The following is a 72089-nucleotide window of genomic DNA, read 5'->3' as shown; positions in this document are numbered from 1 at the left end:
CATGATGTCGATTTTCTCAGACATGATTGAGCAGATCATGGAAGTTTTCATGGATGACTTCTCCGTCTATGGAAAAACCTTTGATCATTGCCTTGAGAATTTAGATAAGGTCTTACAACGATGCGCGGAGAAAGACTTGGTGCTTAATTGGTAAAAGTGCCATTTCATGGTCCGCGAGGGCATTGTCTTGGGGCACCATATTTCTGAATGTGGGATAGAGGTGGACCGAGCTAAGATTGACGTTATAGAAAAGCTTCCACCGCCTGTCAATGTCAAGGGAGTCCATAGCTCCCTAGGCCATGCTGGGTTCTACCGCCGTTTCATCAAAGACTTTTCTCACATCGCTAGACCCCTCACGAGCCTCTTAGCTAAAGATGCACCCTTTGATTTCACCGATGAGTGCCTCGCTGCCTTTCACACTCTCAAGAAGGCACTCATTTCAGTGCCAATCATCCAACCTCTAGATTGGACGCTGCCCTTCGAGATCATGTGTGATGCCAGTGACTACGCCGTAGGGGCCGTCCTTGGCCAGACTAAGGATAGGAAGCATCACGCGATCGCTTATGCAAGTAAGACTTTGACAGGAGCTCAACTAAAATATGCTACCACTGAAAAAGAGCTCCTTGCCGTTGTCTTTGCTATTGACAAGTTTAGATCTTACTTAGTAGGAGCAAAGATTATTGTTTATACCATCTGCTGCTTTGAAATACTTGCTCACTAAGAAAGATGCTAAACCATGCTTGATACGTTGGATCCTTCTACTCCAAGAATTTGACATTGAAATAAAGGATAAAAAGGGAGTAGAAAACTCTGTTGCAGATCATTTATCGCGTATGCATTTCACTAACATGCAGGAGCTACCGATAAATGACTTCCTCCAAGATGACATGCTCATGAAGGTAACGGACACCACACCCTGGTATGTGAATATTTCGAATTTTATGGTTGCAGGGTATGTACCATGTTGGCGCTCCTTAAGTACCCTTTTTATCCCCTGTTTATCCTTGATAATGGCATGAATTTAATATCAAAATCACTAACCGTCCTAACCCCGGCCTAATTATTGGTCATTTTCACGCTTGCACATATATTTTGGAGGAACTTCGTTTTTGCAGGTTTTTGGCCTATTTTGGAGCATGAAATGACGAGGCCCGTGATCGAGCGTTAACACGGAGAAAGACGAAGGCCAAAGCCCAAAGGAAGGACCGAAGCCCATGTTGATTCGAAGCCCATTCACGCACATCCATCCTCCAAGAGAGCCCAAAGGACTGAGCCCACGAAGATGAGATCAAGATACTTCGGGATTAAGCAAAGCAAATGAAGATTTAAGGAAGGATTCCCTATCCTATCCTTTCCTCGAAGATATCTCCAAGATAACAACGTCCAAAGGGGTGCAATCGTGAAGGACAGAAACTCTAGAAGATGCGAGGAGTCTACACGCCAAAGATGAGACCGAGGCGAGCCCGAAAAGGGGTAGGCCGGCCGGCCTAGGCTCATGGGGCCGGCCGGCCCAGCCCTTTTCTGAGGCGGTTTGGCCTCCCCTTCGACCGGTGGCTTCCTCGACTTATAAATAGCTCGCACCTTATTCAACTCGAAGCATCCATCCACACAGAACTCGACGAAAATCTAGGGTCAAGACCGGAGGGAGACGACGGCTGCCGCAAGTCTTCGAAGTTGTCTAGGAGATGGCTTAGGCCGACCCTAGCCGCCGTGGCCTCCCTACGTGGTTGTGCCAAAGCGGAGTTCAAGAGCTAGTTGGATTCATCGATGGTGTGCACATGGTGGTGATGATCCAAACGAATCTATTATGTGAGTAATGATAATCATGTCTTCCGAATCTATTAGCGATCATGTTCTCTCTTTCGATTTCGTTCTTCTCTTTGGGTTTGCTTCATCTTAGATCTATTATCGAGATAGATCGCTTAGCATGATCTTGTAGTCATGGTGGCTAGAGGTTCATGGCAGAACTACCAAAGGGGGTTCGACTTGCTTCAGGGTACTTTTGTCGAAAGGGGTGGCGTCGTGACAGGCCGTTGCCACTAAGTAGGTGGAGTATCGAGGGATCGGATTGGAGATTTTGAGTTTAAAGATGCTTTTGATTGAGATGCATGATTTATCCGCTCGTTAGCTTGAACTACAACTAGATGACGATAGGCCTAGTCATATCTTTGTTTTTGCTATGATTAAGCCTATGTTCATGGATGAGATCAACCTCTACATATCACTCATATCTATTAAAGGTTTACCCTTTATATGCAATCAATGCTTCATGTTAGGATAGATCCATTAGATTAGATGGAAAACCTTAGGTAGTTCTTTGTCGATCCACAGATTGATAAACCTTGGGGGAATACTCTAAGGGAAAAGCTACACGAACCGTGCGCTTGCGGTATACAAATCGGGGTGCTAAGGAGCGTCAACAAGCTTTTCTGGTGCCGTTGCCGGGGATCGGCAACACGAACCCTAGGGCGATCTATCTAGTTTTTGGACTAACCCTAATTTTATTATTGCATATATCCTGTGTTTCTTGTTTGTGTCCATGAATGCAGGTAAAACCCTAGACACAAAGTGATTGAGAAGTTCTCAATGTCCGTACTTTGACAAGTCCAATCTCACTCAAGCAAGTTGATGGCTACGTGAAGACCCGCTCTTTAGTGGCAGGTGCTAACTTTTGTTAGTGGCCCAGCATCCGCTATCGAGTCCCCACTCCCCAAAGCAAGATGATAAATAAGGTACGCCGCCATGTCAATTGATTTTAAAGACTAATGTTTTTGGGAAAAATTGTTTGTTCAAGCAATAGGTATGAAGCATGCCCACGAAGAAAATCGTGCGATCGGATCATCATCATCTCCAAAGTGTTACTGTTGTAATGAGTTTTTCATCCAAGATCAAAGAAGTACCATGAGAAAATAATAGATTATTTTGAAGCTCCATCAAGTCTACTTTCCAACGCATCAAGAATCGTGAATTTTGGAGATCGATGTGAAGAGTTATGGTAAAAACTTTCAACGCTGCGCATTCTGAAATGTCTCAGGACAAAGCGTAGTGCCGGAGTAAAACGACCATAACTTCTTCATCCGGAGTCCGTTTGGAATCAATGGCCACTTGTTGAAAAGGTAATTTCATAAGGCTTTCCATGGAGTAGAATTTTGGTACATGTTCTGTGCAGGATGATCAAGGAATTCAACGAAGAAGAGGCAGCAACAAACAATGGAGAAAGTGATGACGATGTCGCAAGATGTTTGGAGAACCTTGTGCACAAAAGTTGATGATTTGAAGTTGACCAATGCTAGAGGCAACAAGATTAGAGGAGCCATGATGCCACCCATCTTCTCCATGGGATGCTCAAGAAGCTTCTAGTCGAGTGCAATCAAAGAAAGAGACCGCTCTGATCATCGACACAAAGCATGGGAGCCTCGTTCGATCCCGATACCTTAGGCAAAGCAAGAACCATGGAGACAGACCATTGGAGCCATGCTACTCGCTGGTGAATCAATGGTGATGACCTTGAAGCCAAGGATGCACAACATGACGCTCCGAAGACCACAAGATCAAGATCGTTGACATCTTCGGATCAATTCGTAAGAAGTCATTGTTATCATCAATATTCTGCTCAACCTCAGAAGCAAATAGCAGCATATTTTTGGATATTCAAAAGCTCCACGAAGTTCCCATCCCAACGAATCAAGAACCAAGTCAATCGGAGATTCCTACAAGCGGGTATGGCCAGAACATTGAAGGTTGTGCACTCTGAAAATTTCTGGACAGCACGCAGCGCCAAAAGTGAAACGGGCACAACTCCCTCATTTGGACTCCGTTTAAAGCGAATGACCACTCGTTGGAAAAGTAATTTCATAAAATTTTCAATAGAGCTATATTTTGGTATATGTTATGTTGAGTATACAGGAGAGATTCCACAAAGAAGAGGCAGGAGCAACGTGATGAGAACAAGATAGAGAAGATGACGATGATAACAATGAAGGCGAGCTTGGGCGATGTTTTCATCAAGCGTACATGATAAAATTCAGAAGCTTGGAGCAGAGGAAGAACCCCAATGACATTAGCAAATGAAGGCACAAGCGGTCGACCTTCGACAAACGAGGATGTTGCCAACAAACCACGACGGATTACAAGAGCGCAACATTCAACACATGGAGACGTGAGAAGCAAATCATAACGGACCACGAAGAGTGCATCAAGATGACATCTCGCACAAAGCACCACGACTCCAATGAGTATGAAAAAGCTTCGAGGCTAAGGTATACAGTGAATTCTCAAGCTTCTATTGGTTTTGTTGATAATCTTTAAAAATCTCATGCTCGAACCGATAGTCGGAATGAAAGTTTAAATTCTATGCCTTGTTCTTTTCATGATGATAGGCTAGAGTTTCTTGAGAAGGTTGATTTCATGCTTAAAGAACCTCTGCCTAATAATGAGCTCCGCGCTATGCAAGAAACGCATGCTGCATTTAATTACACCATGTCTTGTTGATGAAATTTAATTGAGGATGTGATTATGTAGCATGTGTTTACAAATAATTGCAAATCTCGATCTTGCTTTGCGCTTAGTCAAGCTCATGACCCTAAAAGAGCACATGTCGGGAGAAGCCCCGAATTTCACTAACCATGCAGGACATGAAACTCAAATGATGAGGAGGGAAACTGTGCCCAAAATTTTGAACACCATCATCAACATCTTCAAGTTTCAAGAACGGACGTCGCTAAGCCTCATCAATATTGTGCACAAGTCCAGAGATTTACAATGCAAGAAAGTTGAATATTCAGGATCTCCATCAAGTCCTCGGTTCGACGCATCCATGATCGATACAATTGAAGACCCACGGGAGGAGCTATGTCGCAAACATCGGAGATGCACGTGCTGAAATCAGTACGGGGCAGATTGCAGTGACGGGGAAAAAGGGGCATAACTCCCTCAATTGGAATGCGTTTTGGGCAAATGAAGACTTGTTGGAAAGAAGATTTTGTGCACCTTGCATTGGATCAATTATTTGGCACAATTACCAATCTGGTCAGAGAGGAAAATCCGTGAAAAGAAACGTAGCGACAAAGGACAACAAAGAAGGAGGTGACCATGATGTGAGAGACGATTGGGCAAGTTTTCCATTAAGAGTGATTGATCATGTCCAACATGAGAAGTGGGATAAGAGCTGCATGGAACACCTTCACCTCTTGCATGAAGGACCATGGCTTCGCATCCATGAGAAGGTATGTAAGAAAGTAGAGCTCTATGACTCTAAATGAAGCGCTTTGAGGGAGGCAACCCGATCTTTTGTTATATATATAGTAATATGACCGTTTACATTGCACTCTTTAATCGGAATATCAAGTAACATTGTACCATTGCTCTAATAAAAACCACAACTTCATGTTGTTCATTCTAAATGTTATTAACGGAGCACTTTGTTATTTGATCTTGGGAAACTTGTAGACCTTTTTGTGTGCCTATTAGTGTTTAGAGTCTTTTTCTTTGTGTCCCTTTTAGAGAGATTTATGAAGCATTGTACCACCCTTTGATTCTAAACTTGTGGCTAGTTAACTTAGGCTAACTTTTTGTTTTGTTTTAGACCACCTCATCATGTCATATCATTTTATTCACGCACCCCGTGTTGCATTGCATACCATGTTGTTCGTCTCACCCTTGCATTGCATTGCATGTTGCATTTAAAAAAAAAACTTTTTCTAAAAACATTGACTAGCCTCGCTTTTGAGATCCTAAAACCCTTAGGAAAATCACTCATAGAGCAATCCTAAAACCATAGGTTATATTTTTCATTCAAAAAAAAAGAATCTAACTTTTGTTTCTCTCTAGTTTTTTTTTTAAAAAAAAACCACCTTAGATAGAATTTCTATACCCAACACTCTCTCTTCAAAATTTTTGTTTTAAGCCAAAAAAAATATAGGAAACCCATAAACCTACTTCTAAAACCTTGTTAGCTCGGTTGCTTGGTCCTTTTCGATAAATAACCTTTTCATTGACAAAAACCTCACTTTTTATGAAGTGTCGCGAAGGCTTTTTGTCACTCTTAGCAATTGTTTTTGAATAAACTAGTTGCGGAACAACATCGAAAGGTCCTTTCAACCTTTCCAACACTTGTTTTTGCTAACTTTGCATTTGCACTTTGCATCCATTCCATTGTTCATGCCCTCATTTTGCTAGCTTGGTCTCAATCTTATTGATGTATGCTTTCCTATCCATGTAATGCTTGTCATGACAGCATTTACCTTTTGCAATCTTGTGTAAACGTGGTGTTTAAACTTGTTTGCGGACTTCCATCTTTAAGCTCTTTTGACCAAGATAACAATCCATTTTGTTCTCATGTTGCATTTGGTTGGTTTATAAGCTTTGCAATGCGCTTTATTTTTTCTCTTGTGCTATGAAGGCCTATTGATCTTGGGATAGACATGGTGTTTTGACCTTGGTTAAATAAGTCTTTTTGGCTATGGAGAAGTTCGGCAACCTAGTTGTAAACATGGTGTTTAGAACTAGGTGTAAACATTGTCTTTGTTTATATACCTTCCTCTCATTTGCATTTACACTAGCACACACGTACACTCACTAGGTTTTTTTTTTCGCTAAGCTAGCTATGCCACAATTTGAGATCTTAGGAATGGTAGGTTTGTTGGCAATTGTCTCTACTTCCGACTATCACCTTGGGGGTAGATTGTGCACTTGAATTGTTTTGCAGGCATGATAAAGCGTTCCCATGAATTCGTGATCAAAGAAGAAATCAAATTCGTCAACATCTCCAAAGTTCGAAAGCAAGCCCCGCTGTTTTCATCAAATTTTGCACATGGACAGAGATGTACAAGGAATAAAAAGTTGATATTCAGAAGCTCCATGAAATTCCCGTTCCAATGCATCCAAGATCAATGAATTTGAAGACCCGTACAAGGAGATATGGCAAAAACTTTGGACGCTGCGCGTTCTAAAATTCGGAACAGATTGCAGCGCTGGGATAAAATGGACATAACTCTCTTGTTTGGAATCAATTTTGGGAGAATAAGAACTCATTGGAAAGGAAAATTCGTGCACTTCGCAATGGAGCAATGTTTCAGTACAGGTTCTGTTCTGGAAATTGAAAGAAAAAATTCGTGATGATGAGGCAGCAATGGGACAACGAGGAATTGAAGGAGGCGATGACGACGTGAAGCAATGATTGGGACTATGACTTAGTTCAAGAAGAAGTTGAAGGAAAATTGAGGCAACAAAGGTGAAGAATCATTGAAAATGATATTCATACACATGAGGGAAGGACTTCAAGAATTGCAAGATAATCTATCTTCTCCTTCCACGCCTAGCATCATGCTAAGCATGGGGGAGGATTTCGTGGACAAGGAAGAAAGATCTCATGGAGTAAGAGAATCACAGTTGCCACAAGATGCTCATGATTCTTCTTCCATGCTTATCACAATGCTTATGTATGGGGGAGGCTGCGCTACACTTCATTACGAGCATCGAGAAGGACGGTAATTCTTCCTCAACTCTCTTTTTTTTAAATGCTTGTACATATATGCCTTCAACCATAGATGCAACCTTTGTATATACCTCTCAACCTATCACATGGCTTCTAGGAGGACAACCTATTTTTGTTTTTGTTTTCAATAAGTGTAGGATCACCATCACTTTGTGCTCACCACATTGATACATTTTGGCAATGCCTTATGCTTATGGAAAAATGATGAAAGTTGCTGCTTTGTTTTACCTATGCTATGTTGTATATGACTTGACCATTTGCTCTCAATTAAATGGAATTAAAATGATTAAATACCGGCTCTTTTAATTGTGGAGGTTAAATGACTAAATTCTAAACCCACATATTCTATGTTGCTCTTTGATTTAAGTCTACCGATGACCTTACACCTTGTGTTGTTTAATTTGAAAACTTAATTCCTATGCTATTTACATTTGTGAATCTCTTGCAAAGTTCTACCTACCAAAGCCTATACATACATATTCTTTCATGATGAAACCTTTAGATTGCAAACTTATATTTTGATGAGTTGGATTAAGATTGATTTCTTTGGTATGAGATTAAGAAGCTGGTCATTCCGTTTTTTTGTGTAACCTTCTTTTTGCTAGCCTATTTATCCATGCATTGTGAGTTTCTAGTTCGGGAATCTTACAAACCTCGCTGGATATCCACCCTAAACCAAAAATATCTTTTTGTGATTACCTCCTTGACCACAACCCACTTTGAGTATGGATTATCATTTCGACGGAATCAAAAGAATCAAGGGCATCATATAAAGAAAAGTTTTGGGAGACAAGGCTCCCCGGAGATTCAAGTAGTTCTATGAAGAAGAAGGTGAATTTGAGATACTTACCCTAGCTAGTTGGTTCTCCCACTATACATACTCGAGGACGAGCATTCGTTCAAGCATGGGGGGATGGCTGGGTAAGTATTCTATGTTATCAAAAGTTCTAAGGAGTAAAAAGAGAAAAAATAGAAAAATGAAAAAAAAGGAGAAAAAAATTAAAGAAAAAAAGAGAGAAGAATAAAATGCTCCTTAGCTCTTTTTGGCTTCATTAATTTTCCAAGTTACTTTGAAGAATTATTCCATACTCAAATGTTCCAACCATGTGCAATCCGATAATGAGAACTTCATTTGTGTCTCGGGATCATCCTTTTGCCACTTGCACATGTCCACCTATCTAAATGTGTGTGTTTCATCTTTCTCCCTCTCCAACATTATTTTCCAATGGCCTTTTTGACTAGTCTGAGTAAATCCAATAGATCTCTCTCTTAGTTTGACAATATTTCAGATATAATGTTTTGCTAGGATTGTTTTTACCTACCAAGCTCCACATAAGACTTCCACTTTTATATATGAGTAGAATAGGTTGAAGACAATCTAACGTAGGCTTGAGCGACTTGATGAGATGAGTATTTCCATGATCTTTTGCAAGAGAACCTCACTTATGTTTGATATGCATTCTTTTGAAAACTCTTCACGATGAAGCAAGGTAAAGGTTTGAAGTTTGCTTAAGTTTGAGAGCATTGCATTTATTTATTACTGTGGCTTGTTCTTTAATTGCTAGTCTATCTTCCATAATGAAAAAGTAGCCGGTCAAAACATGAACTTAAATGCTAAATACTTGAGAGAGCAATATGTCTTGTTATGTGTGACTAAGTGCAGAGAGGACATTGAGGGGCAACGCTGATTTTTTTATAAGCAAAGCTCCTAGACTTACTCGAGGACGAGCAAGGTTTAAGCATGGGGGGAATGTTGGCGCTCCTTAAGTACCCTTTTTATCCCCTGTTTATCCTTGATAATGGCATGAATTTAATATCAAAATCACTAACCGTCCTAACCCCGGCCTAATTATTGGTCATTTTCACGCTTGCACATATATTTTGGAGGAACTTCGTTTTTGCAGGTTTTTGGCCTATTTTGGAGCATGAAATGACGAGGTCCGTGATCGAGCGTTAACACGGAGAAAGACGAAGGCCAAAGCCCAAAGGAAGGACCAAAGCCCATGTTGATTCGAAGCCCATTCACGCACATCCATCCTCCAAGAGAGCCCAAAGGACCGAGCCCACGAAGATGAGATCAAGATACTTCGGGATTAAGCAAAGCAAATGAAGATTTAAGGAAGGATTTCCTATCCTATCCTTTCCTCGAAGATATCTCCAAGATAACAACGTCCAAAGGGGTGCAATCGTGAAGGACAGAAACTCTAGAAGATGCGAGGAGTCTACACGCCAAAGATGAGACCGAGGCGAGCCCGAAAAGGGGTAGGCCGGCTGGCCTAGGCTCATGGGGCCGGTCGGCCCAACCCTTTTCTGAGGCAGTTCGGCCTCCCCTTCGACCGGTGGCTTCCTTGGCTTATAAATAGCTCGCACCTTATTCAACTCGAAGCATCCATCCACCCAGAACTCGACGAAAATCTAGGGTCAAGACCGGAGGGAGACGACGGCCGCCGCAAGTCTTCGAAGTTGTCTAGGAGATGGCTTAGGCCGACCCCAGCCGCCGTGGCCACCCTGCGTGGTTGTGCCATAGCGGAGTTCAAGAGCTAGTTGGATTCATCGATGGTGTGCACATGGTGGTGATGATCCAAACGAATCTATTATGTGAGTAATGATAATCATGTCTTCCGAATCTATTAGCGATCATGTTCTCTCTTTCGATTTCGTTCTTCTCTTTGGGTTTGCTTCATCTTAGATCTATTATCGAGATAGATCGCTTAGCATGATCTTGTAGTCATGGTGGCTAGAGAATCATGGCGGAACCACCAAAGGGGGTTCGACTTGCTTCAGGGTACTTTTGTCGAAAGGGGTGGCGTCGTGACAGGCCGTTGCCACTAAGTAGGTGGAGTATCGAGGGATCAGATTGGAGATTTTGAGTTTAAAGATGCTTTTGATTGAGATGCATGATTTATCCGCTCGTTAGCTTGAACTACAACTAGATGACGATAGGCCTGGTCATATTTTTGGTTTTGCTATGATTAAGCCTATGTTCATGGATGAGATCAACCACTACATATCACTCATATCTATTAAAGGTTTACCCTTTATATGCAATCAATGCTTCATGTTAGGATAGATCCATTAGATTAGATGGAAAACCTTAGGTAGTTCTTTGTCGATCCACGGATTGATAAACCTTGGGGGAATACTCTAATGGAAAAGCTACATGAACCGTGCGCTTGCAGTATACAAATCGGGGCGCTAAGGAGCGTCAACATACCACCAGGAGAAAACAATAAGAAGTTGATCTACGAAAGTAGACATCACTTGTGGGATGATCCGTACCTCTACAGAGTTTGTGCTGATGGCCTGCTGAGAAGATGTGTACCCACAGCGGAAGGAATGAGAATCATTGAGAAATGTCATGCAGCACCTTATGGTGGACACTATGGTGTATACCGTACTCAGGCCAAGATCTGACAAAGTGGATTCTTTTGGCCAACCATGTACGAGGACACCAAAGACTTCATTCAAAGATGCAGAAGATGCCAGAAGCATGGAGCAATTACTGCACGAGATGCAATGCCCCTACAAAATAACCTCTAGATAGAACTATTTGACGTATGGGGTATTGACTTCGTGGTACCATTCCCAAAGTCTTATGACAATGAATACATCCTGGTGGCAGTTGATTATGTGTACAAATGGGTAGAAGCAATGCCATGCCGTGCGGCCGACTACAAGCATGCTCGACGGATGTTCCAAGAGATCATATTTCCTCGTTTTGGGACACCAAGGATGGTGATAAGTGACGGAGGGTCTCACTTCATTGATAAGACCTTCCAAAACTTTCTCAAAGAGCTTGGAGCAGAGCACAACATTGCAACTCCATATCACCCCCAAACCAATGGTCAAGCAGAAACATCAAATAAACAAATCAAGAACATTCTGCAAAAGACCGTACAAGAGATGGGGAAATCATGGAAGACAAAGCTACCCGATGCACTTTGGGCATATCGAACTGCCTACAAAACACCACTGGGCATGTCACCCTATCAGCTAGTGTATGGGAAGACATGCCACCTGCCTGTTGAGCTAGAACACAGGGCACACTGGGCAATCTGGAGATTCAACATGGACTTTAAGAAAGCCAGAATGCACAGAAAACAACAACTATCAGAGCTAGAAGAATGGAGGAACAAAGCATACCATAGTGCCAAGATCTATAAAGAGAAGACCAAGAAGTGGCACGACAAAAGGATCAAGCAAAAGGAGTTCAAGCCAGGAGATAAGGTATTACTCTTTAATTCCAGGGTTAAGTTATTTGGACATGGGAAGCTTCGGAGCAAATGGGAAGGACCGTACACCATCATCGACGTCGCATCACACGGAGCAATCACTCTTCAAGATGACGAAGGTAAGACCTTTAAGGTAAACAGTCATCATTTAAAAATCTTCCTAGAACCCGATAATAAAGAGTATGATGTGATCAACTTCATCGAAGAAACCTAGCCTTAAAATCAACTGCCAAAATAAAATAGGCTAGACAACCCTTATCTTTCTAGGCTCCTTTTTGTTTTGCTTTGTTCCCTAATAAGTTACAGGCAGAAGAATAAGTGTGGGGGGGGTTGCCAGACCCCCAGATTGTCTACACGCAGCGAAGGTTTGCAACCCCAAGCTTCACTCTCCTTGGTTTTGAGTTTGAATGAGTTTTAAAACTGATCTTTTGAATCAAGCTCAAATAAAATGAATCATCATGCTCTGCCCGCTCTACATACTTTCTATGGTTGGCTTGCATAAGTTATATTCCATACTTATTATCTTGATGCTTGTGAAAAAATTTCTCTAGGACAACATGCTCATCTAAGTAGTTGATGTGTGCGATATGGTTTGATGACATGATCTTCACTCCTAATTTTTAAATACTTGGGCAAATTTATTTGAAAAAAAAAACTTGCAAAGCTCCTCTTTGATTTGCCGAAGTCCTACCAAAGCCATATGACGAGTTTTCTTGAAAAGCCTTTCCACATATGTGTAACACCCTAATTTAAATTTCAGCTTTTAATAATAAATTTAATTGGCTTTGTTTAAATTTCTAAGGTTTATTGTGTTTAGTATGGCATTTAATCCAATTTTTGTTCCTCAAGTAACTAAAATTTTGTCTATGGTTAAATTTTGTTGTTGCATTCATGCTGGTGCATTGCTTTTGTTGTTTGAGTGCTAGTTGTGAATTCAAATTTGAATTTGAATTCACCTAGTTCTATGTTGGTTTGGAATAGAGAAGCCTTAGAAGTTGCCCAAGAACCCCACCGGCCCAGTCCTTCCCTCTCCCTCCAACGCGGGCCCTGCTCAACCCTTAGCCGCGGCCCAGTCGACCCAGTCCTTCTCCCGCGCTCTGGCCCAGCATCTGCGCACGCGGCCCATCCCTCCGCAGGCCCACCACTGCCAGTCTACCTCGCACTCCACTCAAGCCCAGCTCGCGCGGCCCTTTCCCCGCGCCTGCCCTCGACCCACTCTCGCCGCGTCGTCTCTCCCCCTCGCTGCCCGTGGCCCCGCTCCGCCCTGTGCGCGCGCCCGAGGCCCACTGGCCGGCCTCCCAGAGCCCGTCCCCCTCTAGAAGTTTCCCTGCCCGGGCCCCGGATCACAAGAATCCGTTGGGCGCGATCCGTTTCTTCCGCCGCCGGGATCACGGCCGAGATCTCTGCACCGAGCCCGCATGCCTAGAATCACGGCCGGCATCCTTTATTTGGCCCCAGCGGACCCCCCTGCACCCTCACCCCCACGCCAAAGGCCGCCACAAACCCTAGCCGCCGCACCAGTACAGCCCCGCCGCGCAGAGCCCCTACGCAGCCGCGACCACGCTGCTCCGCCACACCGGAGTCCCAGCCAAGCCGCACAGCAGCCTCGCCGTGGGTCCAAGAAGCTCGCCGAGGCCACCAATCTCGAGCTCAACCCCGCACACACAGGAATTGGTTCCGTTACCGCCGCCGCAGGTGAGCCCAGCTCCGAGCCATTGCTCAACCCCGGCGATCCTCCAGCCGTGCTGACCCTTCTCCTGGGATCGCAGAGCACCACCGCACTCGCCCGTGGAGATCCGGAGCCCGGAGCGCCACTTCCGCACCATCCTCCGCGAGCTCCTCCACGACCGCCACCGAACTTCGCCGTCGACACCCCTGCGCCAGTCCATCCTTCGATTCCGAGCTCGGTGAGCACACGTAACCCCTGCCCATCCTATTGCGCTAGGTTCTAGGGTCCGTAGACCACTAGAACCCCTCGAACACCTTGCGCCGATGATGTCCCGCCGCGCGCAACCGCCTCCGCCTTAGCACCTACCACTCCAGACCTCCCCGAACCCCGATAACCCCACAGGTGGGTTATGCGTTCAACGCTGGTCCTCCACGGCCAAACCCCGGCCCAAAAGGAGCCCTGTAGCCCCCAGAACACCTTCTCCGGCGAGCTCGCTGCCGCGGAGCTCTGCTCCGGCGGTGTTCCGCCGCCGCCCCGCGCGCCCATTGCCTAGATCCGTCCGATCAGAGATGGACGCCCGCGATTAGAACCCAAACCGATCAGATCTGGACCACAAGATCGAGATCCAACGGCCTGTATCCAAACGTACCGGTTCGCCTGGCGCTTTTGTTAAAGAGCCCCGCGGTTTTCTTAATATCAACCCGCAGTCCACCTCTATTCAAAAGTAATTGCAGTTTGGCCCAGGTTTTTACTCAGACCACCCTGACCTTTCTAGATTTAGTACCCGCAGTCCAGCCCTGATGTTTTTGCGAGTTAGCCCCTGAATCTAAGGTTTAATTACGTTTGGGCCCTAGGTTTTTGCAGATAACCCCCTGGAACCTAGTTTTTCTCGCAGATAAGCCCCTAGAACTTGTTTTTAGCCTACATTTTGCGTTTTAGCTCCGTTTTAGGCGTTCTTTATATCCACAGGATCGTTGTAATGCGTAGAATAGTTTTAGACTAGTTTAGTGTGCTGTTTTTATGTATTGATGTACTGTTTCTTAGCTTTTGTTAGTGTTTGCTTGTATGCTTATTGTGTGCCTTGCTTTTGGCCATGTGTTCGTGAGTAGACGGTGATCCATCTGAGGAGCCCCAGTACCAGTACTCGGAGCAGCCGTCTTCCGACCAGTTTGAGCAGCAGCAGGAGCAGTACGAGGAAGGCAAGTATAACATGAACAACACCTATCACCTTAAATACATTTTCATACTGCATTTTAATACTGTACGCCTATAAGGACTTTCCTAGCCACTTTATATCCTTTATATATGTATCCTTGGGTTGCATTTTGGTTAGTTTTGCTAGGTGCCATGCTATAACACACTTGGTCCTTTTTAATTAAGTTGATTAATGGTATATGCAACTTAATTCTGGGAGTGGCCCGTTTGAGGGGCTCATGTCTCGTTAAAATTGGTTTTTGTTAGAAACATGGTTTAGGGGGCCAGCACGGTGCTTACTGCTGGGTTGGCCACTCTCCATAAGGACCGGTTCATAGAGTGACAACCTGGGACAACAGCGCTACCACAAGACTGGAATGGGACGGTCTTGGCGTAATAATTAGGTCTTTTTGGTTTGGAGTAACTTACCTGCGGGGCAAGGGTGGTAAGCTTCTATGGCCCTCGTACTGAGTGGCCTCGTCTGTGGTATTCTTGACGCCCACTAGACCTGCTCCATAGTCGCCGATCCAACCCTCGCGGTTACTCCTTACCAACGAGATTCTTTGTAAAGGCCTCGTAGTGTGCTTGCTAGCCATCTCACCTACGGAAGTGTGATGAACAACTAGCGTAGCTCACGACTTGTGGGTAAAGATGTGCAACCTCTGCAGAGTGTAAAACTGGTATACTAGCCATGCTCACGGTCATGAGTGGCCCAGATCCTCCTTTTGATTAGTGGGGTTATCTTCCTTTGACGAGGCAGGTTTCCCCGGGTGGCTTGGTTTGGTTTGGTTCTCAGTAGTAACATGATAAATTTTGGTTAATTACTATGTAACTGGGTTTATGGTAATTCATCCACTTGTAGTAATTAGCTTTAATAAAATTTTGCCAAGATTAAAAGCTAATGCAGTTGAGTCAGCCAGCCTTAGAACCTCATAGTTTGTGTTATACTTGTTGAGTACAAGTTGTGTACTCACTCTTGCCTACTCTACTCTTTTTTCCTCTTGGGACACTCTACTGCTGCTCAGTTCCTGCCGACGCGAGGGAGTTCACATGGAGCTACCAGGAGTACGAGGACTTCTAGGCATTCATCTCCCAGTCGACGTCCCTATGGTGCCCAGCTTCGTCGAGAGTTTATGTATATGTTTTTACGCTTCCGCTGTATCAGACATTTTGTCATTAATGTAATAAATAACATTCGTACTCGCTTTATTATATCTTTTACATGATATGTGCTGTGATATACTGTTCATTCTGTTGTATATACGTGTGACTTGATCCTGGCATGTATATGATTGCTCGGTTTATGTCCTTTTATAATCCGGGTGTTACAATATGCAACTTGCTTTCTCATTGAGCTTTGTCAAATTGTTGCGACCCATCGTGAGATTCATTTCATACTCATGTGATCAAGATCACATACACGTCCACTCACATGCTATACTTCCACACTGGAAGATAGCAAGCACATCCATCCATACACTCAATAAAACTAAATGCCATAACATGAATCTCTTTCTCTAAGTTACCATCAAGGATACGGGCTATGAAAAAAAAAGAAATAAAAGATGCATACCCAAAGAAGGTATGCCACATGCCCACAAGGCATGTAAAAAAATAAATAAAAAAAAGATGCATACCCGAAGAAGGTATGCCACTTGCCCACAAGGCATGCCAAAAAAAAGAAAAAGATAGCATGTATCCAAGAAAAAAAAGGGGGAGAAAGAGGGATCGTGCAAATGAGTTCATCCACCATCCACCAAACAAAAATTATCCACACACCTGCACATCTTGATCAAGGTTTATGACTTAGTTCTCCTTTGGATCCGGTTTTTGACTTAGCAAAATATGAGAAGCAAGTTTGCCTTCATATCCTCCATACCTACAGCTCCACAAAAAGATGCCATTAGGAGTAAGGTGAATAGGAAAGGTACATAAAAGGCCTTGGTGAGGAATGGAACATCTTGAGTGATCTAGGAGTATCAAATGAGGAGCTAAGCAAGGTTTGTTTTGAAAACTAAGAAAAAAAATCCCAAGCTACTTGACATAAGGAGTTGAGGTGACTTGATTCAAGACCGTTCTACTCCTCAACTACCCGAGATGGCATGATAGACACTTCAAAGTTCACAAGTGCAAGGTGAGGTTTGGAATATCTCTTATGCTCGTTTCATACCTTTGGAAGTTATGCTTCACCTTAGTCTTTTCTCCTTCACTCGAGGACGAGCAAAGCCTAAGTGTGGGGGTGTTGTTGACGGCCCTTAAGTCCTAAAATCAGCCGTCAACTCCTGCAGCTTTTCGTAACATTTTATCACCAAACATAGTTGTAGGGTTTATATCTAATCAAGTTCCACGAGTTTTGGTGAATCATGGTCTGCAGGCACCCACAGTCGAAATGCAAGGGAAAAGACAAGTGAATGCAGAAGAAATGCACAGATGATCCAGTCCAGCGTTACATTTACAAAAATGGCCCACAGACCATAGGAAACGGGCGTACCAAGCAAGATGCACCCAAGGGATAAGGTTAGGGCCCACCTGCTAGCTAGCCAGAGGATGGAGGGCCTGGGGGTGTGCCGTCCGGGGCCGGCCAACCCCTAGGGTCGCCCAAACCCAGACGGGCACCCGTCCAGGTGTGTCTTGGGGAGGAGTAGCGCCTACTGAACCTTGATTCCTTCCATATATGCATACGGCGGGAACCGACCTCCTCAGGCTATAAAAGGGGACCTCCCTCACCCCTCATTTCACACACCATCCAAGGGAGTAGAGTAGTGCCATGTTGCAAAGGCGGCACGCTAGTTTGGTAGTGCTTAGAATAAAGGAGGAGAGTGAGGAGTAGTTCGGGGAAGCACCGGGCTTGTCGGTGTTCCTCTCCAAGCTTGTACCTCTACAGATACTGGCTTCTTTTGGAGTAAAGTAAGTTAGTATTTGTGATTCTCTGTTCTTGCATAGTACTAATCTTTGAGTGAGATCAGTTCTCTTACTCGCGAGTTCGTCGCTCTGTTTTATATAGAGTGCCGTAGTTTGCTACGGGGTACCAAACGTAGTTAGACTACGGTAGTAATCAATAGCATAGACGTGGTGTTTAGGCTAAGGGTTACCTTTGTTTGCCTTATATCCCATGGTCTGTGAGGTAGTCCACAGGTGGTGACAGCCCTGTTGGTCCTTAGAAGCCCTCCACATTCGGATATAGCGTAGAGCCGTTGGCCGGAGTCTCCTGACCATTTCAGGGGTAAGCCGGTGCCCGAAGTGAGTATCTAGCCCGAGTGATCGACCTTAACTCATCCTTAGTACTACCTCAGGAATCCTCTCTGTCCCCGCCACTTATCTTGGTGTGTCCTTGGACCGACTTAGTAAGAAGTTAGTGCACACATGTTCCCTGTGGATACGATATGTAACACCCGGTTTATAAAAGGACATAAACCGAGCAATCATATACGTGCCAGGATCAAGTCACACATATATACAACAGAATGAACAGTATATCACAGGACATATCACGTAAAAAGTTATAATAAAGCGAGTACGACTGTTATTTATTACATTAATGACAAAATGTCTGATACAGAGTATGTGGAAGCGTAAAACAAGTACGAAACTCGGAAGCTGGGCGCCACAGGGACGTCGACTGGGAGACGAATGCCTAGAAGTCCTCGTACTCCTGGTAGCTCCGAGTGAACTCCTCCGCGTCGCCGGGAACTGAGCAGCAGTAGGGTATCCCCAAAGAGAACAAGAGGAAAAGAGTAGAGTAGGCAAGAGTGAGTACACAACTTGTACTCAACAAGTATAACACAAACTATGAGGCTCTAAGGTTGGCTGACTCAACTGCATTAGCTTTTAATCCTAGCAAAATTTTATTAAAGCTAATTACTACAAGTGGATGAATTACCATAAACCCAGTTGCATAGAAATTAATCAAAATTAATTATGAACTACTGAGAACCAAACCAAATCAAACCACCCGGGGAACCCCCCTAATCAAAGGAGAATAACCAGACTAATCAAAAGGAGGATCTGGGCCGCTCATGATCGTGAGCACGGTTAGTATACCAGTTTTACACTCTGCAGAGGTTGCACATCTTTACCCACAAGTCGTGAGCTACGCTAGTTGTTCATCACACTTCCATAGGTGAGGTGACTAGCAAACTCACTACGAGGCCTTTACAAAGAATCTCGTTGGTAAGGAGTAACCGCGAGGGTTGGATCGGCGATGATGGAGCAGGTCTAGTGGGCGTCAAGACACAAAAGCACAGACGAGACTACTCAGTACGAGGGCCATAGAAGCTTACCACCCTTGCCCCACCGGTAAGTTACTCCAAACCAAAAAACCTAATTAGTAAGCCAAGACTGTCCCATTCCAGTCTTGTGGTAGCGCTGTTGTCCCAGGTTGTCGCTCTATGAACCGGTCCTTAGGGAGAGTGGCTAACCCAGCACTAAGCACCGTGATGGCCCCCTAAACCATGTTTCTAGAAAACCAATTTTTTAACGAGACGTGAGCCACTCAAACGGGCCACTCCCAGAATTAAGTTGCATATACCATTAATCAAATTAATTAAAAAGGACCAAGTGTGTTATAGCACGGCACCTAGCACTACTAACCAAAATTCTACCCAAGGTAAATATATATAAAGGATATAAAGTGGCTAGGGAAGTCCTTATAGGCATACAGTATTAAAATGCAGTATGAAAATGTATTTAAAGGTGATAGGTGGTGTTCATGTTATACTTGCCTTCCTCAAAGTTCACCTGCTGCTCAAACTGTCCCGCGGAAGATGGCTCCTGGTACTCCACAGATGGATCAACGTCTACTCACGATCGCAACGCCAAAACAAGTCCAGCACATACACATACATGCAAACAAAGGCAAACACTAAGAAATAGTACAACAATAAATCAAAACAGCGTATAAAACTGAGCTAAAGCTATTCTACGCATCACAACGATCGCGTGAGCGTGAAAACCACTTAAAACGGAGCTAAAATGTGCAAACTAGGCTTAAAACAAGGTCCAGGGGCTAAATTGTAAGAAAAACAGAGTTTCCAGGGGTTTTCTACAAAAACCAGGGACCTATACGTAATTAAACCTTAGTTCTAAGGGCTAGCGCATAAAACTAACCGGCCAGGACTGTGGTTCTATTTTTAAAAAGGTCAGGGGCCTAAACGTTAAAAACTGGGCTAATCTGGGAATATTTTTGAACGTGGGTGGACTACGGGTTGATTACTAGAAACTACAGGGGCTCTTATGCAAAAGGGGCTGGCGCTGACTGTTATCCCCTTGGTTGACTCGGGCTGGATCTGTTTTGGGCCGTTGATTTTGAATCGAACGACCCTGGACGAATGTGAGCAACGGCGGCGGCGGAAGTCAGCGGCGGCGACCATTCCACAGCGCAGACTCGCCGGAGAAACGCGTATACGCGTTCCCGACCATGGCTAGGACTCGGATTTGGTCCTGGAGCAGGAGCGTGACACGGCGAACTCACTGGTTCACAAAGGATGGTGGATCATGGGCTGGACGGAGCTCGCCATGGTGAGGGCGGCGCTGGGTCACCGGCGAACTGCGTTCACGCAGTTCCGGTCACGGTGTTTGCTCTGGTTGAACTGGGAGCACAAGCATGACATGTTGAACGATCCTACAAGCTCAGTCCGAGGCTGCAGCAAAAGGAACGGCTGCTCTATGGTGCACGGCGGCGGAGCTCCTCGGAGTCGGCCAAATTCGGCCGTCCGGGGCTCGATCTCGAGCGAAGCTAGGCCTAGGAGAGGGAGCGCGAGGTATCAAAGCCTCTGGGTGCTCAGGAACGGTGGATCTAAGGCCAGAACGCCACGCGCAATGGCGCCGATGGCGCACTAGAACCACGGCGAGCAATTCTCGCACGCGCAGAGGGAGGAAGGAAGGGGAAACAAGCTCGGGGAGGTGCCTCACCAACGCGTGGTGCTGCTGGGACATACGGGCATCGGAGATCGGCGGTGCAGCAGCCGAATTCTGGCGGCGCAGGCACGGCTGGATGGAGCTTGCACTTGGGAATTCTCGTGAGTGCGGGGCTGACGTCGTGGAAGGAGAGCTCGAGGCGGAGCGGCGGCGTCGGTTCGCAGTGGTGGAGGCGCTGCGGAATGCCAAGTACACGGCAGCGCAGAGGCCCTACTCCGGTGCTGAGGACCAAGGGCGGTGGTGCTAGGGTTCGGTGCTGGCTGCGGTGGATGGTAGGGTTCAGGGAGGGTTGCGGACTCTATTTATAGGGCGGCGGACCTAGGCGTGCGTGCTAGGGACGCGGGCGCAGCGCGGAGATCACGGCAAGTCTGTTCAGCGCGGGCGTCGGGTTGTCAGCGGCGCAAGGAGAGGAACGCGGGCGAGTGGGGCTAACGGCGCGTGGGGTCTGAGCAGGGAAAGGCACCGACAAGTGGGCCCGGTTTGTCAGTCGGAGGGAGGCGATGCGCGTGCCGGACGACGTGGGCCGAGAGGGAGCTGGGCCGCGTGCACGAGGGAAGGACTGGGCTGCGGGGACGGTGGGTGAGTTGGGCCGGAAAGGGGATGTGGGCCGCGTGCTGGGAAGGGAAAGTAGGCCGCAGGGAAAGAAAACGGGCCGGGCTTGGGTGGGCTGCTGGCTGGTTTAGGTTTTTCTTTTTCTGGCTTCCTTTTCTATTTCTTTTTCTTTTCAAACTCAACTCAAACTATTTGAATTCAAATGAAATTTGAATTCAAACCCTAAGCACTCAACTAAATAAAACTTATGCACCAGCATGAATGCACAAACAAGTTAAACCTAAAATAAATTTTAAGTACTTATGAAAGAAAATTAATTTAAATGCAGGGCTAAGCATATAAAACCTTAGAAAATTAAATAAAGCCAATTAAATTTATTATTAAATACTGAAATTTAAATTAGGGTGTTACAAATCCTACCCCCTTACAGGAATCTCGTCCCGAGATTCTAAGGGCTGGCTAGCAAAGCGATCAGGATAGGTCTTCCGCAGCTCATCTTCTCGGTGTGGTCACTCCATTGCATTCTGCACGCCTTGATCTTCCGGTTCCGTGTAACTCTCTCTGATGTCTCCAGTATCTTCACCGGATGCTCGGTATAGGTCAGATCTTCTTGCACATCCAATCCTTTCAACGGTGCTTGTTCTTCTGGCACTCTCAAGCACTTCTTCAACTCAGATCTGCATAACTCTTCTACCTCGTCTGAGCAATCCTCAAATTCTCCTGTACTATCTGTACGCCGGGGTGTCACACGATACCCTTGAATACTCATGGGCGAAAGCTACAATGGTATCCGTATGCTTGCGGATTTATTTCGCATCGTTAAAATACCCAACATTGAGTCAACTGGGTATTATGTGCGATGATGTCCTACATCATTTGCTGCTGCATGCCAAGGGTGGAGATCTGTCTTGAGAGGTCGGAGATGCTCCGCATGATCGGGTCCTCATAGTTGAAGCGTGTTGATGCCGAAGGACCCACCTGTGGACCATAAGACGAATGCATACATGGGGGGTCGTAGGGTCCCTGATCACCGGCATACCCACTACTGCCGGCCTGGAACGAGCTCGGGTTGCCATAGGCATAGTACCCATATGCTTCCTCGAAGCTCATGTTCTGAGTAGATGGTCCGGGCTGCGCAGTAGTGGAGGCCGGGGGTGCTTGACGTGATGGTCCTGCTCCGGCTTGTTGGTCCTGCCGGGTTCTGCTTCTCGTCTGTAGACCTGCAACACTTCGTCGTGCGGGCTCCTTTTTCTCCATCTACAAGGTTAGGCTTCTCACTGAGTAGAGGGAGAGTCTCAGGCATGGAAGCTCGATCTCCCTATCGTACCTGGGGTAACAAATAAAGATAGAGTTTTTGGGCCATTCGCGCATCATGTGCCCTTGCACGAAGTGTTCAAGGCTGACCTTGTACCCGAATACCTCAGTCTCTGGCATAAAGGTGACCTCGGCATTTTCCATCACACTGATGTACCTCGCAATGTGAGTGACCAGGGAGGTCATATCGATGGGGCTTTTGCCAGAGATCATCTTCTGCTAATGAGCAAGCATGGTTCTGACTGGAGAGCAGCGAATTTGCTTTGCCATGGCGTACAGGTACTGCAACTCGGGCAAGCTACAGAGGAGAAGGTCTGCACAGGGTGCACGACCATGGCGAACCACTTGGCTAGGAACCTCAGGGTAGGATTATGGATGGAGACTATGCTGTTTTTACTACTCACAGGTTCTTTTGAAATTGCACTCCACCATGTATTTCGATCATAACGATGTTTCTTAGCAAGCTCGTTGGGGTCAAGGATGCATCTTTTATGAAAGCCCAACGCGATGCTAAAATCTTTTAGTTTCATTACGAATTGTTCATTGAAGAGACGGAAATTAACTTTAGTTTCATCACCAGTTTCTTTTATGGCAAGAGAAATGAGAAACTCCATGGTCAAGAGTTGCGAACCTGGCTCAACAATGTCGGCGAAATTCTCCCATCCAATGGTGGTGAGGGCCTTGTTCATGTCCTGCTTGAGTCCTGTTTTTATGAGGAAGCGAGTTTCGAACCTCTTGGCATGGCCAAAGTTTTGCTTCTTCAGTAGTTCCAGGGCCTCCCGTTCGTAGTCGTTCTTGACGGCGATCTGCTCAACCATCATCAGAATCCTGATGCGGAGACGGGGTCTTGGTACTGCTGGAGGTTCTTCTTCATCCCAGGATACATTTGTATGGCGACCGGAGTCGACCGAGATAGTATCCCGCGAGGAACATGAGCTCCGTGAACTCCTTGAGCTCTTTGAGAGTGCCCTCTTGATCTTTTCTTTGGCCTTCCCGAACATGGTTCCTGAAAAATGTTAGCACACACAATACCCGAAGGATATGACAATTAGGAGGAAGGTTAGTCGTTCTTGCGGGGCGTTACACCACCACAAACGTTTGTCATTCAGCGTTCCATGACTTTATTCAAGGGAAATATTTTTGGTGTTTTCAGATTTATGAACTTCACTAAACACTACAGAATTTATTTCTTTTTTTGGTTGAGCTAGCACTTGAGTTCTCCACTTGATTAGCTCAAAAGAACTTAATTAAGCAAAGAGACTCAAGAAAGGGAGAGGAGATGCTCGTGATCAGGCTAGAACATGCAAACCTAAGCATGTGGTGCGTCGAGGAATGTCGCTGTTGTCGGGTTTTATAGCGTCGCGCAGATGCCAGTCCGGCCGGCCTGGTGTAGGCTGGTTGGCTCCTCCTCGGCGCAGAACGAGCCACGCCGGTGCTCTACTGCCTAGACTTGCAGGTAGTAGTGGACTTTCGGTGGTGAGGAGATGTGAACGGCGCAGGGAGGGGCCGGCCGGCCTGCATGAGGCCGAACGGCCTGGCCTTGGCATTCTCAGTGCTCGTCTTTTTCTTTTGCTCCATGTGCACGCAATGCTCCCCAATCCCTGCTGCTCCTGACCAGATGAGGCAAGGTGGGGCCAGCCAACCTAGGTGGGGCCGGCCGGCCTACCATTTGGCCAAAAATTTTCGAAAATTTTTGTGAAGTTCTTTTGAATGCAGGGTTTCGGAAATCAAACATGCTTTGGTTCAAAAACAAACATGCTTGTGCAGAGATGAAGTAAAGTTTATGCAAGGAAAATTAAACTATCCTATATGCAAGCTATGATGGATACGTACCATGAACCTCATGGCGCGGGCTCGGGTTTTTAGTCTGGAGCGGGACTCTCCTTAACTTTGGTTCGTTTGTCGTCGCTGGATAGATTCCTGACGACGACCCTTTCTTCCGCCACACTTTCTTGGGTGTGGGTTTTGATTCGACCTCTTTCTTTTTCAATTCTAGAAATTTCTTACGTTGGATTGTTCGTCTCGCATTTCTGTGGTTGTGAAGCTTGATTTGCTTTGCCCCCTCTTGAATCCGTAGACTTTCTACGTACTCAATGAGGGCTTCGAGAGGTGGGATGGACGGCTTCTTCAACTCTTTCTCGGATTTCTTTTTCTGGTTGATTGCTTTGACTTGAGAACATTGTTCGACCTTCGGTTTGAAGGCGAACGTCTCCTTCTGACCATTGATGTTGAGCTGAATTTCTCCATCTCTCACATCAATACTTGCGTTTGCGGTACTCAAGAATGGCCTCCCCAGGATGAGAGGTGTCTTGGTGTCGACTTCCATGTCGAGGACGACAAAGTCAACAGGAATCAGGAAATTCCGGATTTTCACCGGAATGTTCTCCACTACTCCCGCGGGGTAGCGAATCGATTGGTCTGCTAGATGCAAACACATGGCAGTAGGGGCAAGCGCATGGTGGTTAAGGCGGTCATAGACTCCCTTGGGCATGACGCTGACACTTGCTCCCAAGTTGCATAGAGCATTTGAGAAATGCTGAGTTCCGATTGAGCACGTGATCGTTGGGCAGCCTGGGTCCTTCTTCTTCACCAGGAGAGGATTGAGTATAGTGGTGCTACACTCTTCTGTTAACTTCACAAAATCGGTGGTGGGCAGCGCCCTTTTGTTTCCAAGAATATCTTTGATATACTTGGCATACGTAGGCACTTGCATAGCATCAAGAAGCGGTATATTGACATATAGCTTCTTTATTACCTTGACGAACTTCTCGAATTGTTCGTCGGCCACCGGCTGTAACACCCGGTTTATTAAAGGACATAAACCGAGCAATCATATACGTGCCAGGATCAAGTCACACGTATATACAATAGAATGAACAATATATCACAGCACATATCACGTAAAAAGATATAATAAAGCGAGTACGAATGTTATTTATTACAATAATGACAAAATGTCTGATACAGAGTAAGCGGAAGCGTAAAACATATACGATAACTCTCGTCGGAAGCTGAGGGGTGGAGATTCTAGAAGGAGGATGCGGCACGCTGACCAGTGGGTCTGCGGCGTCGGGGTGGTCCACGGGCAGCGAGGTGGCACGGCGCAGCAAACAGAAGGGCTCGGGTGCGGGCCGGCACGAGGTAGAAGGAAGGTCTGCAGGTGGGGTCGGGCTGTCAGCGGGGCGCGGCGACGCGCTCGCGGGGAGACGGACGAGCGTGGGGCTCTGCTAGGCTTCGAGTGTGGGAGCGCGGCGAGCTGGGCCTTGCGCGAGCGGGGGGGAAGAGGACTGGGCCGCTGTGCTTGGGCCGGTGCGGGGCTGTACTGGCTGCCTGGGTCGGGCCGAGCGGGAAAAGGAGGGGAGCGGGTTGGGCCAGTTTTCGGGGTTGGGCTGGGTTTTGGTTTTGGGTTTCCGGTTTCCTTTCCTATTTACTATTTCCTTTCCTCTTTTCTATTTCAAACCAAACTCAAACTATTTGAATTCAAATCGAATTTGAATTCAAACTCCTATGCACTCAAACAATTAAAACTTATGCACCAGCATGAATGCACAAACAAGTTAGCCCTAAAATAAATTTTAATTACTTTATGAAGGAAAAATAAATTATAAATACAAGGCTAAGCAAATTAAATCCTAGAAAAATAAATAAACCAATTAAATTTATTATTAAATAGGAAATTTAAATTAGGGTGTTACACCGGCTTCCTTATCCGCTCCGGAAATGGTAAGGCAGTTGTATCGTGGTAGTCCCGTGAAGTTCTAGGGGGTTCCACGGGGTCTTCCTGGGCTGCAATTGTGTTGGAGTCGACGGCCTCCTTCTGCTCTTCGTCTTTAGCTTCGGCATGGTGTTGCTGTTTCTTAGGCTCAATAGAATATGGATTCCGCAAGCGCACAGAATCACCGCTATAGCACTTCACCTTGGAGTATTCCAGGGTATCATAATTTTCCTCAGGGAAACACTATGGTAAAGAGTATCGAAGAATCGAATGACAAACTTTACTAGAGATATCAATCGACTAACTTGGTGGGGGTAAGCCTGATATGATAGATAAGACCCAGGGATATGGCTATTGGATGGGGCTGAAAATTGACGGAATGTCTTCTGAGCCATGGGTATTGATGCTGGTGTTGTCATTCCTTGATCTACAAAGTTTCTTCTGGCAGAACGACTATGCGTCAAACAATTCAACCAGTTCTTCTGGATCTGAGTTGAAGTGATATGGTAGATCTAATCTGGTCCTGCACTGCTCTGCAGAAATCACAGATATCCGAGAGCAATGGTAATCCCGCTAAAATTAGCGGTGATAAATCAGTAAATTTTACCAGACTATTCGACGATATCTTTAGCCAATTGCTTCCACAGCAACAGCGCCAAAAATGCTTGTTGGTATTTCTTAGGCTCAATAGAATATGGATTCCGCAAGCGCACAGAATCACCGTAGTAGCACTTCACCTTGGAGTATTCCAGGGTATCGTAATTTTCCTCAGGGAAGCACTATGGTAAAGAGTATAGAAGAATCGAATGACAAACTTTCCTGGAGATATCAACCGACTAACTTAGTGGGGGTAAGCCTGATAGATAGATAAGATAATGGCCATGATGACCGTCTGACATAGGAGACTCTAATCCTTAGAGAGGTAAGCAGCTGGGAGGACAATGAGCGAGAAAGACTCCTAAAACACTTCTAAACTATCGAGCTAGACTCTCTAGACTAAACCTTGCTCCTAACTAGTTATCGGGAACCTAGAGCTTACTTTGGTGGCCTCAGAGAAGGACTCAAACTGGGGTGAGAAGGGAGTCCAACGGCAGTTGGCACTACTGCTATGAAAGCACCCGAATGTGGTGGACTACAAGGGACGGATAGGGCTGTCACCACCTACCGCCTACCACAATGGTACCGTGGGGTGGATCACACTTTTTAGCTAACACTAAGCTCGGACACCACGTCCGTACTCGGTGTTAGGATTTCTCTTGTCGCGTACAAGAGAAATCCCCCTCAACCTAGGGACCTAACTTGAGTCCCCTAGTCCGGGCGAGAAAACCCGTAAGGTAAGATCCCGATAAACAAGAAAGATATAAAGTCTAAGCTAAAGGTATTACTTCCGCACACAAGTATGATAACTTGATAAGATAAATAAATGCGAAAAGTAAAGCTGACTCAAAAAGATAAAGAAGATAACTATATTGATAAATGTCAAAGGAAAAGATACAAGAGATTATACCCGACTTCCGATGACGACTCCGGAATCCCGAGACAAGCTCGACTCGACTCTAACTCCCAGACTACCTAACCTACTCTAGAAAGTAAAAGTGTGAGAAGAGAGAACTCCTTGGTGTGTGTGAGAGTGAGGGTGTTGATCTCTATTTATAGATGCTAGAGGTCGGTGTTTGGCCGAGGCGTCGGGTGTACACAAGAGGGTCGGTTGTCGTAGCTTCCACGCGAAGATGAGCTCAAGACACTGCAATGTGGGGCCAGCCGGCCTCCCTTAGGCCGGCCGGCCAGTGATTTCCTCCGTTCGGCGCCGACCTTCTCGTGGACGCTCCTGATCTTCTCTAGATGTCGGTGTAGGTTGCTTGGCTTCAATGCTAAAAATTGTAGGACGGCCGGCCTCCCCTAGGCTGGCTGGCCTAGAGTTGGCACATCTCGGCCCTCCATTTCATGGGCTTGCTGATCAACATGTGTATGAAGTCCATGGTGGTGCTCCGGTCCAAAAGATCTCGGCAAGTGCTGAAAATTGGTCCTTTAATCCATGTGCTAGGCCTTTCGGTCATAACTTTTGTATTTGCTTGAATATCCAGTTCATAGGGGTCCATTGGAGGGTCCGTAGTGGTCTTGTGGCAAGGGATGATGTGCTCGGCAAAGGTGCTGGGCCGGCCGGCCTAGGTGAGGCCGGCCGGCCTGCAGCCTCTGCGCAACACGAGTTCGAAACATGTGATTTGCATAACTTTTGTGTCCGGACTCCAAATTAGGTGATCCAAGTGTCCAATTCAATCGTCTCGACGAGCTCTTCAACATGGCAATGTCAAATTTGGCTTTTGACAATGTCTATAATGGTGTCATTTTGTATTCATGTTTCACCATCCTTGTAGATGCTCCATTTAGTGTTGTTTCTTGCATATTCTGAGCATAATCCTGCAAACCACCACAACTTGTGGAATTTATTAGGATTAGGTAAAATATGTATGGAACATGGTGCAAAGCTCAATTTATTCCAGAGAAGTTGACGGTCAAAATGGGAAATAATGGCCGTCAACATAGGGCTGGCGGATGCGGCTTTCCGCTGGGTTCCTGCATCCTGTGGAAAGGTGGCTCCCGTGTGGACTTACCACCACGCGTAGTCACCGCATTGACATTTTCTTTTGAGGGAACTTCTTGTTGCCCGGGTAGTTTCCCATGTTAGAGTTAGGACAGGATGAGGCTAGCTGAGCTACCTGAGTTTCTATCATCTTGTTAAAGCTCAACTGGTTCTTAATAACAGAGCTAAAGCCCTCTAGTTGTGCGGCCAAGGATTCCAAAACCTTGTCATTAGCAAGAAGATTCTTGCTAATGTTGTCATTTATTTGCTTCTGGCCGTACACTAGGTCTTTTAATGAAGGCTGGAAATTGTTAAAATTCATACCTTGATGATTTCCGGAGGGGAGGTTGGGCTTTGAGTTCCAACCTTGCTGAGGATGAAATCCTGATTTGGGATTGTTGTTGTTGTTGCCAACGAAGTTCGCGTCCTCTTGAGTTTGGGGGCATGAGGTGCCCGAGTGCCCAGTCTTGCCACATGTTTCACATGTCATCCGAGACTCTAAAACCTGGTTCACCTCCTTGTTCGGAGATTCCAGTTTCTTCATGAGAAGGTCCATCTTGCCAGCCAGCATATCGACACTGTCGATCTGGTGCACGCCCCTCAGACGGGCTGGCTGCTTGTCACCTCTCCAACTCTAGTTGGAGGCTATCTTGTCGATCAGCGTCTTCGCTCCCGCAATATCGAGAAAGAGAAAGAAACCACCCGCTGCTGCATCTATGTGGTCCTTCGCTTGCTGATTCAGGCCATGGAAGAAGTTCTGAATAATCAGCCATTCCTCCATGCCGTGGTGTGGGCATGCTTGTATGTACTCCTGCAGACGTTCCCAGGCCTCTGGGATGGTATCATCCGGTAGTTGCTGGATACCAGAGATTTTGTTCTGAAGGGCATTGGTCTTGCCCACCGGGAAGTATTTGGCCAGGAATGCATTTGAACAGGCTTCCCATGTTGTGAAAGCCTCCCTGTTGGAGTAGAACCACGTCTTGGCCTTCCCGAGCAATGAGAACGGGAATAGCCAAAGGCGGATGACATCCATCGTAGTACCCTTGGGGTTGATGGCGTTACTCACCTCCAAAAAGTTTTGGAGATGGGCATTGGCATCCTCGGATGACTTTCCACAGAATGGACTTGCTTGAACCATGTTCACCAGTCGAGTCTTCAGCTCAAAGCCGTCATTGCCGGCTTGGTCTTAGTTCAATCCAGTAGGAATGTGGCTACTGGACGGGGCCGAGAACTGACGAAGAGTCTTCTGGGCCATGGGTGATGAGGCTGAAGTGGATGGAGAAGTGATAGGCCAAGTGAGTCTTTTCTGAGGTGGGATGACACGGCATCTCACAATTCTCCCAATTCTTTCTGGATTCGGGTTGAAGTTGCTTGTTAGGTCGAAACCGGTCATGCACTACTCTGCAACAATCAAAAAGATAGAGAGAGCAATGGTAAGCCCGCTAAGATTAGCGGTGACAAACTAGTAAAGTTTATCAAACTATTTACGATATCTTTAGCCAAATGTGTCCCCGGCAATGGCGCCAGAAATGCTTGTTGGCATTTCTTATGCCCCAATAGAATATTAATTCCGCAAGCGCACATAATCACTGCTGTATCACTTCACCATGGAGTATTTCAGGGTATCGTATTTTTTCTCTAGGAAGCACTATGGTAAAGAGTATCATATATCGAATGATAACCGTACTAGCTTAATCAACCGACTAACTAGACGAGGGTAAGCCAAATATAGAGATAAAATAAATAGCCAGTCTATGACCGAGTGACACACGGAGGCTCAACTCCTTAAAGAGGTAGCAGCTGGGAGGACAATGAGCAATATAAGACACATGATACACTTCTGAACTATCGAGCTAGCCTCTCTAGATCATACTATCTAACTAATCTTCAGGAAGACAGAGCTTACTTTGGTGGCCTCAGGGAAGGACTCAGACTGGGATGAGAAGGGAGTCCAATGGCAGTCGGCACTACTGATATGAAAGCACCCGAACGTGGTGGACTACGAGGGACGGACAGGGCTGTCACCACCTGCTGCCTACCACAACATTTCCGTGGGGTGAAACACACTTTCTAGCTAACACTAAGCTGAGAAACCACGTCTACAGTCGGTGTTAGGATTTCTCTCGAGGCCTTCTAGAGAAATCCCCCTCAACCTAGAGCACTAACTTGAGATACTCTAGTTCGGGCGAGAAAACCCATAAGATAGATTCCCGATTATCAGAGAGATAACTTAGCCTAAGCTAAAGGATACAACTTCCACACTCGAGCTGAACACTCAGACTCGAGAAGATAAAAGAAAGCAAAAAGTAAAGCTGACTCAGAAAAGTAAAGAAGATAACTATATTAATAAATTCGAAAGAAGGATACAAGAGCTATACCAGACTTCCGATGACTCCGGAATTCCGAGCAAGCTCGATGCGACTCTAACTCCCAAACTACTAACCCTACTCTAGAAAGTGAAAGAGAGACTGAGCTCCAATGGTTTGTGTTACAAGTGAGGGATGAGTGCTCTATTTATAGCCTTCTAGGGTCGGTTCTTAGTAGGTGAAGCACGTGGCATCGGTTGGAGGCGGTTGTGGCAGTTGTGCTTAGCTTCCACGCGAAGCCGGGATGCCAGAGGCTACAAGGTGGGGCCGGCCAGCCTCCCCTAGGCCGGCCGGCCTAGGGGTGAGGCCATCTGGCCAACGCCTTTGCGTGGACGTCGGTGTAGCTTACGTAGCTCGAACGCAAACAAGGCCAGGCCGACCGGCCTAAGGGAGGCCGGCCGGCCTCTCTCTGGCTTGTGCTGGCCCTCTGTTCCACCGACGTTGTTACTTGACGCTTGTGATTCCTCCAGGGTGCTGGATCGCTGACTTGGATATGTCTTCCACTGAATTGTGGGTCCTTTGATCCTTGTGCAAGCCTTTCGGTCCATTCGATCAACCCGATGTTCAATCCTCGGCTCAGAGACATTTGAGTGCAAGACATTGCCACTGGATCGAAGTCGTGGCTCGGTGTGTGGAGGTGCTAGGCCGGCCGCCCTAGGATAGGCCGGTCGGCCTGGGATTTTGCCCACTTTTGCCCCTTTTTGGCATGTGTTCTCCTGAAATCAAAACTCATCCAAAACTTGTGGAACTTATTAGAAATAAATAAAATATGAATGGAACATAGTGTAAAGCTCAATTTATTCCCGAGAAGTTGACGGCCAGAATGAGAAATAATGGCCGTCAACAAAGGTGCGGCGGCGAAGAGGGCGGCGAGACCTAGGGTTCGAAATGGGAGATGTAAAGAAAGGCAAAGGGGGACGGCTTTAAATCTAGTTCTAGCTTGACTTAGGTGACAAAAGCTGTTTGTGGCCCGTCACCTTTCTTTTATGTTTCCAGTGCAGCAACTGAAGATTGTTTCCAGTGTGGCCCGTCACCTTTGTATTAGGTAATGAGCGATTTTCGGACCAGTCACCTTTCATACATAGGTGACGGACCTCACATATGTCGCCCGTCACCTATGACTGATAGGTGACGGGTATTGCAGTTGTACCTACACTTACACTTCCAGAAAGCAATTCAGACTGATGTAGTACATTGCAGCTTACACTTCCAGAAAGCATTTCAGACTGATGTATAGTAGTACATTGCAGCTTACACTTCCAAAAAGCAATGGAAAGGCAAACGCTTCCAACATATTACATCAAAATTCAGACAAAAAGTAATGTTACACTAGGTTTCTGTACTTCCATGTCCACGTCCACGCCCACGCCCATGTCCACGGCCTGACTTTGACCTCACACGGATTTTTTCATTATGGTCGGTCCGGAGGTACAGGGTCTTGTCATTGGCATTTAGGTGGGGGAGGTCACAAGTTGCAAAAGGAGGTATTTCATCGAATTGATTAAACTCCTCCTCATCCACTGCATTTTGCACCCCAACGATCCTTCTCTTGCCAGGAAGGAAAATATGTCGCATCATCCTAACTGTATCAGGCACATAAAACACTTGCAGCACATCTTTTGCCAAAACAAATGGTTCTGTTTTGTACCCAACATTGCGAAGATCAACGCTCACAAACCCATTCTTGTCACGTGTCACTCCCTGGGACTCTTGAACCCATTGACATTTGAATAGGGCAACCTTGTATCCCAGGTAGTTGAGCTCCCATATCTCCTCAATTTGACCATAGTATGGTGTTGACGGCTATTAAGTCCTAAAATCAGTCGTCAACTCCTGCAGCTTTTCATGATCAATAATGACCAAACCTAGTTGTAGGGCTTATGACTAATCGAATTCCACGAGTTTTGGTGAATTATCATTTGCAGGCACCCACATCTGTAAAATGAGAAAAACACAAGTGAACACAGAAGAAATGCACAGAATATCTTGCAGCTGTGTTTCACTTACAAGAAGGGCCCACAAACTAGACGAAATGGGCACGACAAGCAAGATGCACCCAAGGATTAAGACCAGGGCCCACCTATCAGCTGACCAGAGGAAGGCATGCCCAGGGGAGCGCCTTTTGGGCTCGGCTAACCCCCTAGGTCGTCCGACCCCCTAGTGGGCCAAATCAAGCCTATCTTTCTCCAGCAGTCTCCCACGGCTCCCCTAAATCTATTCCGGACGTGCATAGTACCACCTCACGAGTCTAACCGCGGATCCACCTTTGGAGAGGCTACATAAGGAGGAGGAGAGCACCCCATTCAAAACACCACACAAGAGAAGATGTAGAGCTCCATTGCAAAGGCGAGGCACTGCCTAGGCTAGTGCTTAGAGTAGCAGGAGGTTGAGGAGTAGTTAGGAAGGGCGCTGGCATGTCGACGCTCTTCTCCAACTTGTACCTCTACGAATGCTGGCTTCCTCTGGTATGAGTAAGTTAGTATTTATGATTCTTGTATTGCATAGTACTTTTGTATGGGTGAGATCAATTCTCTTACTCGCGGGTTCGTCGCTCCATATTTATACGGAGTGTTGTAGTTTGCTGCGGGATATCAGACGTAGTTAGACTGCAATAGTAATTAGTAGCATAGACGTGGTGTCTAGGCTACGGGTTACCTTCGTTTGCCTTATATCCCACGGTCTATGAGGTAGGCCGTAGGTGGTGACAGCCCTGTTTGTCCTTAGTAGCCCTCCACATTTGGATATAGCGTAGAGCCGTTGGCCAGAGTCTCCTGACCATTTCAGGGGTAAGCCGGTGCCCGTAGCGAGTCTTACCCGAGAGATCGACCTTTAACTCATCTTTAGTGCTACCGCAGGAATCCTCTCCAGCCTTACCACTTAATCTTGGTGTGTTCTTGGACCGACTGAGTTAGGAGTTAGTGCACACACAGTCCCTGTGGAAATGATACCCTTGAATACTCACCGGTGAAAGCTACGACGGTATCCGTGCGCTTGCGGATTAATTCGCATCGTTAAAATACCCAACAAGCTTTCTGGTGCCGTTGTCGGGGAACGGTTGCTGTTCTGACTTCGAACCTAGTTGGTCCTCGTATATTTTCAAAAAAAATATGTTTTCTTTTTCTTTAGCTCTACCTTCACCCCTGCTACCCATTCTATCCCCGTATCTTTTTGCTTTTCTTATCTCTACCTCTACCCCTGCTACCCTTGGAAGGTTATCCTCGTACACACCTTCCGTCTTTGTGGGTGTAACACCCTAATTTAAATTTCCTATTTATTAATAAATTTAATTGTTTTTTTAGGATTTAATTTGCTTAGCTTGCATTTGATATATTTTTGTTGCATAAGTAATTAAAATTTATTTTTAGGTTCAACATGTTTGTGCATTCATGCTGGTGCATAATTTTAATTGATTGAGTGTGGTTTGAATTCAAATCCAAATTTGAATTCAAATAGGTTTAGTTGGTTTGAAATAGGAAATAGAAAAGAGGGAAGGAAATAGGAAACCCAATCTAGCCCAGCAGCCCAAGAACCAAATCAGCTCAGCCCAAAACCTCCACTCCAACCGATCTGGCCCAGCAACCCGTGAGCAGCCTATCCCACGCCCTCCTCTCCTCCCGGCCCGATCCCACAGGCCAAACACGCGCGCTCATCTCCACTCAGCCCGTAGCGCCAGCTCCGCCCAACTCCATCCCTCATCCCTCTGCACGCGCTCTGGCCCAGCCTGCGCACACAGCCGCTCCCACTCCCTCCGCAGACAGTGCGCCCAGCTCTCCCTCCACGCGCTCAGCCCGGTCGCGTCACGCGCGCGCCACTCCTTTCCCGGGCCTGCCCCCATGCACCGGCCCATCTCTCCCACTCGGACGGCCTGCTCCCGCAGCCGCATCGCCCCGCTCTCGCTTCGCCCGCTCGCTCAGTCCCCGACCGCCCGGGCCCGCTAGTCAGCCCCTCAGCTCGGTCGCGCGGATGCTCGCGTAGCATTTTCCCTCTCTCACTGACACGCCGGCCCCACATGGCAGCTCCATCTCCTCCACGGAGCAACAACCGCGCCCGTTCTGCCGAGATCCCCGGCGGGCCTTCCATCCGGAGCACGACTCCCCAAGATCATCGGAGTCGCTTTATAAACGGTGCCCCGCACCCCTTGAACCCTAGCCTCCCTTCACAAGTCTCCCCCAGATCCTAGAATCGCCGTCACGTTCCCGGAGCCGGAGCAGATGCGCTGTGCGCACTTGTTCCGGTCGCTCCACCGCGCCTCCTCCACCGCAAGCTAACACCGGGCTTCGCCTCGGGGCTAGGAGCATCACTGGACTCGTCTTCCACGACATCGACCCCACTGCGCACTGAAATTCCAGCGGGGGGCTTCGTCGAGCCACCACTGCACTACCGCAATCCCGATGCTGCACTGCCGTTCCGCACCAACCTCGCACGGCTACAGCTTCATGAAGGGGTAAAGATCCCGCCGTGCCTCAATCCCCTTCTCCATCTGCGCGTGCGAGGATTCCTCGCCGTTGTTGGGCAGCGCCACCACGCCGTGGTCGACCCGCCGCCCTGCTGTGCCATAGGCCGTGTTAGATGCCAGGGTAGTTCACCCGTGCTGCGTGGTTGCTCCCCGTAACAAAACCTGACTCAAATTAGGTCCGGAACCGCGTTATCACGGCTGGCCGGCGACCTTGGGCCGCCCCTCACCGCGGCATGCCACATCCGGGCTCTGACTTGCTCCCTCGAGTCCCCAGATTGGTTCGCCATCGTGCGAACTACCTCCCAGACCCAAACCTCGCCCAGAACCGAGCCCGGACGACCTAGATCTGCTAACTCCGGTGAACTCCCGCTGCCTCCGCTCGCCGCCGGCGTAAGATCCGCAGCGTAGCGCCGCCGTCCGCGCCTCAGCGCGCCCCTGGCCGCCCGATCTCGTGCGGACGGGCCAGATTAGAACAAGCGTACCGGTTTGCTGGTGCTTTTGCTTATGACCCCCTCAGTTTCTTGAGTATCAACCCGCGATCCCTGACTGTGTAAAGATATTTCTATCCAGGTCCTGATGTTTACACTTAAGCCCCCGAGTTTTTCCAGTTTTCAACCCACGGTCCACCCAGCTGTCGCCCCAGGTCATTTTGCGCGTTAGCCCCTGAGTCTAGGGTTTAATTACATTTAGGTCCTCGGTTTTTGCCCAGAAACCCCCCTGTAGCTCAGTTTTTCTTACAAACAGGTCCCTGGAACTTGTTTTTGGCCTAGATTTTGCGTTTTAGCTCCGTTTTAAGTGTTCTTTATGTCCACGCGATCGTTGTAACGCGTAGAATAGTTTTAGACTAGTTTAGTATGCTGTTTCTAAGTATTGATGTACTGTTTCTTAGTTTTTGTTAGTGTTTGCTTGTATGCTTATTGTTGTGCATCGTTTTGGCCATGTGTTCGTGAGTAGACGCTGATCCAGTTGAGGAGCCCCAGTACCAGTACCCAGAGCAGCATCCACCTTCAGATCAGTTTGAGCAGCAGGAGCAGTATGAGGAAGGCAAGTATAACATGAACACCACCTATCACTTTAATTACAATTTCATACTGCATTTTAATACTGTATGCATATAAGGACTTTCCTAGCCACTTTATATCCTTTATATACATCCTTTGGGTTGCATTTTGGTTAGTTGTGCTAGGTGCCACGCTATAACACACTTGGTCCTTTTTAATTAATTTGATTAATGGTATATGCAACTTAATTCTGAGAGTGGCCCTCTGTGTGGCTTGAGTGGCTCACGTCTCGTAAAAAATTGGTTTTTGTTAGAAACATGCTTTAGGGGGCCAGCACGGTGCTTAGTGCTTGGTTGGCCACTCTCCATAAGGACCGGTTCATAGAGCGACAACCTGGGACAACAGCGCTACCACAAGACTGGAATGGGACGGTCTTGGCTTACTAATTAGGTCTTTTGGTTTGGAGTAACTTACCTGCGGGGCAAAGGGTGGTAAGCTTCAATGGTCCCTACTCCTCCGGCTTGGTCTGTGCTTGGTTTGCGCACCTGTGCTTGTACCCCTAGAGGTGGGCCCCATCATCGCTGATCTAACTCTTCGCGGTTACGCCTTACCAACGAGATTCTTTGTAACGGCCTCGTAGTGAGTTTGCTAGTCATCTCACATAAGGAAGCGTGATGAACAACTGGCGTAGCTCACGACTTGTGGGTAAAGATGTGCAACCTCTGCAGAGTGTAAAACTGGTATACTAGCCGTGCTCACGGTCATGAGCGGCCCAGATCCTCCTTTTGATTAGTGGGGTTATCTCCTTCCGACGAGGGAGGTTCCTCTCGGGGTTACCTTGGTGGTTTCGGTTTGGTTCTCTGTAGTAACATGATTAATTTTGATTAATTAATATGTAACTGGGTTAATGGTAATTCATCAACTCGTAGTAAATAGCTTTAATAAAATTTTGCCAAGACTTAAAAGCTAATGCAGTTGAGTCAGCCAACCTTAGAGCCTCATAGTTTGTGTTATACTTGTTGAGTACAAGTTGTGTACTCACTCTTGCCTCTTCTCTACTTTTTCCTCTTGGATACTCTACTGCTGCTCAGTTCCTGCCGACACGAGGGAGTTCGCTCAGCACTACTAGGACTACGAGGACTTCTAGGCATTCGTCTCCCAGTCGACGTCCCTGTGGCGCCCTGCTCAGCTTCGGAGAGTTTTTATCGTATTTGTACTTCGCTTCCGCTGTATCAGACATTTTTGTCATTAATGTAATAAATAACATTCGTACTCGCTTTATTATATCTTTTACATGATATGTGCTGTGATATACTGTTCATTCTGTTGTATATACGTGTGACTTGATCCTGGCACGTATATGATTGCTCGGTTTATGTCCTTTTATAAATTGGGTGTTACAGAGTGGTATCAGAGCCGTATCGACTGTAGGACGAAGCCTAGATAGAACTGGTCGAGTTTTAGGACTTCTTCTCTCCAATCCTTGTCTGCTGAAACTATTTTACTATTATACCCCTTGAATTCTATGACTTTTACCCGTCTTGCCTTGATTTCTCTCTGTAGAGAATAGTTATCGTAGATTTTGGCCCGAATCAGTCATCTGACCACCATGAGTATTAGCTAGGTGACCCTTTTATAATAATACGATAGTACGATCTGCGACGCGTTGTGTTAGTCGAGTCGTGTGTTAAACTCGGCTAAGTTGAGAAATTTGTATGCTTGTTATTATGTTACATGTTTGATTTGGATTTTTTTTGGTTGATTGCATAGATTAGTAGCTAAATTTGTTTAATGAAAATCAGTTTTAAGTTAAAGTTAATCAATTAATAAAATGAGTTAGATCGTTGGGGGTAAAACCATCCACTCTATCCTCTCTACTTTATCCTGCTTTGGGTTCTTCTGTCTTGCTTGAAGAAAAATAGTGCTAAGAAGATGTGATATCCAGGGATTCACCGACAAGGACGTCACCGACGAGGACGTCGGTTTCTGTAAGGGGGTAGGGATGTGACACCCCGGCCTACAGATAGTACTGGAGAATTTGAGAATCTCTCAGATAAGGTAGAAGAGTTATTCTATAGTTCTCTTTTGCGGGTTTATGTGACATCTATCTGGAGTTAGCAGCAGTGATGCCTGCGCAATGTTGTCTAAATGAGATAGAACCTGAAATAGTGGATTTTTCTCTCTTCCTTGACCTTACCAATCTATGTTCCCTCTTTACCCAGCTCAGATGTCGGCAGAACAAAAAGACCTTGGAGACAGTGCAATGGGTGATGGTGAGAAAACTTGCCAGTGTTGCCGATTCTATGGTGTTCCTTGTCGTCAAGTTCGTGCAACTGAAGATGAAGCTACAACTAGGAGGAACCAGAGGTTGTTCTCCAGTACAAAGAGAAAGAGGTCTCATCAAGAGCAGCTAGCAGAGGATTCCCTTTTCCTTGACGGTCCAACAGTCGATGAGCTACAGACCATCCAGAAGAGAAAGGACCCTGAGTGCTCTGCAGATACACAGGTCAAGAACCAAGCGCTCTATGATTATGTTGATGGGTTGACTATCACTATGAATGTGATTCAGCCACACGGTCACAAGGAGTCCAAAGAGCAAGCAGCAGAAATAATGCAAGATGTGATGATAAGTTCACAAGGAGGACAACCAAGTAGCGCCATTCACCACCACCGCATGTGCTACAAATGCGGGCAAAAAGGTCATTATGCCAAAAGTTGTCCAGCACCTCAGGCCCCATGGCAGGCAGGACAGCAGGGGCGCCCAGCCCAACCCAGGGCGCCACGACAGGGGAAGGTGAACCATGTGACGGCCGAGTCAGTGGCCGAGGCTCCTAACGTGGTTATTGGTACATTCATGGTCAACTATTATCCAGCTACGGTGCTTTTCGATACCGGTGCTACTCATTCTTTCATTTCCAAGTCATTTTCCGAGCAGCATCGTATACCAGTTTTGTGTATGAGGACAGCTATGGTAGTTACCTCACCTGGGGGCTAGATACACACATGCTCTATATGCTCCAGACTTAGTATTGTCATAAGGGGGGCAGAATTCCGCACTGGTTTGGTTGTCATCGATTCCTCGGGGATAGATGTGATTTTGAGCATGGAGACCCTTACCAGATGGGGAGTCCGTATTGATTGTGCTCAGCGGACAGTTCACTTGTCAGCATCTGATGGCTAAGAGGTGATAGTCAGTGCTACAGAGCCTTCTGGTTTTCTTCATCAGATAGAGGCTAGACCCACGGATGGTATTCGCGTGGTGTCTGAATTCCCGGATGTCTTTCCGGAGGACTCGCCAGAAGAAGGAAGAGAAGTTGATGAAGACATATCCGGATCTCTTTGCTAGCCAGCCCAGAATCTCGGGACGAGATTCCTGTAAGGGGGCAGGATTTGTAACACCCTAATTTAAATTTCCTATTTATTAATAAATTTAATTGTTTTTCTAGGATTTAATTTGCTTAGCTTGCATTTGATATAATTTTGTTGCATAAGTAATTAAAATTTATTTTTAGGTTCAACATGTTTGTGCATTCATGCTGGTGCATAATTTTAATTGATTGAGTGTGGTTTGAATTCAAATCCAAATTTGAATTCAAATAGGTTTAGTTGGTTTGAAATAGGAAATAGAAAAGAGGGAAGGAAATAGGAAACCCAATCTAGCCCAGCAGCCCAAGAACCAAATCAGCTCAGCCCAAAACCTCCACTCCAACCGATCCGGCCCAGCAACCCGTGAGCAGCCTATCCCACGCCCTCCTCTCCTCCCGGCCCGATCCCGCAGGCCCAACACGCACGCTCATCTCCACTCAGCCCGTAGCGCCAGCTCCGCCCAACTCCACCCCGCATCCTTCCGCACGCGCTCTGGCCCAGCCCGCGCACACAGCCGCTCCCACTCCCTCCGCAGACAGCGCGCCCAGCTCTCCCTCCACGTGCTCAGCCCGGTCGCGTCACGTGCGCGCCACTCCTTTCTCGGGCCTGCTGTAACACCCTAATTTAAATTTCCTATTTAATAATAAATTTAATTGGCTTTATTTAATTTTCTAGGATTTAATTTGCTTAGACTTGCATTTATAATTTATTTTTTTGCTTCATAAAGTAATTAAAAAAATTTCTAGGTTTAAACTTGTTGTTGCATTCATGCTGGTGCATTGTTTTATTTGTTTGAGTGCTAGGGTTGAATTCAAATTCAAGTTTGAATTCAAATAATTTGGGTGTAGTTTGGAAAAGAAAAAGAGGAAGCAACCCTGTTCAAACCAGCAGCAAACCCAGCCCAGCCCAGCGGCCTCCTCCTGCGCACAGCCCGCTTCTCCGATTAGGCCCAGCAAGCGCCGAGCCCACCTGCAGTCTTACTCGCACCAAACTCAGCAAAGCAGCGTAGTGCGCCCGACCGTTGGCCCCACTGCCCGGTCTCAGCAGCCGCGCACACAGATCTCCCTGCGCCCCACCAGTCAGCCACTCTCCCGCCAGCTCTTCCGCGCGAACGCCTTTTCCACCTGACACCCTGACCCCGCTTGTCAGCCAGCAGCGTCAGCGCCTCCTCCGCGTCAATGCACCCCGCCTGACAGCTCTCTCTCGGACCCCACACGGTCGCGACGCAACTCCCCCACGCCAGCCCGCTTTCCACGTCGCTGCACGCACATTGGGCCCGCATGCCAGCTGCTCGCCCACGCGCCCAGCCCAGCGCCCGCTCCCACCTCTCCCGCATGCGGCCCACGCGCCCGCCGCGCTCTCCCGCACCGCAACAGCCCAACACTTTCCCCCGCTCCGCTCCAGCGCACAAAAGCTGCCCCGACGCCTTGACTGGACCCCACCAGCAGCGAGCCAACACGTGCCACCCCGCAGCAACCTCTAGGGCCTGATTGGTTGCCCGGATTTGATCTGGCCAGGCCCGTGGAATACAAGTTGGCTTAGTTTGATTGCCTGCATCATGTGTTGGGCCTGGCTCGCCGGGTGCAGAACCGGCCGCTCAGCCTGGCTCTGGTGGTGCGGAGAAATCGGGCGTTTCTCCAAAGCCAGGCCCGGGAGATGCAAGACATCAGTTCTGTGTGAGGTGAAAAGGTAGGTACACATGAAAAACAGGGTACCAAACAGCGTCTTGCAGCAGCCAGGTTTGATTGACGGAGGCAACCAATCATCCTCATCTTGCATGTGCTGGACCTGGCCAGCGGCCGCCTGGTTCCCACCTCCGAGCCAGGCTCTCCTCGCACGCGAACCAATCAGGCCCCTAGCGCAGCAGCGCCGTGGCCCGCGAATCAGAGGCCGCAGCATGCGCAGCACACCACACTGCGACCTAAACTCGCTATCCCCACCTAGCAGCTCCATCTCCTCCGCAGAGCAACAACCGCGCCCGTTCTGCCGAGATCCCCGGCGGGCCTTCCATCCGGGGCACGACTCCCCAAGATCATCTGAGTCGCTTTATAAACGGCGCCCCGCACCCCTTGAACCCTAGCCTCCCTTCACAAGCCTCCCCCAGATCCTAGAATCGCCGCCACGTTCCCGGAGCCAGAGTCGGTGCACGGCACTCGCGTGGTCCGGCCGCTCCAGTTGCTCCAGTCGCTGCAGACCTGCAGTTGCTCGCCTCGGACCAAGGAACCAGGCCGGCCACCTCCTCAGCCCCCTGCCCGTGCCACCTCCTGTATTTTCGCTGAGACCCTTCGCCAATGAGTGGGATTCTTGCCGCAATTCAGCACCGCCCTTGGCTTTTTGACCACCCTGACTGTTTCTCTGTGACCGCAGCCGACCCTCGCACGCGTTCGAGGGAGTTGGAGGCCCAAGCTGCATCACATCGTCCGCGCCGTGAACCTCGCTGAGTCGTGGCCACCGCTCGACGTCGCCCGTTGTCGCCATTCCAGGAAGTCCCAGTTCGAGCTCTCCTCGTCCCGAGATCAGTCCGCGCCGTCGCAGCCCTCCCCAGTGCCCTAGGTGAGTTCCCCGTGCCAAGAGCTTTCCGTTTTGCCGCTTCCGGGCATTTTCCGTGGAGCGTAGATCGATCTAGGGTTGTAGCATAGAGCCATGTGCACACGTTCATGGAGGTCTGTCCCTACGCTTCAGAACGTGAAGCGTTCTATTGGCCAGAGGAAGAAGAAGGTCCATCAGCCGTCCGATCTAAAACCCACGGTGTAGATTCGATCAGGAGATACCCCTTTGTGTGACCTGGTTCACCGTAGACCGCAGTTCACTGTTCTCTGGTCCATGGAATCCGTAGACCGAGTTCACAGCACAGTGCACAACATATCCCCCACGTGAAGGCTGCTGTACACATGCCACTTTTGCGTTTCAGCCCCTGTCCTTAGTCGTTATTGCAGCACAACTTTTCTGTGTCTTGCTAATCCTGTCTTCTAGCCCCTGAATACCTTGTTAATCACTGTCTTGACCCTAAACCTTGTACGTAAGACACCCCAGAACATGGTCTGATGCAAGTTTTTGTGTTACTGTTCACGCTACAGTACACCCATTACAGTTTAATCCCTGTGATTTGCGCAGTATTTCAGATAAACCCTTGTATCTTATAACGCTTATATCTTTTTATTTATAGCTCTGTTTTTTTTGGTTCTTGCGCTCTCGCGATCGTTGTAACGCGAAGAATAGCTTTAGACTAGTTTAGTGTGCTATTTTTATGTATTGTTGTACTGTTTCTTAGTGTTTGCCTTTGTTTGCTTGTATGTATTGTGCTGGACTTGTTTTTGGCCATGTGTTCGTGAGTAGACGTTGAGCTACCGGTGGAACATCAGTACCAGTGCCAAGAGCCATCTTCAGGGCAGTTTGAGCAGCAAGAGAACTTTTGAGGAAGGCAAGTATAACATGAACACCACCTATCACTTTAAATACATATTTCATACTGCATTTAATATTGTATGCCTATAAGGACTATCCTAGCCACTTTATATCCTTTATATATATATCCTTTGGGTCGCATGTTGGTTAGTTGTGCTAGGTGCCGCGCTATAACACATAATGGTCCTTTTCAATTAATTTGATTAATGGTATATGCAACTTAATTCTGAGAATGGCCCTCTGTGTTGGCTTGAGTGGCTCACGTCTCGTTAAAATTGGTTTTTGATAGAAACATGGTTTAGGGGGCCAGCATGGTGCTTACTGCTGGGTTGGCCACTCTCCATAAGGACCGGTTCATAGAGCGACAACCTGGGACAACAGCGCTACCACAAGACTGGAATGGGACGGTCTTGGCATAATAATTAGGTCTTTTTGGTTTGGAGTAACTTACCTGCGGGGCAGGGGCGGTAAGCTTCTATGGCCCTCGTACTGAGTGGCCTCGTCTGTGCTTGGTCTGCGTACCTGTGTCTTGACGCCCACTAGACCTGCTCCATAGTCGCCGATCCACCCTCGCGGTTACTCCTTACCAACGAGATTCTTTGTAAAGGCCTCGTAGTGAGTTTGCTAGTCATCTCACCTCAGGAAGTGTGATGAACAACTGGCGTAGCTCACGACTTGTGGGTAAAGATGTGCAACCTCTGCATAGTGTAAAACTGGTATACTAGCCGTGCTCACGGTTATGAGTGGCCCAGATCCTCCTTTTGATTAGTGGGGTTGTCTCCTTCCGACGAGGGAGGTGCCTCTCGGGGTTACCTTGGTGGCTTTGGTTCTGTTTCTCAGTAGTAACATGTTTAATCTTGATTAATTACTATGTAACTGGGTTTATGGTAATTCATCAACTCGTAGTAAATAGCTTTAATAAAACTTTGCCAACACTTAAAAGCTAATGCAGTTGAGTCAGCCAACCTTAGAGCCTCATAGTTTGTGTTATACTTGTTGAGTACAAGTTGTGTACTCACTCTTGCCTCTTCTCTACTTTTTCCTCTTGGCTACGCTACTGCTGCTCAGTTCCTGCCGACACAAGGGAGTTCATCCAGCGCTACCAGGACTACGAGGACTTCTAGGCATTCGTCTCCCAGTCGATGTCCCTGTGGTGCCCTGCTCAGCTTCGGAGAGCTTTTATCGTATTTGTACTTCGCTTCTGCTATATCTGACATTTTGTCATTAATGTAATAAATAACATTCGTATTTCGATTTATTATGACTTATTCGTGATATGTGCTGTGATATACTGTTCATTCTGTTGTATATACGTGTGACTTGATCCTGGCACGTATATGATTGCCCGGTTTATGTTCTTTTATAAACCGGGTGTTACACCTGCCCCCACGCGCCGGCCCATCTCTCCCGCTCGGACGGCCTGCTCCCGCAGCCGCGTCGCCCCGCTCTCGCTTCGCCCGCTCGCTCAGTCCCCGACCGCCCGGGCCCGCTAGTCAGCTCCTCAGCTCGGTCGCGCGGACGCTCGCGTAGCATTTTCCCTCTCTCACCGACACGCCGGCCCCACATGGCAGCTCCATCTCCTCCACGGAGCAACAACCGCGCCCGTTCTGCCGAGATCCCTGGCGGGCCCTCCATTAGGGGCACGACACCCCAAGATCATCGGAGTCGCTTTATAAACGGTGCCCCGCACCCCTTGAAACCTAGCCTCCCTTCACAAGTCTCCCCCAGATCCTAGAATCGCCGCCACGTTCCCGGAGCCGGAGCAAATGCGCTGTGCCCACTTGTTCCGGCCGCTCCACCGTGCCTCCTCCACCGCAAGCTAACACCGGGCTTCGCCTCGGGGCTAGGAGCATCACTGGACTCGTCTTCCACGACATCGACCCCACTGCGCACTGAAATTCCAGCGGGGGGCTTCGTCGAGCCACCACTGCACCACCGCAATCCCGATGCTGCGTGCCGTTCCGCACCAACCTCGCATGGCTACAGCTTCACGAAGGGGTAAAGATCACGCCGTGCCTCAATCCCCTTCTCCATCTGCGCGTGCGAGGATTCCTCGCCGTTGTTGGGCAGCGCCGCCACGTCGTGGTCGACCCGCCGCCCTGCTGTGCCATAGGCCGTGTTAGACGCCAGGGTAGTTCACCCGTGCTGCGTGGTTGCTCCCCGTAGCAAAACCTGACTCAAATTAGGGCCAGAACCGCGTTATCACGGCTGGCCGGCGACCTTGGGCCGCCCCTCACCGCGGCATGCCACATCCGGGCTCTGACTTGCTCCCTCGAGTGCCCAGATTGGTTCGCCATCGTGCGAACTCCCTCCCAGACCCAAACCTCGCCTAGAACCGAGCCCGGACAACCTAGATCTGCTAACTCCGGTGAACTCCCGCCGCCTCCGCTCGCCGCCGGTGTAAGATCCGCAGCGTAGCGCCGCCGTCCGCGCCTCAGCGCGCCCCTGGCCGCCCGATCTCACGCGGACGGGCCAGATGAGAACAAGCGTACCGGTTCGCTGGTGCTTTTGCTTATGACCCCCTCAGTTTCTTGAGTATCAACCCGCGATCCCTGACTGTGTAAAGATATTTCTATCCAGGTCCTAATCTTTACACTTAAGCCCCCGAGTTTTTCCAATTTTCAACCCGCGGTCCACCCAGCTGTTGCCCCAGGTCATTTTGCGCGTTAGCCCCTGAGTCTAGGGTTTAATTACATTTAGGTCCTCGGTTTTTGCCCAGAAACCCCCCTGTAGCTCAGTTTTTCTTACAAACAGGTCCCTGGAACTTGTTTTTGGCCTAGATTTTGCGTTTTAGCTCCGTTTTAAGCGTTCTTTATGTCCACGCGATCGTTGTAACGCGTAGAATAGTTTTAGACTAGTTTAGTGTGTTGTTTCTAAGTATTGATGTACTGTTTCTTAGTTTTTGTTAGTGTTTTCTTGTATGCTTATTGTTGTGCATCGTTTTGGCCATGTGTTCGTGAGTAGACGCTGATCCAGTTGAGGAGCCCCAGTACCAGTACCCAGAGCAGCATCCACCTTCAGATCAGTTTGAGCAGTAGCAGGAGCAGTACGAGGAAGGCAAGTATAACATGAACACCACCTATCACTTTAATTACAATTTCATACTGCATTTTAATACTGTATGCCTATAAGGACTTTCCTAGCCACTTTATATCCTTTATATACATCCTTTGGGTTGCATTTTGGTTAGTTGTGCTAGGTGCTGCGCTATAACACACTTGGTCCTTTTTAATTAATTTGATTAATGGTATATGCAACTTAATTCTGAGAGTGGCCCTCTGTGTGGCTTGAGTGGCTCACGTCTCGTAAAAAATTGGTTTTTGTTAGAAATATGGTTTAAGGGGCCAGCACGGTGCTTAGTGCTTGGTTGGCCACTCTCCATAAGGACCGGTTCATAGAGCGACAACCTGGGACAACAGCGCTACCACAAGACTGGAATGGGACGGTCTTGGCTTACTAATTAGGTCTTTTTGGTTTGGAGTAACTTACCTGCGGGGCAAAGGGTGGTAAGCTTCAATGGTCCCTGCTCCTCCGGCTTGGTCTATGCTTGGTTTGCGCACCTGTGCTTGTACCCTTGGAGGTGGGCCCCATCGTCGCTGATCTAACTCTTCGCGGTTACGCCTTACCAACGAGATTCTTTGTAACGGCCTCGTAGTGAGTTTGCTAGTCATCTCACCTAAGGAAGTGTGATGAACAACTGGCGTAGCTCACGACTTGTGGGTAAAGATGTGCAACCTCTGCAGAGTGTAAAACTGGTATACTAGCCGTGCTCACGGTCATGAGCGGCACAGATCCTCCTTTTGATTAGTGGGGTTATCTCCTTCCGACGAGGGAGGTGCCTCTCGGGGTTACCTTGGTGGTTTCGGTTTGGTTCTCTGTAGTAACATGATTAATTTTGATTAATTAATATGTAACTGGGTTAATGGTAATTCATCAACTCATAGTAAATAGCTTTAATAAAATTTTGCCAAGACTTAAAAGCTAATGCAGTTGAGTCAGCCAACCTTAGAGCCTCATAGTTTGTGTTATACTTGTTGAGTACAAGTTGTGTACTCACTCTTGCCTCTTCTCTACTTTTTCCTCTTGGATACTCTACTGCTGCTCAGTTCCTGCCGACACGAGGGAGTTCGCTCAGCGCTACCAGGACTACGAGGACTTCTAGGCGTTCGTCTCCCAGTCGACATCCCTGTGGCGCCCTACTCAGCTTCGGAGAGTTTTTATCGTATTTGTACTTCGCTTCCGCTGTATCAGACATTTTTGTCATTAATGTAATAAATACATTCGTATACGATTTATTACGTCTTATTCGTGATATGTGCTGTGATATACTGTTCATTCTGTTGTATATACGTGTGACTTGATCCTGGCACATATATGATTGCTCGGTTTATGTCCTTTTATAAACCGGGTGTTACAGTGGGGTGAGTTTTTAAAGCCATCATCTTTGGACTTAGTTTCTCATCCGGCTACGAGATTCACCCTCATGCCTTACCGACCGAGTCGAGTGAGACGAACTCTTACCCATATCATCGATTATCGATCAATGCCAATCAAATCAAGTGAATCAAAGTTCATTTCTAAATCCTTGATTTTGATTGATGCCCAATAGAAGTTATGTTCACCCTTCCTATCAAATGAACTTCTATTGGAAGCTTAGGATGGATTGCTTTGCCTCCACGTTCATCTTTGATGAAATGCGAAACTTCCTACCTAAGGAGGGGATGAGTTGAAAGAAACTCATTTCCCTCATGACCGAACCCATAATGTTCATTTGGCCCATAGAGTTACACATCCTCTTTCTTTATGAGGCCATGAACATTCTCGAGTTTCTCTATCCGGAGATCAACCACTCACTCCATGAGCATGAAGTTTCTTCACAAAGTCATGCTCATCCTTGACATCTCCGAGATCTTTTGTCCTTTGCACCAAGTCTCTACGAGTCTTATGATCATCGTAGGGTTTTCAATCATAGACACCCTTTACGATGGTTGTAGTTGGTTTTGCTTATCATAATATCTTTGCAGGGCTCGTAGTTGTATTTGTGCACTAACCTTGCAGCTTGAACGACAATAAATCAAAAAAATGGTGGTGAAGCTGGGAACTACATCACCATGGTAGCTGCAAGATGAACCCACATGGTCGAGCTTGCGACCATAAACAAAGCACTGCCAGGAGATAGCCCGGATTCTCAAAAAAAAAATCTGGTGCTTCAAGCACTTATCACTTTTTATTTGAATAAAGTTTAGACTCCCCGGTGTTCAAAATCGGTAGAGTCCTTTTTGTTTCCACCTTTGTTTATCTTTTGAATAAAACAGGTACAAGAATAAGTGTGGGGGAGATTTCTCAAAATCATCAAATGCAAACTCGTTCGAGATCTCTCTCCCAACATGTTGCACAACATCGACAGTCCAGCACACTGAGGACTAGGGCAGTTCCCTCTTATTCCTCAACAAATGATGGTTTGTGCAACACTACCCTCAAACTCCCTATTTCTTGAGTTTAAACAAATTGCATGCTGATCACTAAAATTAAACTCAATGAACCTATGCCAATTCGCCATGTGCACTCCATGCGCTTCCATGAATAAACTTGCATACTCTTTATTCCTTGCATTCTTTCAAGTTCTTGTGAACATATATCCTCATAGGGACCCCATGCTGCCTAAGTAATTGACTAATGTGATATGATTGGATGAATGGAACCATGCTCTTCCTTGCAAAGTACTTGGGATTTCTTCTCAAAAAAAATCATCAATAGCCTATCTCCTCAAATTAATAAAATCCTACAAAAGCCACAGTTAGATGTTCAACCTCAAACCTTCATATGCAGTTTGTCCTTTGCTTTGAGTTTTGTGAAATTCTTTGACCCTTGTTAGAGACTTGTCATACTCTCATGATCAAGATCACATACACGTCCATCAGATTGCAAACACTACCATCCGCTCACAAAATAAAACTCCAAGTTCTATCATGACTCTCCCTCCAAGGTTACCATCAAGGATATGGGCTATACAAAAAGAAATAAAAGATGCATACCCAAAGAAGGTATGCCACATGCCCAAAAGGCATGAAAAAAAAAGAGAGTGCCAAGAAAAGAGAAAAGATGCATACCCAAAGAAGGTATGCCACATGTCCACAAGACATGTCAAAAAAAGAGAAGAAAAAAATATAGCCCATGTCCAAGAAAAAAATGTACAAGGAGAGAGATAGATCATACAAAGGAGTTCATCCACTATCCACCAAAAATATTCCACACACTTGCAGCTCTTGATCAGATTGTATCACTCGTCTCTGCTTGGATCATGTTTTTGACTTAACAATACAAGCAAAGCAAACATGCCTCTTTGCTCCTACCCAGAGCTCCACATAAGCCTGATTAGATGATAAGAAAAGAAGGCAGCAACTTTGCCTTGGTGAGGATCTGAAACACAAAGAGTGATTCAAGAGAATAATTTGAGGAGCAAGACTATTCTTTTGTTTCAAAATATAAAACCCAAGTTTCTAAGCAGGAAGAGCTAGGAACCTAAAGTCTGCATTGTTCCATTCTTCAATTACCCAAGAAAGCATGGTAGTCACTTCAATGTTCACAAGACTGGAGGAAGCTTGGAATAACTTGTATGCAGGTTACATCCACGGAGTGGCATCCAACTTAGTCCTTTCTCCTTCACTCGGGGACGAGCAAAGGATAAGTGTGGGGGTGTTATTGACGGCTGTTAAGTCCTAAAATCAGCCGTCAACTCCTGCAGCTTTTTATGATTAATAAACACCATACATAGTTGTAGGGCTTATGACTAATCGAATTCCACGAGTTTTGGTGAATTATCATTTGCAGGCACCCACATCTGTAAAATGTGGAAAACACAAGTGAACATAGAAGAAATGCACAGAATATCTTGCAGTTGTGTTTCACTTACAAGAAGGGCCCACAAACTAGACGAAATGGGCACGACAAGCAAGATGCACCCAAGGATCAAGACCAAGGCCCACCTATCAGTTGACCAGAGGAAGGCATGCCCAGGGGAGCGCCATTTGGGCTCGGCCGACCCCCTAGTGGGCCAAATCAGGCTCATCTTTCTCCAGCAGTCTCCCATGGCTCCCCTACATCTATTCCGGATGTGCATAGTACCACCTCACGAGTCTAACTGTGGATCCACCTTTGGAGAAGATACATAAGGAGGAGGAGAGCACCCCATTCAAAACACCACACAAGAGAAGATGTAGAGCTCCATTGCAAAGGCGAGGCGCTGCCTAGGCTAGTGCTTAGAGTAGCAGGAGGTTGAGGAGTAGTTCGGAGGGGCGCCAGCCTATCGCGCTCTTCTCCAACTTGTACCTCTACGGATGCTGGCTTCCTCTGGTATGAGTAAGTTAGTATTTATGATTCTTGTATTGTATAGTACTTTCGTATGGGTGAGATCAGTTCTCTTACTCGCGGGTTCGTCGCTCCGTATTTATACGGAGTGTTGTAGTTTGCTGCGGGATATCAGACGTAGTTAGACTGCAGTAGTAATCAGTAGCATAGACATGGTGTCTAGGCTATGGGTTACCTTCGTTTGCCTTATATCCCACGGTCTGTGAGGTAGGCCGCAGGTGGTGACAGCCTTGTTGGTCCTTAGTAGCCCTCTATGTTCGGATATAGCGTAGAGCCGTTGGCCGGAGTCTCCTGACCATTTCAGGGGTAAGCCGGTGCCCGAAGTGAGTCTTTCCCGAGAGATCGACCTTTAACTCATCTTTAGTGCTACCGCAGGAATCCTCTCCAGCCTTACAACTTAATCTTGGTGTGTCCTTGAACCGACTGAGTTAGGAGTTAGTGCACACACGTTCCCTGTGGAAATGATACCCTTGAATACTCACGGGTGAAAGCTACGACGGTATCCGTGTGCTTGCAGATTAATTTGCAATGTTAAAATACCCAACATATGGGGACTTTTGCATGTTGTTATCATAAGCATCAATGCAGACCCCACTATTCTGGTAGATGCTTTTCTTGTCCTACTGTACTGTGTAACCATTGATATCATAGGCCTGGTATGTCATCACAGTGAATATGAGGCTTGCAGCTAGTTTCTTAATGTCCTCATCCGCTACATTGCTTGCTGTCACATGGTCTTTGAACCAATTGTTGAACTCTTTCATGTGCTTTTTTGCAACCCAACCTTCACCTCTCCCAGGGACATTTCACACTCTGCAAGAATTGGCATGTATCCCGAGGGAAATTTCACACTCTGCAAGAATTGGCATAATTCTTTCTTCTCCTTTCTGGATATTGTGGTGGCGGCTACAGGGAGGTCTTTTCCATTTTTCGCTTCTTGGACGTAAAGCTCACGACGAATGCCCATCTCTTCCAGATCAGCTCTGGCATTCTCATGGTGCTTTCCTTTACCCTTTGTGTTCATGATTGTGCTGATAAGGCTCTCACAAATGTTTTTCTTTAAATGCACGGTATCAATTGAATGTCGGACTGCTAAGATGTGCCAATACTCTAACTCCCATAGTATGGATTTCTTATTCTAGATCCCTTCATCATGACCATCATCATCACCTTCATGATCAACTCCATGTTTTCGTTTGCCGAGAATTGTTCTGACATCCTTAACCTGCCCGTACACATCACTCCCTGAGAAATGTGGTGGAGGATTTCTTGTCTCCCTTGTACCATCAAACTATTTGTCCATGCTTCGGTATGGGTGATTCTTCGGAAGCCATCGTCTGTGGCCCATATATGTAACTTTGTTCGAGTTCTTTAGCCACAAGGAACATGTCTCTGACAAGCAATGGGAGCAACCTTGACCCTTCCTTTTGCTCTGCCCGGAGAAATTACGATGAGCCGGATTGTCACTGATGGTGGTCATCAGCATAGCATACAAAGTGAAGTGTTGATTGACGACAGCATCCCTAACCTCCACACCTTGCCAAAGGAGCTGAAGATCTTCTATGAGGGGCTGGAGGAAGACATCAATTCTATCACCGAGTTGTTTTGTTCCGGAGACCAATGTTGACAGCGTGATATACTTGCATTTATTGCAAAGCCATGGGGGGAGATTCATGATTGACAATAGAACATGACATGTGCTATGTGAGGTATTCATGTTTCCATAGAGATTCATTCCATCTGTGCTCAGAGCAAACCTGATATTCCTATGATCATCCCCGAACCAGCCATAGGTGTTATCAATATGTCGCCATTGAGCACAATCTGCAGGATGACATAGCATTGTGTCTTTATTACATCCCTCCTCATGCCAACGCAACAACTTCGCCTTCTTTTTGTTTGCAAACATCCGCTGCAGTATGGAAACAAGAGGAAAGTACCATGCAACTTTCCTAGGAGTCCCCTTCTTTCTCTCATTGATGCTGTCCTCTCCATCATTACCACCATCCTTTCAACGCTTGTACCTCGATGTTCCACATTCAGGGCAATTGTCCAGATCTTCATTCTCTCCACGAAATAGGACACAATTATGATAGCATGCATGAATTTTTTTCAATTTTCAATCCCACATGACACACAATCTACTTGGCCTTATACACAATATCCGGTAGCAAGTTTTTCTCTAGCAGCATATCCTTCAAGAAAAGAAGCAATGCTTTGAAACTCTTGTCTGTCCAAACATGAGCAGCCTTTAGTTGCAGAAGCTTCAGGTCCCCGGTTACCCTCGAGTACTTCTCACAATGGGCATAAAGAGGTTTTTTAGAATCATCAATAAATTGCTTATATTTACGCAGCTCAGCTTCAGTCATCTCATCTTCTCCCCTGACATCATGAATCATCTCCTCAACATTGTCGACCAAGGCATCAAACTAATCGTCATTGAACTCCAAAATGCACTCCTCATTGATGTCATCATAAGCTTGGCCGTCATCACAGTTGTCTTGTTCCCCATCTTGATCATCATCCTTGCACCCTTCTTGATTATCGGCGACCCATTCCACCCTTTCGTTAGGCCCTTCCACTCCGTGCTTATTCCAACAAGTGTAATTTGGTACAAATCCACGAACGATCAAAAGCGCATAAACCACTTCAAAGTCAGAGTATTTCTTATCATTTCTGCAATTGAAGCACAGACAGTACATTGTTGTTTCAGACCTTGCTTCCATGTCGTCCCTCGCAATCTGTATGAACAACTTCAAACCCCTCAAGTATTGCGGACAAAAATGGCTAGAAAGACCCATCCAACTTCTATCCTCCATCTACATCCGTAAAACCCAAGATTTTTTAAGAATTAACTGAAGATCAAGGAGGGGAGAGGAGGGAATAGGGGAGATCAAGGGGGAAAATTCGAGCTCTAACCTTGCACAACCCTCAAATCGCCCAATAGCACCGCTGTTGCCGCCGGCCCCTACCGCCTCTGCCCAAGATCGAGGGCAGCTGACTGCCCGAGCGGCGGCTGCTAGAGGGGAAATGCTAGGTCAAGAACAATTGTGATGGGCATCGTTTATATGTGACAGACGTCGTAGTAGTCCATCACTTATACTGAAGAGCTCACGTCACCTGTGACTTGTGTACAGGTGAGGGGCGTTGTTTATAGGTGACGGAGGTCAGCTATAGTCCATCACTTATACAAAAGAGCCCACGTCACCTGTGAAATGATTACAAGTGACGAAGCACCACATACCGCCCGTCACCTATATATTTCTGTCTCGGGAATCGCAACTGTCGGCCGGTGCCCTCTCCGCAACCGCGCGCCGTTTCGAATTCCGACCTCTCGCCATTATAAATACTGCCTCCCGGCCTCTTCTTCTTCTCCACTCACCATCGTTGTCATCCCCTCACATCACATAACTGCACTCGCGCAACCGCCGCCGCCGCAATGTTGGGTTTAGGCTCTCCCTCCCGCCGCCGCCGCTGCTTCGTTAAAGCGGTGGACTCGTCGTCGCCGTCGCCGTCTTCCTCCCCCTCCTCCCCTCGTTGCCCTCGCCTTCATCCTCCATCACCTCCTGCGCCAGCCCCTGCTCCGGCTCTTGCTTTGGCTCCGGCCCCTGCTCCGCCTCCGGCTCCGGCGCCAGTGGCGAAGGACTTTGATCCGGACCACTCCTTCAGCCACGGCGACGCCTGGGCAATAGGCGTCCTGAGGCTACCTCCGCTACCTTGGGAGACCTCGGGTTAACGCGCCACTCATGGAAAACGTCGCCGGATAGGTGTACGCCATCTTCAGGGTGACGGAAGTTATCAGGGAGCTGCCATAACTATATATATCGTAGTTTGTATGTAGCTCCCTTTATGAAATTTTGCCACTTTTTGTTGGACAAATAAAACATCGCCGTTGTTCTAACAAAAGGATGATGAACTTCTGCATTGTTATCTCGCAATTTCGACCCTTATCTCGCGCTATTCTCAGCATTGTTATCTCGCAATTTTCATCCTTTTGTTAGAACAGCGGCGATGTTTTATTTGTCTGACAAAAAATGGCAAAGTTCGTGTGCAGTGGTAAGATAAGGCAAACACATAGGTGACGAACTATACGCGTAATGCGTCACCTTTCAAGTACCATAGATTAAGCGTATCACAAGACACGGTGACGCGCTAAGTAAAGGCCGTCACCTTCGTAGCTTCAGTCATGGCCTGTCACCTTTGAATGTAATTTAGATGACCGGCGAAAAATATAGACCGTCACCTCAAGTCTAGGTGACGGGCATTGTTTAGACCCGTCACCTTATCCTGTCTCAAAGGTGACGGGCCACGTTTCTGGCAAGACCTCACGAGGCCCAAACTAGTCTGAGGTGACGCGCGGAGATAAAGCCCGTCACCTCTACTTGTGCACCTTTGTGCGCGTCACTATAGGCTGTTTCTTACATAGTGCCTGTCTCATACCCAAAAATGAAGACCGCAACATTTGCTGTAGACCAGACCAACCGGTCTGACCGGTCATCCCCGGCAGTCCGACCGGTCTGTGATGCTGTAGCCGGACTGGCACAACCAACTGGTCTGACCGGTCCAAGCAGAGTCCGAGTACAACTAGCGATTTTTATAGATTTAGATCTATAAACAGGATTTCTTGTGGGATAAGTCCACCCCACCCTATAAATATAAAAGGTCACAGCCGATTGAGGAGATCCAATCGATCAAAAATACAATAATACATTACTTTTCATTATCTTTTATTGCCTTTACTTTTATTTTCGAACCCTAGCTCTTCCAACCCTTTTCTGTTGTTCTTCCTTCGTCTCCGTGACGTCTGAAGGCATTCTAGGTGGCATGCCGATCCTAGTACAACCCTACGTGCACCAGCCCTAACGGGGTCCCTCCCGGGCGAGCGTTCGTCAGACTTCGCCGTTCTTCACCTACGAAGTAGTCTGACCAGTTACTCAGACCGGTCTGATTGGCCTGAGCATTGGTGCTGCATCTGTACCGTCGCGCATTGCGCGATCGAGTGCGTTCATGTGTTGGTCTTAGATTTGCGCCAACACTTAGCTCCCATTTATTCATAAGTTCTGGAGATGAGAGTGTGTGAACCTAACTGGATGTTCTGCACATGCTCCTAAATACTAGTTTTCTAGTTGTCTGCGGCAACGAGTTTTCTAGTTGTCTTGCAGATTGCTGGCAATGAATCACGCTTGTGGTGCATGGCTTGGGCCAAGGGCTGTTTCTGATTTCAAGTCCGACAACATGGTCGAGTTATCAGGGCAGTCCCAATCCAGACTCTACCATGGAGTTTAAGCCTCATATTTATTGTGTTTTGCTGATGTGGCAGTATATTTATGGAAGAGAGAGGGAGAGAAATCAAGACTCCAAGTCTTATTTAGACTCCAAGTCTTCACGCAAATCAAGAATGAATGTGAGGGAGATAAGTGGGTCATATAAACCAAAGTAACACACTTTGCATTGGGAAGTATAGTTTATTGTGATGAAATCTTTGAGACTTAGACTCTATGAGTAGAGTCTGCATTGGGACCGCCCTCAGTGCCTCATGGGTCGGGTCGTTCTTTTATTTTTCACCGGTGGCACGTGTATGTGATTGTGTCATCCTAGAGGGTGTTGTGCGGCACGTGTGTGTTGTATGTGTTCTTTTTTTTTACTGCAATAATATTTAGCTCTTCAGCGTGTTCAAGAAAAAAATTTCAATTTTTTTGCATTGCTAGAGAGAACATCTAACTCATCTCCATTTTTGCACAGCCGCAAAACACAAAATGGTTTGTATGCGTGCAATAATCTTGAAACAGGGCACCGGTACTTCAGGAGGTGGAATCAGCGTGCGTGCATCTAGGTGGCCCGACCGTACCGAAAATTAATGGGTGCAGCTGGAATGTTCTTGTCGATATCGGTGTTTGCTACGGCCATGCGCAAGAAAAAAAAAAGAATGAAGCAGGTTTCTTGTGTCCGCTTAAAACTGAAGAGATTGAACTAGAGATTGCATTTCTCATGTCCAAAAATCAACGTCCGTTGAAACAACCGTATGAATTTTTGAAAGAAAGCAAAGGGGACCAATTTTAACTTGAATTTCTCATGTCCACGATGCTATAAGTTCGGAGCTATATTTTTAAGTTTACATTTAAACAGGCACCAACGTTGAGCCAACGGATTTGCTATGCCTACCTGCTCGAGTCACACCTACCACCGATGCTTACGAATCAAACTTTGGTTGTAATTATGATGGAATTGATTATTTTTCACTATAGATAAAACAGATTATACTTAAGTGACAAAAGTTCGATACCATGTAGCTTATTACAATATTTCCGTTAGTAGCATGGGAGAACATCCAAAAATATAACAATATATCTTAGCTGTTAATGCTAACAAATATGTCGTGCCGGATCCTCGCATAAAATGTTCCATCTAGGTTTCATCCTTGCAACTGATGCAGTAAGAACAACTCTACACCAACAAATCAAACTGGTACATAAACTATAGCCGTGCACATGCATGACTTCATGTCAGAATTTTACATGAGCAACCAGTTACTCTGAAAACTAATCTAGGTCATGATTAGTGATTGCAACTATCCTATATACATCTTCACTCTAAGTCTGAAGCTCCTAGGCTCTAGAACAAATTATAGAACATACAGCGAAATGCCACGTGTCCTGGCTACAATGCAGCTCTTCCTTGGCCTTTTGGTAACTTCTTTGTTCCAGCTGAGGAAGAAGTAGGTCAGTTAAAGCGTATACAACTAACAAAAACTAGCTCAAGCCATTAATGGCGTCACAATCGACACTTACTGTCATCCACATCCTTTAATTGGTAATAGTGTGGTGCTATCTCTACCAGCCATTCAGGCTTCAGCTCCGTCACCTGCACAACCAGTGTTTCACAATGATTCACAAGACATTCTACTTAAGTATTAATCAGTTTTTTAACAGAGCATACCTGGCGCATAAACTCTTTCGTTGTGAGAACTAATTCGTGGTATACTACCCACCGTGGACGTATCTGCAAAATAAGCATGTAGAACGAGAGATCAAAACTAAAACTAGCACAACATAATGCAGTACTAAAGAATATTCTGAACAGAATAAAAAATGAGGCAATCAACAATCAGAAGGACTTGCCTCCGCTAGTCCTGAACTAGGATGGATATGTACAGTCTGAGGATTCTTGACAGTCTTATATGTACCATCCCTCTGCAACCGTGCAGAATGATGGAAGAAACCTATACAGCAAACAAGTAAAGAATATTATGATAAAGTTCTCAGGATGTTTGAACACGAAACAATTGCATCACTGTTGCAGTGTTGCCTAGCACTGAAGAACACCCAAAAGGCCGAGACCTGAAGTTATAGCCTTTTTAATAGCATCCAAGTCGCTGGCATTTGAGCAAATCTCAATCTCAACTCTTTCCATAAGCCCCTCTAGTTGATCCCGAATATCTCTTGCCCTCTTCATGCTGCGCACCTGAATTATTCAAGGATAGTTTTACCATATAAATTTGCAGAATCGATGATCAACAGATAGCATATAATTTTGAACTATATTGCAAAGACGAATTCTGTGACAAGACCCATAGCTAAAATGAAGAGCAGTCTCCAGTGGATGCTTGGACTACTACCCAAGATGAATTTATAAAATAAATAAATATAAGATCTTCACCATACACTATTACGCAACCCCTGGCTGATTCTACTCTTGTCTGAGCACAATTTATAGAATTTTATGTTGCCATTTGGGTATAAAGGTTTCCGAATATATGATATACATGACTATTAAATACAATTTCACGGTAATTAAAGTTTATGGCCCATGATACATATTGGGAACAGATGTATTCATCCTACAAATACAATCAAACTTCACAATTGTATTACATGACATCCTGGAGAAAAGTGCACTCATAACCAGAGGGTCTAAACAGCAGATAACTGTTGAGGTAGTCAGGAAACAAAAAACAATTACTAAATGGAGATCACCAGATTTTTTGGGTACAGCAAATAAATCCTCTAGCCTCAGGTTTTTCTCAAGGGATACCTTTCAAATGAATAATAAACTAACAGCAGGTTTTTGTTAAGGGGTGAACATTCAAATTTGGATTTTTTGTATATTTGTATTTCAGATATACTTCATTTAAATGTGAATGTCTAGCTCATCGCCACCGCTTTTCATTTCTTATATACAAATCCACCTTATAGGAATAAGAAAATAAAATATTGAAAAAGAGGACATTTACTGGCTGGTCAGGCAGTGAGACTTTTTTCAGGCCAAGAAATTAACCAAGGATAATAAACAGAAAGTAGGTACCTGTATATAGTTTTCATAACACCACTGAGTTGAATAGTCTGTTTCTTTCCATGAGTTATAAACCTGGAAGAAAATAAGAAATTAGCACTGACTGCTTAAAATCAAAAAATATAAAGGTGCTATAATATTATAAAACAAAAGGATAGTGAATCATACATTTAGTAGTGCTATATGGTCCCCAACATTGCCAGTGTGGAAGTTCAACCTTGCATTATCTGCATGAACTTGTTTGTCTTTCGGACGATAAAATATTGAATTGCCAATTGACAACATGGAGGCAATGGAGATCACCTCATCAGAACACTTATATTTCTCTGAAGCTACTATCATCTTCGACAGCATAGGATCTAATGGAAATTCTGCCATTCTTCTTCCAGTTTTTGTCAACTCTCCACGACTGTTGAGTGCACTGAGAGCAAACAGTTGTTCCAGGGCCTTTAATAGGGCTTCTGATGGAGGTGGATCCATAAAGTCAAAGTTAACCAAGTCATGAATACCAAGACTCTTGAGAGTAAGCACGACATTGGCAAGGTTGGTTCGTTGGATCTCTGGAACAGTATTATCTTCAAGGTCATGCATGTAGTTGTAACTTGTGTATAGGCGGAAGCATTTTCCGGGTCCAGTCCGTCCAGATCTTCCTGCCCTCTGATTTGCTGACGCTTTTGAGATAGGATTAATAAGCAGAGATTCCATTCCCGTGCGGGGATTGTATGATTTGATCTTACAAAAGCCTGGATCAATAACATACTTTATACCATCAATGGTTAATGAAGTCTCTGCTATATTAGTGGCCAAAACTACCTTTCGAGCACCCTCAGGGGTTGGCTCAAATATCTTAGCTTGCAGCTCAGTAGGTAGATTTGCATAAATAGGACATATAATCAATTCTGAAATTTTGGTTCCTAAGCCCCTTGTTCTGTGTTTAAGGATTTCATCTACTGTTTCAATTTCCTCCTGCCCTGTAAGGAATACCAGGATATCTCCTGGGGGCTGTGTCACGTGTATCTGTAAAACAGTGACAATTGCTGCATCTATGTAATCAGCTTCAGGAGCTTTTGTGTAATGAATTTCAACTGGGTATCGCCTTCCAGGTATCTTGAAAATAGGAGCTGAATCAAAGTAGTCACTAAATTTTTCTGCATCAAGGGTGGCACTTGAAATGAGCAGCTTCAGGTCTGGCCGAAAACGAGAAATATCCTGAAGGCAGTAAAAGCATATTATGTACATGAGGCATTGAATTTGTATCTTTGTGAGACATTCATACATCAAGCTAGCTAACCTTCACCAAACCAAATAAGATATCCGTAGAGAGTGTACGCTCATGAGCCTCATCAACCATGACAACACTAGACCAAAAATAAATAAATAGAGATTAGAAACATCTGTGAAATTTTGGGGCAACAATACAGCTGGTTTCATAAACGGATACCTATAGCTGGCCAAATCTGGCTCACCAAGAAACTCCCTTAGAAGCATTCCATCAGTCATGTACTTAATAATTGTTTTCTCTGAAGTACAATCTTCAAACCTTATAGAGTAACCAACCTGTACAGTAGTTAGTTAACACAAGTTTCAGATGATATGATGAATGAAAACACTGTTTTTCACGATGTGGCATTGGAATTATGCAAAAAAAAAATCAAACCTCATGTCCCAGTTTAACACCCATCTCTTGAGACACCCTTGCTGCAACACTCATTGCAGCCACTCGACGAGGTTGAGTACATGCGACCTGCATAAAATTAAGTGCCTTGAGACTCGAGTACATGGCTGCTAGAAGCCATAAATTTAGGAGAAGAAACATCAAGGCCCAAACCTACTTCATATTCATAGAAGTGGAGCTCAGAAAGATACTAGGAAAAAGGCCATACAGATCCTCTTTAATATTTGTGCATTAGACTTAGACCAACCAAAACTATTCCTAAAATGGTGTATATACATTATCAGACAATGCTATGACACTAGTGAATCTGCTGCAGATTAAGGATGATAAGCAGAGTAGTGGAGCTTTTGGATTTTGTACCTTTCCTTTCGCAGTATACCCAGCCTCATGAAGGTACTGGGGTATTTGTGTTGTTTTACCAGACCCAGTTTCACCCACTATGACGATAACCTACAAAGAGAACAAAGGTTGTCAGAAAATCAACTCGAATCAAAAGTCCTGTAGCTATATGAATTTATACATTGGACAAGATTGATCCTAGATACAATCATAATTTGGTAGAATGTCAAAAGTACAGCTCTAGGAAAAATCCTGGCTAGATCATTAACTCAATTTACAGACAGTCCTACTTGATTGCATCTATCCTAGTCATATGTACTTGTATATGTCATTTAATTGTAAAGTATCATCTTTGACCCCTTAACATATATTATTTTTAATACGCAACACACATATTATATTTGGACTATATTTAAACAATTTCAATGTAAGGTTAAAAAAGTGTATATTTGCTGGAATAAATGCAAGCGAAGAAAATGTGATCATCAAACAATGTCATTACAAAAGGTTAAAAGCAATGCAAACCTGATACTCTTCTACAGCCTTGAGCAGCTCATCTCTAAATTTGTAAATTGGAAGAGTCTTCCGTTCATCCTAATTCAGAAAAGTAGCATTGTTGAAATAGCAAATGATAATAAACATCTGTCAAGACAGCTCTGTACATGTCCTATACTTCTACAACGGAAGAAAAAAAAAAGGCAGGCTATGCATTTCATATTTCATAAAGTCTGATCAGTGACCACACGCACCTGGAGCTCCCTTTTCAAAATATCTTTTGCATCAATGTCTTCTTGATCTGAATCGTCTTCAGGCTAGAATGGGAAATTTCAGTAAGAAGACTATACCTCAAAGACCTAACGTTAAACAAGGAAACAAACAGCATTTAACTGATTACCTGGGTTCCTTCTATGACCGATGATTTAACAAAATCAATGCTATCTTCGAATACATACCTAAGAAGTAATAAAGGTAATGAGAAGAAAGCAATTGTTAGAAGGGACACAGTCAAAGTTTATGCAATAAAATTAGTTCAGTTGAAACAAAATTTATGTAGAAAGTTTTTTGCATCAGATACAAAAAGAAACTTACTGCTGAGTGCTGAACAAGGTTTTGTTTTCAAGAAAATTTGGACCCACAAAGATTTCTAGGTAAGTAGCAAACAGCACCCTATCCAAGTAGCACTAGTCCCTGAACAAATATAACTTGATTATGATTGTCAACTACCCAATTCTCATGACTTTGTAGCTCGTCCACCCAGGCTCCAATATATGACCCCTCTTGGTAACCTCTAAGATTATGCACAACTCTTTGAAATGCATATCATCACTAGATGGCTACAGAATGTGACCCAAAAGCGATTATGAAGACAGTTCTACTCAGAACACACCCCACCAACCAATAAAAATGAGGCAGCACTTTAGGAGGCTAGATCTTCACATACAATGGAGATGGTAACAAGATAGATGGTTTTCTTTAGTGGCACAGGCACACAGCTAGTAAACTTAGCTGATGAAAATAAAGAAACAAAAGGAGTAACTTACTGATAGTCATCAGAAGACCGCTTCCTATCTTTGGAACCAAATTGCAGTTTGGATTTTCCTGGAACAAATACATAGTTTTGCTCCATGTCAGTCTCTTGTCAAATAAATAATAAAGATCACAGGTAATGGTTAAAGAGTACATGCAGAAAGATTGAAGATTCTTTTAGATATATATGGCATTACCTATTTGGTGTTCCTCCCACGCTTCCTGTTCAGCAAAAGGATTCATCTTATCCTTGGCCTCAGGATCTCTGCTTGTCCATGGAATTACATCAGGATCCACGATAACACTGGGAAGTTGCATGCAATCTTGTACATAAGACATCATAAAGTAACAGTAAACTTACTTGTACCGCTGCATGGCCACAGAGAATCTCTTTTCTTGATTAACATTCTCACCCATGTCATAAGCTTCTGGCATTTTGTACTGAAATTTATGCGTATAAAGTCATTAATATTTAAGACATTTTTAGAAGGCAATGCTCAAACAGTACTACAGTCTACAGTAGTAGTATCTAGCAAACATGAAAAGTAAGACGGTCAACACGGATTCTAATAGTGCCTCCAAGGCATGAACGAAGGAATAAGCAAACTTTCAAAGGAGAAAATTCATAAGGTTAACTTCTGATTGTTATTGTAGATGGAACAAAAGGAATATTAAATCGGGGATAACTCAATTACTGATGCCAAGAAAACATTGTATGGGATAATTTACTATACAACAAATGGTTAATATTCAAGCATTGGAGTATTCTCACCGATAATAAGGTGATCAAACACTGACAAACAATTGAAATAAAAGTAGTTTCGGACAGAAAATAACCAAGGTGGATTGTTTCTCAACGGCACAGCGCAACAGAATGTGGAATGCTTGAATGCACATCAAATAACCAAATGTGATCATATGTCCAAACAAATATTTTATGATAGGAGTGAATCAATCCCGGAAGAAAAACATACCTCACCAACATCATCAGCACTCTCAACATGCTCCTTGACAAGATCAAAGATCTTCTTCTTGTATCTACACAAACAAACCATTTCATGTCAGGGTTTACTTGTGCATGCAGTCTAAACATGTATGCATACAGCTAATTAGAAGGAATAAAAGTTAATTGGCTTCACAGAATCATTTCCATAGGACTTAGTTTGAGTCATTACCTCAACTCCTTTTCTTCTGCCTCAGTTAGTTTCACATCCTGAAAAATGTACTCATGGTCGAGAATTTCATCACTGCATAACATCACAAAACTAATGTTTAGTATATGCGCAAATCAACATATGGGCACAAAAATCTACAGCAATGAACCTATATTAGAAGTGTTCTTGTACTGACCGAATTTCCTCAATTTTTTTGTCCCGTCGCTTTTGCAAATACGCTTGCCTTGAGAATTTTCTGCACATTGATTTAACCAGAAAATACATTACAAAGTGACTCGTTACAAAGTATGACTAAAATTTTTTTGATTTTGTAACTTAAACCTTCTTTCTACCTAAGTAGACAAGGGGATAAAGCAAACGTCTAGATAAAAGAAAATAACTACTCCCTCCATCCTTTAATATTTTATGATTTGAGCTAACCAACATCAAATATTAGAGAACGGGAGTATAAGACATTGGTACCTGAACAATACAAGAATACTATTTAGAGAAAGCAGCAAAATAATTTAATTTCCAAGAGAAAGTAGCTCATGTTCATCTAAACTGTAAGTCTGTTAAAACTATTTCCTTCTAGTGATCAAAAAGGAAGCGCGTCAAACTTCTATGGAAACATTAACAAACTTAGGCTAGCTCAGTGGGAGTTATTCGATAACTGAATCTAGTCACAAACATCGGCAGTAAAGAATTAAATTTGTTTCTCCAATATACTATAGTTTATAAACATTAAGCTGGATGTAAGGAAAATATAGTATGATCGACCACATAGTTCACTATAGTACTATATCAATAGAATGCAAGTAGTTGACTTGCATAAACCAATGAGTTGGAACTAAGGCTAGCTCGGCGGGAGGTATTTATGTACACCCCATCATCCATGGTGGAGTCCTCTTTAACCCTAATTGGTGCCAATTGCTTCTTAAATGAAATTACATCTAGTTCCATCTAGGTTGGTCGAGTTTTTTAAATCTGAAAGAATGGTTTCATTCAAAGTTGAAACTGTTGTAAAAATATGAAAAATTTGGACAATTGCTCTCATAACTCAACACTCTGGATAAATTAAATTCTTTCACAGGGTAATACAATTTCTTGCATTCTTGTTGCATTGCTTATTCTCTTCCTGAACTTGAAAGTGATTTTCACTATTACGTGGCAATTATTTTTTTGTAACAAAATTTCTCGTCATTGTAATGAATCAAGGGTATAACAAGCAGCTCTCTTCCGTATCCACAACAACAACAACAACATAGCCTTTTGTCCCAAGCGAGTTGGGGTAGGCTAGAGATGAAACCCAAAAGACACAAAGGTCACAGTTCAGGCACGCTGATAGCTAGTCTCCAAGCGCTCCTATCCAAAGCTCTCTTCCGTATCCGAGAAAATAAAATGAACCAAGAGTAAAGCAAGCTTGCATAAGCCATTGGTAAGACAACAAAAGAAAGTTTTAAAAGTAACTGAAAACCAATTAAAGTTGCAAAGCAAAAACCTCAGATCTGATGTGTCATTGTCCATTGCTTGAGATCTTCTATTAAGCTCCTCTGTTAATAATCTTGTATCAATAAAGTTTCACAACGATAATAACTATGCAGACTTGTAAAATATTCAGGTAGTCATACCTTGCTCTTCCTTAGATAATTGTCGCTCCATCAACTGAAGAAGACAAACCAAGTAACAAAGCATCAGTTCAAAACTTCATATCAAATAATATGCTTACAAAGAATAAAAAAAAAACAAGGACGTTGAGAACAATGTTGTGTGCTAGACTTATCTAGTCAACAAGTAACGCATGAAGCATGACCAAGCATCAGGAGTCAACTTCCACATAATTCTAAACAAGGTATGTCGCCAAAGTGAAAGTTATCCGATATATTAGCTTGACACAAAGGTGAACTCAATGTTTATCCATTTTTATTGTCAAGCCCTCATGGTTTATAATTTTTAGCATTGCCGGCCACAACTTACTAGTTTCCCTTATTATTTACCAGAGTACATGGAGATGAAATCATGAAATAGCTCGATTAGATTTATTGGCAGGTGCATCAAGCACTACATTGAAATTAAACTAGAAATGGTGAGAACAAAGAAAATGTACAAGGTTGACGAATCACAATAGAGACTAGAGAGCAATCCCCTGTGAAGTAACCAGGAAAGTGTTAACAGTAGACTTTTCTTCTTAATATAATGATACGCAGCTTTCCTGCTTGTTCGAGAAAAAAGTGTTAATAGTAGACTAGCTTCCGCAAGGACAACTGACTGTACTTAGTGCAAGACTTCATAATCAAACTGAAACGCACATCCAAATCCGAATCATAATCTTTTCAGTCAAGCAAGTAATATTACTAACTGTTGACCAGCTATTCATTTTTCCGAAAAAAAATGTACAAACAGCGAACAGGATTTCAAAACCAGCAGGAATGTACAGAATCGTTAACAAGAAATATGCTTTATTGCTTGGAAAATGGAATACTTGTATCCGAAGAACCTCTGGCATAAAACAGATAATTAAAAGAAGGGATTAATACCCAGATCCAGCTAGACAAAAAGTTCACCCTTCTTCTTGATGTGCAGGAACAATCAATTACAAACCAAACCTTGTTAACAAGACAGCTACTTTCTAGGAAAACTAAAAAAAGGACAAACTATGAAGATTGTAAAACATAATGACTAGAACCACTTTGAGAGGTATCACACTATCACTATTTCTCAGCTTGTAACATTATGCTAATTTCCGTACTCTGGGGCGCCAGAACCAACCTTCAATCTATGAATTAAATTTAACTGATAGATTACTACCACTAGATGGCAGGATGAAGGGAAAAGGACAGCTTAGTTATATGAATTTCTTTTGTAGTAAAGCTCAGTAAACAAGAAAGTTGTCCCGAACCTTGATATATAAAGTATAAACTAAATGGTATTCCCACAATTGGAGCATCGAAACATCAACACTCAAAATGTTTGATCAAAACACATACTTAGCAATCAAGAGTCTGCCATATTTAGGTTTTATGCTCTACTGTGTAACATTCGAAATATAGACTTCAAATCTATGACCAGAATTTTTTGTTCTCCAAAAGAATCAGCTACAATGGATAATTACCTTTCGTGTGTTCGCTGCATCTTTTTCTCTCATGTTCTTTTCTAACTGGGCCCTTTCCTGTTGATCTCTTATCCTTTCTTTCTCTTCCTACAAGGCATTGAACATTCAAACAGATTCAAGAGTACATCCCAGCTGACAAACCATATTTCCCTATTCTACTATACAACTAAATATTAGCCCTAAGAAGAAGATATACATCAGAGTTGTCGTGATCTTCTTCATCCTCCTCTTCTGTTCGCCCCCGCACATTCCTTCCAGAATCCTTTGCTACATTTTCCTACATCATCTTCAATTTGAGTAACAGTATATAAAAGCTGGACAGAAAAGGGTGTGGGTACCCCTGTTTTAAAAAACGTTTTAAAACTATGTTTAATCTTGATTAAACTCTAAACTTTGGCCTAGCGTTGCGTTTAATCACAGTGTCGTTTAATTACAAAAGACGTTTAATCTACGTTTAATCACAAAAAACTCTAAACCATAGGCTAGCGTTCACCTAGCGTCTAGCGTTTTTTAAAACCTTGGTGGGTACTACTTAGGCCATACATCTTCGTCGTCGTTGTCCCCACCATCTTGGTCTGCTTTCCTCCTGAAATGCTTCCGACTTTTAGATGATGGAATTGTTAAGCTCTTTCGACTCGTCGATGTTTGGTTGTCAGCATCGTTGTCATCCTCATCGGCCAACAGCTTGTAAGTACTCTGTTTCTGGACAAGTTTTGCTGCCTCCCTTTCCTGCCTCTGGTAATTCTGTAACAAACAAAAAGAAGCATTTTATCCACGAACAAGGAACCGTCACATTACGATATGGAACCAACGATGTAAGCAGGGGAACCAACGATGTAAGCAGGGAAACCAAAACGTACATTGATGCCGCTAGCCCTGCGGGGAACCTTGGCGTAGATGTCCGCTGCGAAGGTGCGGGTCTCCACAGACGAGGTAAACCCGAACTCGACTAACTTGCCCACGAGGTCGCCAGTGGAAGAGCACTCCTTCGCTGCAGGCGCGCACTCAAGTGATCTCATATTCAGGACAGCAACAAGCTGAAGAGGAACAGAAGCGAGCAGCAGGAAACGAAATTCAGTTCGATGGAGGGCGCATACCGAGCCTGATGACGTACTGGACGACGACGCTCTTGGAGTATCCCAGGAGGGTCATGAGCTTATCAGAGACCCACTCCCTGAGCTGCCCATCGCTCGCCATGACCTAACCCTCCGTCCGCCTCCTCGAATCGGACGAACGCACCGGGATGGGAGTGGGGAGCGAGAGTTGAGCTAGGGTTTGGCAGGCCTCGTCAGCAGCGCCCGGGGGGTGGACCAGGAGATTTGGTGGCGACGGGGGCGGACGAGGCACACGCGACGGCGGCGGCGGCGGCGTTGGGGGGCCGTGGCGTCGGTTCGAGACGTCGGTGTGAGAACTGAGAAGTCGGTGGGCCGGGAGCTGTCCGGTTCGGCTGAGGTGGGCTGGTATGCGGAGTCTTTCAACCTAATTCCGTGTTTCAGACTTTCAACCCAATTCAAAAACACTAGAGTAAATTCCTTATTTGGCCCTTTTAAAGTTGACTCTTGGTTCTTTAGCCTCTTTTTTTCAAGTCTTCCTTTTAATTTCAATTTCTTCCTTTCGTGGCCCTTATCTGGGACGAGGCTCCGCTGCAGTTGGCCGCCGTGCAGTTGAGTCACTGCGTGTGGGGCCTGCACGCGTGGGGCCCACGTGGCAGTGACCCAACTGCAGGGGAGGTAACTGCAGCGGATCCGGTTCCCCTTATCTGGCCACCGGCGAGCATGGCCCCTGATGTAGGGTTTCAGGAGGAGGAGGCCACCGGATGGACAGGGGATCGATTGGGGGCTGGCTGCTGCTCAGTCTCTTTAGGCCAGGGGTAGTTTGGTCCATTCATCTCAAATTTGACAGTGGGGCCCACTATTTTAACGGCAATCAGTAACAGAATTGACAGAAGGGCCACAAAAGGAAGAAACGGAAATTAACAGGCCATATAGGGAAGACTTGTAAATTAACAGGCCATATAGGAAAGACTTGTAAATTAACAAGCCAAGGAAGGAAGAGCCAACTTTAAAAGGACTAAATAGGGAATTTACTCAAAACACTACTCCATCTGTTTCAAACTACAATTCATTTTAATTTTGTTACATATATAATTTTTGCTATGTATTTACATGTAGGGTACATCTAGCTCCATAACAAAATATATGTATGTAGAAAATCCAAAATAAATTGAAATAAAATTTAAGATAGAAGTAGTATATCTCAAGAGGGGTTCACCTGTGTACCATTACAAAGTTGCATCTTATATGTGTACTGTCGAAAATTTCTAAGTTCTTCAGTATCATCAAATGAAATTTTCTTTCCCCACATACCATTGCTGTCCACTTCTGTCGATTCTTGTTGTTTGCTCATCTTGACATGTGGGCCCGGTCCGTAAAATCCACTCTACTCCCACTTCTCTCTCCACGCCGCCGGGCAGAGCTGGTGACGTGGCTGCCTGGGCGGAGCTCGCGCCCCAGCGCCCATGGTGCAAGCAAGCCTTCACCTCTCGCCACATCCTTGGTGTTCCCAGTGTTCCAGGCGCTCCACTACTTCGAGTTGATGGGGATGCTGCGAAGGACTACCCCACCGACGCCAACACCACGGTGACCGCGATCCTAGAGCGGACGCCAAGCTTGGAAATGCTGACAATTTTCTTCCTGCTAGAGCCCAAGTCTTCGTCGATCGTCGACGTGATCCACGGTGCGCCACATCGGGTGGGCTCTATCGCCGCTCGCAGCAGCTCCGCCAGCAGCACCTAGGCCACGCCCGCGCCCTGACGCAGGAGGAGGAAGGCAGAGGGGAGCCAAGTGCTCTGCTGCTGCTGGCTCGCATGGAGGAGGAAGGTAGGTGTAGGGGAGGAGAAGCGCAATGGAGAGGGAGAAGAGAGAAGCTGTTGCGTCTGTTGAAGCTCGCCGAGGGGGAAGAGCTGAAGAGGATGGCACAGAGGAGGTGGGTGGTGGATAGGATGAATATGGAGAGAAGATTTTGAGAGTCTGCTGGAGTGTACCATGAAGAGGAAATCTTAACTAAATAGGAATATGGAGAGTGAGATTTGGCTAGGCTTTTGGAGTTGCTATAAAGCATATTTACCATTTACGCATTCTAGATGCTACGGTTCCTAAGTTTTGGGAGACACATGCAATCATGCTCTGCTCAAGGCATCTAATCTTCTACTAGAAAGTTATCTAAAGATTTGCGAAGACACACAGATTTGGTAGGAAAATTACATGTTGGTTCAAGGATTTTCTTTCAAAAGCTTGATGAGTTTCAATGGCTATGGCTGGGTGGATATATCTGGCAAAATTGGTGACCATTATAGGGGTGAAGAGCTCAAGCAAGATGGGGGCGGAAAAGAGGCAGATCAGAGCAAGTTGACCTCATAGGTGTGCTTAGGGAACCCTCAACAGATACAGTAAGTTGCTCTCTACAATAAAGTCCGTGTAGGATAAAAACTGATGAGGACTAGGCCCGATCTTCCGAGAGGTAAAGGTACGTTCGATCGGTGGTGGACTCAACATTGACGATCCGACTTCAAATCAGCACGATTCAAACCCTACAACCACTACACCACAGCTCCGTTGTTTATCAACCAAGCACAATATTGACGGCTCTTAAGTACAAAATTTAGGCCGTCAACTCCTGCATAAACACATGAAATGCAAACATCAACATAGTGGTAGGGGTTTATTACTGACCATTTCCAAGAGTGTTGGTAATTATTTGTATGCAGGTGAAATAAGGCTGAAAACACACTTCATGAGCAGAGAAACACACTTCTTAGTTCAAGGCAAAATGTGCAACCAATCAGAGCATGAGATTCAGGCTGAAACGGATCAAAACAAGCCCAAATACCCAAGCAAACAAGCGTAGGACTGGCCATGCCCCATGGGTTTAGGACAAGGGACACCAGGACAGCCCAAATGTCAAGTTTGGGGGCGGTTGGAGCCTCGAGCAGGCCGACCGACCTACCAGGTCGGCCGACCTGGCCCATGGGCCCCACTGCCTCACCCTTGACGCGTGGCAGCTCCTCACTGGCTCCCAAGGTCGGTTCCAAGGGGTAGAGCTGCAATCCTCGGCTGAAGAGGCCATGGCTCCCTCCTATATATATGAGGGGAGGGGTTCCATTTGAGACACACCACCAAGTGGAGTTTCACCTCCATCCAAGTGCTCTCTCAAGCCTTCTCTTGGTTTAGAGTTTTCTTAGAGTAGGGAGAGGGTAGAGGTACTTAGGAGGGGCGCCGGTCTTCGGCGCTCTTCTCCATTGTTGTACCTCTACGAGAGTGAGGGAGTAGTTCGGGAGAAGTGCCGGGGTGTCGGCTCTCTGCTCCCAACTTGTACCTCTACGGATGCTGCTACATTCTTCGGTATTTAGTAAGTATTCGTGGTTCCTATCTCTAGTATTTTACTTGGTATAATTGATGCTAGTAGTGCTTGTAGTTGAGTGAGATCAGTTATATTACTCGCGGGATCGTCGCTCTGTATTCGTATAGAGTGCTGTAGTTTGCTACGGCTCGAGATACGTAGTTAGACTGCAGTAGTAATCAATAGCGTAGATGTGGTGTCTAGGCTAGGTGTTATCCTTCGTTTGCCTTATATCCCACGGTTTGTTAGAGGTAAGTCGTAGGTGGTGACAGCCCTATTGGTCCTTCGTAATCCTCCACGTTCGGATATAGTGTAGAGCTATTGGCCGGAGTCGACTGGCAGACCAGTTGTAAGCCGGTGCCCGAAGCGAGTATTGTGCCCGAGAGATCGACCTTTAACTCAGCAGTAGCGCTATCTTAGGAATCCTCTCTTCCCTTCTACCTATCTTGGTGTGTCCTTGGACCGATTAGAATAGAAGAGAGTGCACACATGTTCCATGTGGTTTCGATAACCCTTGGAATACTCTGAGGTGAAAGCTACAACGGTATCCGTGCCCTTGCGGATTTATTCGTGACGCTAAAATACCCAACAAGCTTTCTGGCGCCGTTGCCGGGGAACGGTTGCTGTATCTTTCTTCAAACCTAGTCGTCCTCGTATCCTTTGCTTTTCTTTTTGCTATCTTTACCCCTGCTACCCATGGAGAAGCCATCCTTTCACAGCCTCTCTGCCCCTAGGGAGGAGTTCCCAGAGCCACCACCCTCTACACGAATAATTCTCACATCCGGCTCTGAACTCTTTCCTGGTCTTATCACTCTGGTTCGGAAGCCTCCCTTCTCTGGGTTAGAAAGTGAAAACCCATACTACCATTTGTCGGATTTTGAGCATCTGTGTTCATTGTTTGCCATTGCAGGCATGACACAAGATACCCTTAAGTGGAAATTGTTCCCTTTCTCGCTTAAAGGGAA

The 72089-nt window shown here is 45.7% G+C and overlaps 1 protein-coding gene across 1 annotated transcript; it reads right to left on the bottom strand.

The window, feature by feature from the left end:
• Positions 1-56891: 56891 nt before the first annotated feature.
• LOC120712048 (pre-mRNA-splicing factor ATP-dependent RNA helicase DEAH1) lies at positions 56892-68175 on the bottom strand. Its single transcript, XM_039997749.1, has 27 exons — positions 67824-68175; positions 67587-67717; positions 67270-67470; positions 66923-67003; positions 66727-66813; positions 65246-65279; positions 65116-65167; positions 63811-63870; positions 63636-63707; positions 63435-63498; positions 62822-62901; positions 62658-62725; positions 62475-62532; positions 61829-61886; positions 61683-61745; positions 61459-61527; positions 60955-61044; positions 60577-60663; positions 60361-60476; positions 60211-60277; positions 59088-60128; positions 58932-58994; positions 57968-58091; positions 57749-57849; positions 57567-57629; positions 57419-57491; positions 56892-57334 (listed from the first exon to the last, which is right to left on the bottom strand). Exons 1-27 carry the CDS (start codon positions 67921-67923, stop codon positions 57288-57290), a joined length of 3150 nt encoding a protein of 1049 aa, XP_039853683.1. The 5' UTR covers positions 67924-68175; the 3' UTR covers positions 56892-57287.
• Positions 68176-72089: the final 3914 nt, after the last annotated feature.

The sequence above is a fragment of the Panicum virgatum genome, chromosome 6K (genome assembly GCF_016808335.1).
Source record: "Panicum virgatum strain AP13 chromosome 6K, P.virgatum_v5, whole genome shotgun sequence".
NCBI classification, from domain to species: domain Eukaryota; kingdom Viridiplantae; phylum Streptophyta; class Magnoliopsida; order Poales; family Poaceae; genus Panicum; species Panicum virgatum.
This window is presented reverse-complemented; position numbering and strand designations above follow the sequence as displayed.

What these genes read in the sequence shown, in the direction of transcription:
- LOC120712048 (XM_039997749.1), bottom strand. Translation starts at nt 67,923, where the DNA reads ATGGCGAGCGATGGGCAGCTCAGGGAGTGGGTCTCTGATAAGCTCATG. An exon ending in CGAAAGAGTTTATGCGCCAG is followed by an intron (nt 57,492 to 57,566) that starts GTATGCTCTGTT and finishes CTGGTTGTGCAG; the next exon opens with GTGACGGAGCTGAAGCCTGA. An exon ending in ATTAAAGGATGTGGATGACA is followed by an intron (nt 57,335 to 57,418) that starts GTAAGTGTCGAT and finishes CTTCTTCCTCAG; the next exon opens with CTGGAACAAAGAAGTTACCA.